This window comes from Glandiceps talaboti, chromosome 23 (assembly GCF_964340395.1).
Source record: "Glandiceps talaboti chromosome 23, keGlaTala1.1, whole genome shotgun sequence".
In the NCBI taxonomy this organism is placed as follows: Eukaryota; Metazoa; Hemichordata; class Enteropneusta; family Spengelidae; genus Glandiceps; species Glandiceps talaboti.
The window spans coordinates 6,210,453-6,266,766 of NC_135571.1; the positions used below are offsets into that span (position 1 = coordinate 6,210,453).

General features: G+C 38.1%; 1 protein-coding gene and 1 long non-coding RNA gene across 2 annotated transcripts; both read right to left on the reverse strand.

Annotated features, from left to right (window-relative positions):
- Positions 1–36,625: 36,625 nt before the first annotated feature.
- LOC144452947 (uncharacterized) lies at positions 36,626–42,544 on the reverse strand. Its single transcript, XR_013482381.1, has 3 exons — positions 42,415–42,544; positions 38,686–38,752; positions 36,626–37,509 (listed from the first exon to the last, which is right to left on the reverse strand). It is a non-coding gene; the product is annotated as an uncharacterized LOC144452947 (long non-coding RNA).
- A 431-nt stretch (positions 42,545–42,975) lies between these two features.
- On the reverse strand, positions 42,976–49,054 carry LOC144452981 (uncharacterized). The gene is made up of 2 exons (XM_078144228.1): positions 47,665–49,054; positions 42,976–43,697 (listed from the first exon to the last, which is right to left on the reverse strand). The coding sequence occupies exons 1-2, from the start codon at positions 48,908–48,910 to the stop codon at positions 43,627–43,629; spliced, it is 1,317 nt and encodes a 438-aa protein (XP_078000354.1). The 5' UTR covers positions 48,911–49,054; the 3' UTR covers positions 42,976–43,626.
- Positions 49,055–56,314: the final 7,260 nt, after the last annotated feature.

Sequence of the window (56,314 nt, forward strand, 5' to 3'; positions counted from 1 at the left end):
ACTAGGTGGTGGTATGATCAGCGTATGACTCCAATCATAGTCACAGTGATAACTAGTTTTATCTCGTAGATACTGGTGAGACGTAGTTTGTAAAACACTGGTAGGTAAAGATGTGCCCTACTGGTATGATAATAAACCAAGTCCATATCGTCATCCAATATATATATATAGCCATTTACGAATACATCAGATGGTGTACCAAGAATTGATATATCCGAGATGTAACTTGCCATCAACGAGAACGCCACAGGGATGTAGTGCATCTGACGATTTGCCAAAAGATATTCCTTTGGCGTGTTTTGTTTATTGCCCACACGTCCATAAATACCTATACCAACTGAGGCTGCAAGCACTTCGCCAAAGACAGCGTAATCTACAGTTCCCAAGCTAACACCACTTGCATCACTCATAGTGATTGGTTGTATTTACCTACAACAGCATGGCATGTGTTATTAATATATTTACATACATTTTGGCGAACCTTTCACTGACAAACTTAGCAAACTTCTCTGCTAGCCGCCTAGCCTAACATGTGATTGAAATAATTCGAACCCAAAGGGCGTGGTTATCAACTGAAATCAAACCAAATTTAGCTACTCTTTTATCTAACTCAGACAAACTGTCGCGTGAATCACAGACAAGTACATGTATGTGCATGAACCCACATCAGAGGGGCCCGGTGTTGTTTTTGTATCAATGTTTGTCAGTTTGATAGTGATAAGAAGTAGACTTTTTTCGGCACCTTCAAAACAAGTTTAAATTGTCCACCACTGATAAAACGACGTTGTGATTTCATGCGTTTCTATATAACTCCTGCAACGGAGTAAGGGCAGACTTACTCCGTATGTATGCAAGTAAGACTAACAGCCTAAGCAGGATAATTGTTTATCACCAAAATGGATGCTAAAACATTCCAGACAGACTATTACGTTGTATTATATGAGCTTACACTCGAATTTTATGTTACAACATGACTTACTTCCACTGACATAGAAAAACTGATAAAAGAGTCGCGTGAATAACAGACAAGTACATGTATGTGCATGAACCTACATCAGAGGGACCCGGTGTTTTTTTGTATTAATGTTTGTCAGTTTGATAGTGAGAAGAAGTAGACTTTTTTTCGGCACCTTCAAAGCAAGTTTTCATTGTCCACCACTGATAAAACGACGTTGTGAACTTGTGATCACAGCCGTTTCTATATAACTCCTGCAATGGTAGTATTGTCTAACCAAACGATAAAATGTAGAAATGTCAGTAACATGTTTGTTGAGCCAAAAGATATACTATAGCAATATCGGTAAGAGTTGTATCCAGACAGACTATAGAGAAAACAAATATTGTCTGACCTAACGATAAAATGGTGTAGCAACGTTAAGATTTTTGTTAAGTCTTATATGTGATATCTTGAAGTTCATCGTCATCACAGAAACTTGAGAAAGTAATCTAACACGAGTGTTGTATCCGTTCCAGTCGTACATTCTTGTATTTTTATATTGCAAGAGTTACAAAGTCTGTCCTGTACTGGTAGGGGAGACATTGCTTTTTGAAGGATTTTATCCTATGTGCTTATAAAGGCTGCGATGGATTGCACGCTCCCCAAGGAGTTGGAAGACCGTTATGTCGTTTTGTCAGTGCGTGGGGTGATAATTATCAAGCAATATGAACGCATTAATTAAAAAAAACACTATACTTATACTAGCATTGCCATATTTATATAATTATACCCACACAAATTGGATTTAGAAGATGACCCTGAAGATTAATTATCTGTACATGGTCATTGATATTCGCTGGTTGTTTAACCAAATATAAACATGTTTATGTGTTATTTTTATTTAAGATCTAGAAGGATAAATTGCCGCTTGGACTAAATGCAATATTGGAAATAATTAGTTGTTACAACAGGCCCAGGAATATAATATAAAAAAGAAAAAAGTATGATAACTCTGTACCAGCATTTTTTCAAATGATTTATTAACATTGAAAATGAGTCGCGGCACAACACGTATTATAATAACCACTAGTAACCATATAGAATCGCAGTAAGTCAATCTGAATTAGTGATTCAATCATAGCTTATTAGATGTTATTCCCCAATATTTTTCTTCCGTCAGCCAAGGAAAATACGAGTGACCTAAGTGGTCGTTGTCATTACGAGTCGATAGACGAGTTGTTGTGACGTAGAACGACCAGAGTATATTATGTATGTTTTGTTCAACTTGGCTCGTGCACGGTATGATTATTTTTCCTTGCTTGCACCCAACATATTAGTTAACGTCAAAGTGGATGTGGAAAGTCACAAGAATTAACTTATATGAGTGAAAAGTGATTCTCTAGTTGTCATCAGTTATCACAGCTTACGGTTTCAAGTAAATTACAAACAGACAGGAAGCTGGTTTTAACAACACTCTTGTGTGCCTTTCTATGTTTTTCACATGCTATCAGTGTAACTTTAGAGTTTGAATTAGGAGGCACGATTTTTTTTTCATTTACATAAATCTAGTGTCGAAAGTTGGGTAACAGGACAACTGCCCCCTGGACAACTGCCCCCGGACAATTGCCCTCGTACAACTGCCCCCGGTGGACAACTGCCCCCCGGACAATTGCCCCCCGGACAACTGCCCTCGAAAGGACAACTCTCCCCCCCCGGACTACTGCCCCCGAACAAAAAAAAGCTAGTATTACAGATGAACGGGTTTGTCCTTCATTAAAAAGTCACCGTCGGCAACTTACCACAGCAATTTGCATACATTATTCTCACTACATTCATATGTTTTACTCTATTGTTATCTGTGATAATTGTTACGTCGTTCATGAAAGTCGGCATGAAAGTTGTCAACCAGTTAACAATTCTCGACGCGTTTAAGTTATATAAGTATTTAGTATGTGTTCTTTAGGCCTCAGATCACAAACAAAGCTTATGCACATTAAGTACTATCCATACCCACAAAAAAACCATGTGAATGTAGTGAGTATAAGTTGATGTACACAATTGCAAATTGCGGCGGTAAATTGCCGACGGCGACTTTTTAATGAATGATAAACCCGTTCATCTGTAATACTAGCTTTTTTTTCGTTCGGGGGCAGAAGTCCGGGGGGGGGGGGGAGTTGTCCTTCGAGGGCAGTTGTCCGGGGGGCAGTTGTCCTTCGGGGGCAATTGTCGGGGGACAGTTGTCCGGGGGGCAATTGTCCGGGGGGGGGGCAGTTGTCCAGGGGGCAGTTGTCCGGGGGGCAGTTGGCCTAGAATCCGAAAGTTGGCCATGTTCCATTAACAGTTACAGCTGGACTAACCAATAGTTGGAGGGGGTAATACGCCCAATATTAGTAGATCTTTGTTGGCTCCACAAAGGCCACGTTTTGATATACCTTTTCCATGGCATGATAGACTTTAAGTTGAACTACATAAAAATCACTACGTTACAGATCTTCATTGAGAGGATTAGCCACTAATTTCGTTATATAAGATGTATCTGTACAGATGGTTGTATTTAATTACTTGGCTTAAAATAATTATGTTGATGAATTTTACCTTGTCACTTGGAAAGACACTAGCTTCGAATTTATGCATACATTTAAAAGACGTGGCTCTTCGGGCATTTGTATATCAAGGCTAAGTGCAAAATGCAGTGTGTTTACAAGAGCCCATATGGATGACAAATGGGTATTGAATTTGAATTGTCAACGAATATATAGTTGAAGTAGAAAATAAAACTTTATAACTAAAAAACGATCTAGAAGTTATTGTTATTGAATGAAGTTATTGAAAATACAGGAGTAAATATCCTGGTTTAACAATGCATTGGTAGTTTGGTTATTTGATGTTTGTTTGTTTGTTTGTTTGTTTGTTTGTTTCACAAGTGACTACTCTGATGTTAAGCGGGTAATACAAGTAATCACTATGTCTCTATACGTATCTGTCACTTCCACATGTCAAACATCACAATGCATTGGTAGTTTTATTTGGTTATTTAATAAATGTTTGTTTGTTTGTTTCACTAGTGACTATTGCTGTTTATCCACTTTTATAAATCACTACCTTACATACAGTAAACTTTTTCCACATTTTTTTTTCGCGTTGTAGAATTACACGCATTGTTATTTCACACTATTTTGTCACGTAGGGAAACACAATACAATGTTTTATTCATTAAAACTTCCAACATTTCTTCTATATGGCCTATTTAATGACAAATCGAGGTCGTATTTATAATGTACATGTGCTAAATCAAATTAAAGGTGTTGTATTGTCTCCTTGTAGACTTACATACGCTCATGTCATAAATATGTGTAGGGCTCATTGTTCTCTTTTGACACATATGTTAATAAATTCATGAATAATAATGTTTATGAATACTGATGAGACCATGAATATTAATGATGTAATGTGGAAATACTGATCATGGAATGTTTTGTCAAACGGTTTTGTCTAAGTTAATCTAGCTGTATGATTAAGGACCAGGTAGGAGAGAGGTTACAATGGGAATACTTTAATCCTATGCGCTTACAGAGGCTGCAATGAATTATATGCTCCCCAGAGGGTTGATGAAGTAAAAATCTGTTGTGGCGCTATAGGTCCGTGTAGGGTTGATAATTGTAACTTGAAAGTGTTTTGTTTGAGCACAGCGTTTGAAGTCGTAATATAAAGTGAACATCATATAATTCGTTGTTATTATTATGAATATATGGTAAATATAACTTCCAGGCCAAACGGATTTAAAAAGTCGTCATTTCTTTAAAACAAATTGCCACTGGAGCTTCGACAGACACCCACAGTCAATACCTTCAGGAAGAACCTTAAAACATACTTGTTCGCGAAAGTTTTTCAGCATTTAACTGTACAGCGCCTCTGAACTCTATTTCGTATTGGATACAGGCGCTCTTCAAATTTTATGATTGATTGATTGATTGATTGATTGATTGATTGATTGATTGATTTCAAATAGCAGAATACAATATAATTGTGGGAATGAATAATGCTAAGAGTATTTCATTTTGTTGAAGCCACACTGCTGCTAAGAACACATATATATGTAAATCAAGTTTTGAGTACAACTTCTTCCTTCGTGGAATGATGATGCGAGTTAAAATTTAACTCAAAAAACGTTATTGTTTGCAACGTCTTCCGACTCGTGTTGAATGTTAACAAAATAAACTCATGACGTATCGGATAACGATCAACGGTGTCATTTCTACTTTTCTTGCGTATATTATGCATTCGATCTTGAAACTTAATTTACTTTAAATTTCATTTCACCATAACAATATCATCCATAAAAGAGCATATTTGTCTGTCTGCCTGCCCGTCTGCCTGTCTGCATGCCTGCCTGTCTGTCTGCCTGTCTGCCTGTCTGTCTGTCTGCCTGTCTGCTGTCTGTCTGTACGTATATATGTACATGTATGTGAATTTATGAAAGTAAAATGGCTAGATGGATAGATAGAGTGAGTGGGGGATGGTTTGATTGATTGACTAATTGATTGATAGATTGATTGATTAATGAATGGATGTAAGATCATGTGACAGAATGTATGCATGTCAACGCTGCATAATTGAGACATAAATTAGCCCTGAATGCACACAAGTAAACTCCCCTATTTACCATAATGTTATATAAAGAACTGTCAAATAAACCTCAAATCAGCCGTGAATGCACACAAGTAAACTCCCCTATTTACCATAATGTTATATAAAGAACTGTCAAATAAACCTCAAATCAGCCATGAATGCACAAAAGTAAACTCCCCTATTTACCATAATGTTATATAAAGAACTGTCAAATAAACCTCAAATCAGTATCGAATCAATAGCAATCCTGTCATTGCTCATATTTGATCGAAATATCGCGTTTAGTGTGTCTTCAGCCAGCCAGTCCATACTAAGAATGAGGGTTTCGATTGTTTTATGTCTAACGACGTTGCTGTTGTTTTGGGCGAACAGCGTACCAGTATCTTGCAGAAGGGTAAACACAGTACAACATGACTCCTTCGTAAGATCTACTGCCTCAGAAGGTAAGTACGCTATCGTTTTAGCATTTTCATTTGGGAATTCGTATTTCATTTTTGGAAAATGACAATTTTAAGTTAAATAACCCTTTCTCAGATTTTGTAACTTAAGCTTAGGTAAAAATCTCCAAGTAAATAAGTTCCAAATAGAATAGAAGAAAAAAGATTAAGGTTGCTTTCAATCAATCCGGTCCATTTTTACGTATTAGCACATTTATTTACTTATGCATGATGGGTGAATGGTTAGCGTGACCGGCTTGGAATCTACAGGTTGCAGGTTCGAGCCCTGTCGCTGCCTGCTGTTTGTTTCTGAGTGGCTTAAAGCCCTTGGGCAAGATTTGAACCACAACTGTGCCTCAGTCAACCCAGCTGTACAATTGGGGACCTGGTAGGAAGTAGGTTGCAATGTGAAGGCTTTAATCCTATGCGCTTAAATGGCTGCAATGGATTGTATGCTCCCTGGGGAGTTGAGGACTAAAGGGCCGTTGTGCCGTTCTGATCCGAGCCAGGGGTAATAATTGTAAAGCGCTTTGAGCACGGTGTGGGAAAGCGCTATATAAGAACCCAACATTATTATTATTATGCAATCAACCAACGCATCTCATGTCTGTGCGCTTGATAACTTATGTTAGTAAAAAAAGAATGCACCTCGGAAATTTTTTTTCTATTTACTTTGTTCGAGATAAACTCAAACCTATTTTCAGTTCAAATGAAGGAGAAAATGAAGGGACAAACAGATAGATAGATAGACAGACTGACAGACACGTACTTTTATATGGCTGATACTGTTATGGTGAAATGGAATTTAGAATAAATTAAGGCCTTACAATTTTTCGAAAAACAGGTGAAAATGATATCACAATTATTAGTAATGATTTATTGTTTAGAGGCCATTACACACAAATGATTTTTTTAAAAACTACAAAAAGCCAACAATACAGGACACACCACAGAAATCCACAACAAAAAACGTTTCGTCATCGTTATTGTTGAACCACTTCAACAATAACGATGACGACATATCAACGTTTTAAGACTTCCCTTGAATGCTTCAAAATTCTCTAATAACCGAAGATCAGTTGAAAGATGTGGTGCGTATACAGTAAAAAGCCCTATCACCATATAATTTGGCATGATTTTTACATGAGACTTTTGTGTCGTTATGTCAATGAAATTTGCTTCTATGTGAAAATGTTATAAATACCATAATTGCAATTACTAGTGTTGAAGCTGTACCTACAAGTTGCCCCTCAGAAGATTGAAGGAAAGTCCTGTCGACAGTCTCGGCATTGGGCTTACGAGCCAAATCTCACATACATTACAATCGCTATGGAAATAGTGCCACCAACGACCAGAGTGTGAATATGTCGACAAAACCACGACCTCCTATTAATCAACTGACCAGATATTTTTATATCAATAAAGGCAATTTTCATGTACATATCTCACCCTAAAACTAAACCTTTCTAGTGATCACCCCAAGAATTTGTGGTTCAAATTCATGTGTGCATACATACATACATACATACATACATACATATATACATACATACATACATACGTACGTACATACATACATACATACATACATACATACATACATACATACACAGACATACATACATACATACATACATACATACATACATACATACATACATACACACATACACACATACACACATACATGCATACATACATACATACATACATACATACATACATACTTACATACATACATACATACATACATACTTACATACACGTATACGTACGGATGGACGGACGGACAGACAAAACATGGATGTAGAATTAGTCACACTTAATTAAATTGTAATGACTTTCCTTACACCAACTTGATTGAACAATGCATGTACAAGCTTCACATTTAGAGTGAAATCTGCGTGGATTAATTAGATGATTATGTATTTCGAGTTGCAAGTGTGTATTGAAGTGTCAATATGAATTAGACTAGTTGTGACAATTCTATTTCTTCATTCCTTCCCTACTTCAGATACTCACCATGATGACCACCACCTCCGCCACCATCATGAACATGGCCATGAACATGACCACGACCACTTAGGTGATGACCATGACCATGATGACCACCGCCATGGTGACCATGACCATGATGACCACCACCATGATGACCACCATGATGACCATGACCATGATGACCACCACCATGACCATGACAATGATATTGATGACCATGACCATGATGACCATGATGACCACGACCATGATGACCACCAAAATGATGACCACCGCCATTATGACCACCACCATGATGACCATGACCATGATGACCATGAACGTGATGACCACGACCATGATGACCACGACCATGATGACCATGACCATGATGACCATGGCCATGATGACCACGACCATGATGACCACGACCATGATGACCATGACCATGATGACCATGGCCATGATGACCACGACCATGATGACCATGACCATGATGACCACCATGATGACCATGACCATGATGACCACCATGATGACCATGACCGTAAAGACCACCATGATGACCATGACCGTAAAGACCACCATGATGACCATGACCATGATGACCACGACCATGATGACCATGACCATGATGACCACCATGATGACCACGACCATGATGACCACCATGATGACCATGACCGTAAAGACCACCATGATGACCATGACCATTAAGACCGTGACCGTGATATTGATGACAATGACCATGATGACCATGACCATAATGACCACCATGATGACCACGACCCATTATGACCACCACCATTATGACCATGACCATGATGACCACCACCATGATAACCATGACTATGATGATCACCACCACCATGATGACCACCACCATGATGACCACGACCATGATGACCATGACCATGATGACCACCATGATGACCACGACCATGATGACCACCATGATGACCATGACCATGATGACCACCACCATGATGACCACCACCATGACCATGATGACCACCATGATGACCATGACCATGATGACCACCACCATGATGACCATGACCATGATGACCACCACCATGATGACCACGACCATGATGACCATTACCACCATGACCATGACCATGATGACCACCACCATGATGACCACCACCATGATGACCACCACCATGATGACCACCATGATGACCACCACCATGATGACCACGACCATTATGACCATGACCATGATAACCACCATGATGACCACCACCATGATGACCACGACCATTATGACCATGACCATGATAACCACCATGATGACCACGACCATGATGAACATTACCACCATGACCGAGATATTGATGACCACGACCATGATGACCACCACCATGATGATCATGATGACCACCACCATGATGACCATCATCATGATGATCATGATGACCACCACCATGATGACCACCATCATGATGACCACCACAATGATCATGATGACCATGATCATGATGACCACCACAATGATCATGATGACCATGATCATGATGACCACCACCATGATGACGATGATCTTGACCATGATGATCATGACCATGATGACCACCACCACCATCATTGAGCATTAATTGGCTTTCCTGAAATGAACTAATCATGACCAATACCAAATCCACAACCATTGGCAGTCATATAAAGTTGGCAATTGTAAAAACTTTATCGTAAACATTTAGTATATCATAATCATAGTAGATATATGTTTATCCAAGAATAATCCTTAGTGAATATAGACATACATATACAACAATACAGTAATTGTGACTGAGACCAGGTAGGAGTAGCCATAGATACCAAGGGATAACTATAGATACCAAGTCTGCCATGTTGCATCACCAGTATAATTTCACAGAAATACCATAAGTATAAAAGAGGAAATAAGTTATCAATAAAGGGTGGTATAATGCAATGAACATTTGAATTTGTTTTGTGGTTGATTTAACATGTTTTGGGTAATTAGATGTTATTCCACAATATTTTTCTTTATTCAGCCAAGAAAAATACGAGTGGCCTAAGGGGCCTTTGTCACGACGAGTCGTTAGGTCATGAGTACTTTCTGGCTGTATGAAGAAAATATTGGAAAATAACATATTATACCAGCGACAGTAATATCAAAGAAAAACCGGAGAAAGTAATGGCAATTTTGAATGTTATGACTCATTTCGAACACAGTAGACTAGAAACAGTGACGTATACACACGTTGTGGTGACGTAGAACGAGCAGAGTATATATTCTATATTATTTGTTCAACTTGATTATTTGTTTATGGTCTAATATTCAGAATGAATACTTTTACCTTCCCAATGTGACAAGTTGGTAAATCGATTTCGAGGTATACTTCTAAAAGTTTGATAAATATCGCTGACACTATCTTGAAGTTTGATCTGTGTTATTTGTCACGGTGACTGTATATTCAATTCGATACAACATAACTAGAACTGACGACACACCACCAGCCTGTAAGATACTTCTTGTCAGTCAGTCCTTATTATGCTTCCATTGTGTAACAATATAATATACTAGTCTCGGTTACCCAGACTTTCACCACTGGGGCTTTACTATAAGACCACCCAAACGACACACTTTTGAACTACGCTGCTTCATATGTGTTGATAGACTGTTCCGTAGAACAGCTCCAGAGTATTTGAGTGTTGAACAGAATATTTGACGGAATACTGCTCATTCTCGGCACATGCGTATTGAGATTTGTTTCATCGATGTTTTAGTTTCAATTCCAAAGGGTTGTTTTTTAATAATAAAAGATTGGGGAAACCGAAATGGCCATGTGAAGACATAGTTTTCAGCCCACCAGGTCTGACCACAGACCCTCCACCAACACCAACGTTGGTGGAGGGTCTATGGTTTGACCGATTCTACACTCAGTCAAGAAAATTCACTATATTTGAGCTAATTAACATAACAATCAAATTTGATTAACCATCTGGGTTGTTCTAGATAAATAACAGCCGGAGCACTACTCTAAATAATTATGGCATGAAGTCCTAATAACCAGCTAACACTATTTGCAATTTATGGACAAAAACAACAATAATTAATCAAGGAACATATCATTAGCTTGTATTAAAGATCATTACAAATTACAAAATAATTTGTAAATCAAACTGTTTAAGAAATAAACAACCTTAACATAAAGTAGATGTTATTCTCCAATGTTTTCCTTCGTCCAAGGAAAATTAGAGTGACCTATGGGGCCTTTGTCACTATGAGTCGCTAGACAAGTAGTGATAACCCTTATTGAGTATTTTTTGGCTGAATGTAGAAAAATATTGAACAATAACACAATTATACCAGCGCCATTAATATCACAGAAAAATGGGGAAAAGTAATAGCAATTTTTAACATTTTGACTCATATTTCGAACACTGCAGAACCTGTGACGTAGACATGCGTTGTCGTTATGTAGAACGACCAGAGTATATATTCCATATTTTCATTCAACTATGCTTATCATGTTTTTACATTGCACCGATCGTAGTGGTGAGACCGCTACAGTTTGCATTATGGTTTACATCATATATAAACGTGTATCATTCTTGTAAACGTTCGTTTAGGGGGGGGGGGGTGAGGGTGGGGGTTCTATCGAACGATGTTCGCTGATTGAGCTTGTGCGGCATTGCGCGATCGCCCCTTAATTAAGACCAACGAATTATGAGGCTAGTGCACGTGTCATGCATACAAGCAGGTGGGTGGGTAGGTAGTTAGGTAGTTAGGTATAACAGGTCAAGAAAGTCATCGGTACTGTACTAACAATAAAAGACGGTTCGTATCCATGTATTAAAGCATTTGCATATTGTCGGTAAACATTTATCAACTCGATAATTCGATTTACATATTCAACAAAACATTAAAGTGTAAGTTTTATTTTATCTAACGGGGTAATAAAAAGGTCATTTACAAAATCATAAGATAGAAAGTTTATAAACTGGATTTTGCTTTTCAAGATCAACACTTTTAATACGTTCACTTTATAGAACGTTTTAATTCCTGTGAAATAAGTTCGAGGCCCCCGTTTTCTTTCCCACTGAAATAGTGAGCTCGCATATATTTACACTTCGTGCGCTAGACTGTTACTCCCCCTGCCTTTTAACACGTTGTATAAAGAACACCCATACATGACAATTACATCATTCAGAATTTCCTTTCTGACAATCGTAGTAGTCTGCATGAAAGTTTGCCTTTCAATAACATTTCATCAAAGTTGAAGTTCGCGGAGGCAAATAATGAAGTTTTTCTTGGCTGTCTTTACGACAGCTTTGCTGTTCGTCTTGGCGGAGAACGCTCCACTTTCACGCAACAAGTTAGCTTCGTTGATCAAGTTAGTAAAAATGAACCGTACAGAAGTCCCCGTAATGTTCGTCCCTGAAGTGGAATTGAAGAAAAGCAAATATGGAAACATGGTGTTCTTTACAGAGGCATCAGGTAAGGATAGTATCATACTATATCATTGTATATTTATGAGCCCATATTTGTATATTAAATCGAATTAAATTAAGAAATCTTTTCGGCTTGTATAGTTGTTATATTTATCAAAACAAATATTATGGTCCTAATAAGGCCAAAAAAGAGAAGAGAATTGTTTCTGGTCAGCGCGCGCATCATTTAAATACTCTGGCATATGCATTTTTCTTTTCGTGTTTGTCCAGCCCATACAGTCTGCAGATCTGGGAGAAATTCAAAAATAACACATTGCAGAGCCAATCATGAACAAGTAATTACACACTTGGTCTAAAGTACTGAATAAAAAGACCAGTAACTACAATAAATATATATAAGTAAATTGAGTGACAGGGTTTGTTTAGAATATATATATATTTACGTCGTCGAACCACTTTGTCCAGAATGTCCTGACCAGAAACAAATCTATTTTTTGGCCTAAGTAAACTCATAAACTCATTGAATTTTCCGTTTCGGAAACGTTGCATTATACTAGTGGCAGCTGTGTACTAAAAGGTCACGAGTGTTGTTCTAAAATTCACATTTGGAATTTTAATTAAATTAAGCTGTTTTTTAAACGTCATGGCTTACTAATTATAGTAATTTAGAAAACATCTGAATAATGATAATCAACGATGAATGGTCAATTCTAACACACATGACAAGTGTTAATTTTTTATTTACAGCCGTTACATATTTAATGAGGGAATTTACAACTTAATGAGGAAATTTGCATATGTAATGAGGGAATATACATATGTAATGAGGGAACAATTAAATCATATGTATGGAGACGATCACACAATGTCGCACAAGCTCAACAAATTCGTTAGGGTCAAAACCTCCCCCATAAACAAACTCGCACAAGTGCGACATCAAACATTTATATATGATGTAAACTATGATGAAAACTGTCGCGGCATCAGCATCATATCTCACATTACAAGTAATTTTATTCAACTTATCGACATCTCAGTAGTAAATACAAAACTGTTATCATTGAGGAGTGAAAGTTTTCCGTCGATATTTGGTTGAAAGTACAAAAAAATGAAGTTCAGCAATCGCACTGACGCCAGACCCCGTCATACCCTAACCGAACGAAGTTCGCTTACTGAGCTTGTCTGACATTGAGCGATCGTTCCTAATTTTTTAAATTTCCTATCTACGTTTCTTTCTGTCTCAATCAATCAATCAATCAATCAATCAATCAATCAATCAATCAATCAATCAATCAATCAATCAATCAATCAATCAATCAATCAATCAATCAATCAATCAATCAATCAATCAGTCTGCCTGTCTATTTGAATGTCTGTCTGTTCATCATCCTGTCTTTCTCCCTCTCCATCAATGTCTCCCTCGGCGTCTGTCTCTGTCTGGTTGTTCTCCTCTCCTTGCCTTTCTTTGCCTTTCTCTGTCTCGCCAACTCTGTATGTCTAACAATCTAAATTTTATCAGTCGTCTGATGATCGCTGAGGAAGCGTGAACCGCCGAATAATGACTTATAACATCCTTATTCTTCGGATTTCTCTCAAATAAATTATATGTGTAATCAAATAAATTATTTTTGTCATGGTATGTGTTCTACACAATGCCAAACTTTTGTCCTGTTTTTCAGAATATATAAACGGTTTGTTTGACCAGTAACATTTGTTACAAAAACATACTTCCCAATTACATATTATCTATAATTTCACATTTGGTGGTAAACAAACGTTAAATGAACATAAAACAATAAGTGTACTAATTGACCCCAGATGCTACCACCCACTCCTGACTGCACCAACATCCAATGGATGTGTCACATAGTCAAACGTTTACGTAACAGAGCTATAGCAGAAAATGTTTGCAATCTTAATGAGTATCAACGTACGTATATACAGGTAAAACAACGAGGGATCGCCGAACGACATCGAGGGATCGCCGAACGACTGTGCATATCATACACATTTTATGTTCCCTAAGAACAATTTAGATAGATAAGAAACAGGCTTCCCACAAACCACTCAGACCAGACATATAATTATAAATAAGGTCTAAAACAAAATAATTTTTGGTTCCGGTTACCCGATCCCCACCTAGTATTTCACTGCCGACCCTAAACTTTTTTTTACGTATTCGAGAAAAAGATAATAAAATCGCAAAAAATTGTAAAGTTTCACGAGAAATATTGGATGCGGAAACTGACAATAATTTAAAAAGACAACATAAAACTGTTCTTCCAATCTGTATGGGCTGTACATCTGATAGGAAGAAATAAATAACAGAGAGATCATTTGGAAAGCAATAGAAAACCTGAACTAAACACTCACACATCACGAAAAAGAATATACTAATATAAAATAAAAATCTACCTACCCCCACCTATTCTAAAACTGAGCGTAATCGGATACACATAATTTTTTTATTAGGCGTAAGTGTACTGGGTTATGTAACAAAGATAATAATAATAATGATAATGATAATAATAATGATAATAATAATAATAATAACTTTATTTCCTACGAAAAACAAACAAAATAACAACAGCAACGACAGTGACAATTTCGTCCACTTCAATTGGACGTGTGACGACAATTGTAGGAAATGTAGCTAGAAATAGTCATTCATAGACTAATCGAGTCTAGCTACTCGAAATACATGTATACTTAATCTGAAGATTACTATTTACACATATTTGCTGTTCTCATAACTTCGGAGGAAAAACAACTACAACAACAAGGAATGGTGTAAAGGAAAACTTGTATAAATTAAAATACACAGGGCTCGTCAAGAAGAAATTGTTTAAACTTCTTTTTAAAAAGACTTTTGGAAGAAATACTATGAATATCGTGTGTAAACTATTCCAGATTTTGGCGCCAGCAAACTTAATTGATGATTGTCCAAAACCACTTCTATACTTAGGTGTGTGGAGATCTTTGTTCAGTTACCGCTGACATTCTGAGGTAAAACCTGAAAACTCGTCGAATTCGAAGTATAACTTTATAATACTATAGGTCCTCGCCCATTTAATGGATTTAAAATGACACTTTTGAAGAAACCATCAGTTATTTTAGATGGTTACCCAAAAGTGTCCAGTTAAAACCATCAAATGAGCTTAGACTTGTAATGTAACTATAACCTCATATAAAATGTTATCCCTTCTAGGCAAATGGTTGGAAGCAGTGCCTTCAGACTACACAGAGTCACATGCTGATGTCAGCTATATAGGTGACACTACCGTTGTTGTTAATACAACAGTGGCAAAGATGAATATTGAAGATGTAGTCGCTGTTGGTATCTTTGTTATCAAGACAGTCACGGGTCCACCTGTTCAAGTAGGTCAAACTTCGGATAACGTGTATCTCTTATTTTTAATGTGCATGCTGAGTGAATGAATGAATGAATGAATGAATGAATGGATGGATGAATGAGCGAACGAACGAACGAACGAACGATCGATCGATCGAGCGAGTGAGTGAGTGAGCGAGTGAGTGAATGAGTGGGAGGATGGATGGATGGGTAGATCGATGGGCGGATTGATTGATTGATAAAGGGATGAATTAACGGGTGGTTGAGTGCAATAGTGTCTGTGCCTGTTTGTCAGTCAGCAGTCACCTCGTCTACCAGCCATTCTCCCTCTATCCCTCTATACCTACCTCCCTGCCTGCCAGCCAGCCAGCCTGTCTGTCTGTCTGTCTGTCAGTCTGTCTGTCTGTCTGAATGTCTGAATGTATTTTGTAAAATTAATTATATTCTATTAAAAGAAGCAATATTTCGAGAGTATAACTTTCAATTTCATGTAATTTAGTACATAAAGAGACAATGACAAAGTGCATATATCCTATAGAACTTGTTGATGCAGCTGTATTAGTAATTTTGGTGATTAGACAATATTTTAATATGAATGCTTTAAATTTCACATTATAGTCTGGTAAATTTATTTTCCACATCAAGTAGTATCATGTATGAAAGCTATAGCTCAGCGTTTTGCATTCAAACAGTTAATGTATGTATGTAGAAACAGATATAAACTGAATGCCTTGCGGAAGGCAGGCAGACAACTGTTTTCACGCTTAATTTGTACTCCTATCCAAGCTTGGCGTTTGATTGGATAACGCATTTATTGTGTCATTATTCAGTTGTCATGTGGATACGACGGAGACTGCGCAGAGGGCGAATACTGCGATGAAGGATTCAGCATGTTCAAGAAAATGTGTGAACCCTGTCTGCCTAGGGGGTCTGACCTAAAGTGTACACGTGACGGACAATGCTGCGATGGTATGACGTGTGTTCTTGGGCATTGTGACGTCGTCGAAGATGGTGCTCTAGGAACACTATGCGAAGAAGATGCAGATTGCAATGATGGCATGTGCTGTGCCTTGAATTATGGTAATATTTAAAAATAGGAATATCGGCATGCAATCAATCATAGCACAATAGAAATAACAAGATAAAAGACAAAGATTAGTATACATTTAGTGTGTGTGGTGTATACGTGAGTATATATGAATAGAATAATAGACAGACAGACAGACAGACAGACAGACAGACAGACAGACAGACGGACAGGTGGGTGGAAGGAAGACTGACCGACTGATTGATCTTTTTACTGATCGACCAATTGATTGATTGATTGATTGACTGACTGATGACTGACTGACTGACTGACTGACTGATTGACCGACTGACTGGCTGACTGACTGACTGACTGACTGACTGACTGACTGCTTGATTGATTGATTGGTTGGTTGATTGACTTACTGATTGATTGTCGGTCCGCCTATGGGTTGGTCAGTTGGTCGATCAGTTGACTGATTGATCGACTGATTGATTGATTGTGGGGATACATTGACAGGATAAAGAAACTAATATAACAACATAAGCATAATATAACACAAAACAGACATATAGAAAGTAAAGCCCTCAATTATGTAAAAAATAATACATTGAATATATCCTTGTGATACCTTTCTCTTAGAGCTGGACACAAGTGTCTGCACATCATTGGCTGGTGAGAATATGAAATGTAGAGCGAGTGCCGGTATGGTGTTTGATATTTTTGGATTACAGGCTGCTAGATGTCCATGTCAAGAAGGTCTTACCTGTGAATCTGGCAATAGGTATGCCATGGTTTATAATTACAAAAAGTATAGAAAAACACTGACACACAAACTGACCCAGTAACATATACAACCTAAAGACACTGACACAAACACAATTCTAGATACGACATACATAGATACATACATACATGCATACATACATACATACATACATACATACATACATACATACATGCATGCATGCATGCATGCATGCATGCATGCATGCATACATACATACATACATACATACATACATACATACATACATACATACATACATACATACATACATACATACATACATATATACATACATACATACACAGATACATACACAGATACAAAATGCAGACAAATACACACGAAAGAGACACACAGGCTTATATCCCAGTAAAACAGGATGCACATCGTCTGTAATTCGGAATTTGTATCAATAATATGTATACTAGTAATCATTATATTTTATCTTTCTACAGTATTTTTGATATCTTTGATATATCTATATGTAAAGCGAAAGATGTGATTGATTATCACCATGGCGAAGATGAGCACGACCATACACATGAAGAACATGGAGAACATGATCATGAGGGACATGAACATGAGGATCATGATCACGAGGGACATGAACATGAGGATCATGATCATGAGGGACATGAACATGAAGATCATGACCACGAGGGACATGAACATGAGGATCATGATCACGAGGGACATGAACATGAGGATCATGATCACGAGGGACATGAACATGAGGATCATGATCATGAGGGACATGAACATGAAGATCATGATCACGAGGGACATGAACATGAGGATCATGATCATGAGGGACATGAACATGAAGATCATTATCACGAGGGACATGAACATGAGGATCATGATCACGAGGGACATGAACATGAAGATCATGATCACGAGGGACATGAACATGAGGATCATGATCACGAGGGACATGAACATGAGGATCATGATCACGAGGGACATGAACATGAAGATCATGATCATGAGGGACATGAAAATGAGGATCATGATCACGAGGGACATGAACATGAGGATCATGATCACGAGGGACATGAAAATGAGGATCATGATCACGAGGGACATGAGCATGAGGATCATGATCACGAGGGACATGAACATGAGGATCATGATCATGAGGGACATGAACATGAGGATCATGATCACGAGGGACATGAACATGAAGATCATGATCACGAGGGACATGAACATGAGGATCATGAGGGACATGAACATGAAGATCATGATCATGAAGGACATGAACATGAGGATCATGATCACGAGGGACATGAACATGAAGATCATGATCATGAGGGACATGAACATGAAGATCATGATGACGAGGGACAAGAACAAGAAGATCATTATCATGAGGGACATGAACATGAAGATCATGATCACAAGGGACATGAACATGAGGATCATGATCACGAGGGACATGAACATGAAGATCATGATCATGAAGGACATGAACGTGAAGATCATGATCATGAGGGACATGAACATGTAGATCATGATCATGAGGGACATGAACATGAGGATCATGATCACGAGGGACATATGAACATGAAGATCATGATCATAAGCGACATAGACGTGAGGATCATGATCATGAGGGACATGAACATGAAGATCATGATCACGAGGGACATGAACATGAAGATCATGATCATGAGGGACATGAACATGAGGATCATGATCACGAGGGACATGAACATGAAGATCATGATCATGAGGGACATGAACATGAGGATCATGATCATGAGGGACATGAACATGAGGATCATGATCATGAGGGACATGAACATGAAGATCATGATCATGAGGGACATGAACATGAGGATCATGATCATGAGGGACATGAACATGAAGATCATGATCACGAGGGACATGAACATGAAGATCATGATCACGAGGGACATGAACATGAAGATCATGATCACGAGGGACATGAACATGAAGATCATGATCACGAGGGACATGAACATGAAGATCATGATCATGAGGGACATGAACATCATGATCACGAGGGACATGAACATGAAGATCATGATCATGAGGGACATGAACATGAAGATCATGATCATGAGGGACATGAACATAAAGATCGTGATCATGAGGGACATGAACATGAAGATCATGATCATGAGGGACATGAACATGAAGATCATGATCACGAGGGACATGAACATGAGGATCATGATCATGAGGGACATGAACATCATGATCACGAGAGACATGAACATGAAGATCATGATAACGAGGGACATGAACATCATGATCACGAGGGACATGAACATGAAGATCATGATCATGAAGGACATGAACATGAAGATCATGATCACGAGGGACATGAACATGAAGATCATGATCATGAAGGACATGAACACGAGGATCACGATCATGAGGGACATGAACATGAAGATAATGATCATGAGGGACATGAACATGAAGATCATGATCACGAGGGACATGAACATGAAGATCATGATCACGAGGGACATGAACATGAAGATCATGATCACGAGGGACATGAACATCATGATCACGAGGGACATGAACATGAAGATCATGATCATGAAGGACATGAACATGAAGATCATGATCATGAGGGACATGAACATGAGGATCATGATCACGAGGGACATGAACATGAGGATCATGATCACGAGGGACATGAACATGAGGATCATGATCATGAGGGACATGAAATTGAGGATCATGATCATGAGGGACATGAACATGAGGATCATGATCACGAGGAACATGAACATGAGGATCATGATCATGAGGGACATGAACATGAGGATCATGATCATGAGGGACATGAACATGAAGATCATGATCACGAGGGACATGAACATCATGATCACGAGGGACATGAACATGAAGATCATGATCATGCAGGACATGAACATGAAGATCATGATCACGAGGGACATGAACATCATGATCACGAGGGACATGAACATGAGGATCATGATCACGAGGGACATGAACATGAGGATCATGATCATGAGGGACATGAACATCATGATCACGAGGGACATGAACATGAAGATCATGATCACGAGGGACATGAACATCATGATCACGAGGGACATGAACATGAAGATCATGATCATGAAGGACATGAACATGAAGATCATGATCACGAGGGACATGAACATGAAGATCATGATCATGAAGGACATGAACACGAGGATCACGATCATGAGGGACATGAACATGAGGATAATGATCATGAGGGACATGAACATGAAGATCATGATCACGAGGGACATGAACATGAAGATCATGATCACGAGGGACATGAACATGAAGATCATGATCACGAGGGACATGAACATCATGATCACGAGGGACATGAACACGAAGATCATGATCATGAAGGACATGAACATGAAGATCATGATCATGAGGGACATGAACATGAGGATCATGATCACGAGGGACATGAACATGAGGATCATGATCACGAGGGACATGAACATGAGGATCATGATCATGAGGGACATGATCATGAGGGACATGAACATGAGGATCATGATCATGAGGGACATGAACATGAAGATCATGATCACGAGGGACATGAACATCATGATCACGAGGGACATGAACATGAAGATCATGATCACGAGGGACATGAACATGAAGATCATGATCATGCAGGACATGAACATGAAGATCATGATCATGAGGGACATGAACATCATGATCACGAGGGACATGAACATGAGGATCATGATCACGAGGGACATGAACATGAGGATCATGATCATGAGGGACATGAACATGAAGATCATGATCATGAGGGACATGAACATGAAGATCATGATCATGAGGGACATGAACATGAGGATCATGAGGGACATGAACATGAAGATCATGATCATGAGGGACATGAACATGAAGATCATGATCATGAGGGACATGAACATGAAGATCATGATCACGAGGGACATGAACATGAACATGAACATGAACATGAGGATCATGATCACGAGGGACATGAACACGAGGATCATGATCACGAGGGACATGAACATGAGGATCATGATCATGAGGGACATGAACATGAACATCATGATCACGAGGGACATGAACATGAGGATCATGATCATGAGGGACATGAACATGAGGATCATGATCACGAGGGACATGAACATGAAGATCATGATCACAAGGGACATGAACATGAGGATCATGATCACGAGGGACATGAACATCATGATCACGAGGGACATGAACATGAAGATCATGATCATGAGGGACATGAACATGAAGATCATGATCACAAGGGACATGAACATGAGGATCATGATCATGAGGGACATGAACATGAGGATCATGATCACGAGGGACATGAACATGAAGATCATGATCATGAGGGACATGAACATGAAGATCATGATCACGAGGGACATGAACATCATGATCACGGGGGACATGAACATGAGGATCATGATCATGAGGGACATGAACATGAGGATCATGATCACGAGGGACATGAACATGAAGATCATGATCACAAGGGACATGAACATGAGGTTCATGATCACGAGGGACATGAACATGAAGATCATGATCATGAAGGACATGAACATGAAGATCATGATCATGAGGGACATGAACATGAGGATCATGATCATGAGGGACATGAACATGAAGATCATGATCACGAGGGACATGAACATCATGATCACGAGGGACATGAACATGAAGATCATGATCATGAGGGACATGAACATGAAGATCATGATCACGAGGGACATGAACATCATGATCACGGGGGACATGAACATGAAGATCATGATCATGAGGGACATGAACATGAAGTTCATGATCACGAGGGACATGAACATCATGATCACGATGGACATGAACATGAGGATCATGATCACGAGGGACATGAACATGAAGATCATGATCATGAGGGACATGAACATGAAGATCATGATCATGAGGGACATGAACATGAGGATCATGATCACGAGGGACATGAACATGAGGATCATGATCACGAGGGACATGAACATGAAGATCATGATCACGAGGGACATGAACATGAAGATCATGATCATGAGGGACATGAACATGAGGATCATGAGGGACATGAACATGAAGATCATGATCACGAGGGACATGAACATGAAGATCATGATCATGAGGGACATGAACATGAAGATCATGATCATGAGGGACATGAACATGAAGATCATGATCACGAGGGACATGAACATGAACATGAACATGAACATGAGGATCATGATCATGAGGGACATGAACACGAGGATCATGAACATGAGGGACATGAACATGAGGATCATGATCACGAGGGACATGAACATGAGGATCATGAACATGAAGGTCATTATCATGATGATCATGAACTTGAGGATCATGAATACTAGGGACATGATGATAATCTTGATCATGAGGATCATGACAATGAGGACCATGAACATGAGAACCATGATCATGAAGGGCATGAGCATTAAGATCATTATCATGAGGATTACGAACACGAGGATCACTAGCTCCATCAATAGGATCATGACTTTGACCCTGACGATCCTGAATATGAACATCATGATCATGGGCATGGTCAGGAAAATGGTGAAGAACTGAAACTCGAAATTAATGAACTTGATAATGAACTTTTGGTTCGTGTTACTGAATTTCAAAACTAGATAACTCTAATACAAAAGGGCATATTGTTCAAACCCAGGAACCCATTTCCAATTCTGGCAAAAAATACTGTAGCCAGATGTCCATAGCTGGTTGTTATTATTATACATTTAAATAGCTGTGTAATTTTCATGATTAACACCCTTCACAAATCTACAAATAGAATTAAAATAAAGTATTTTATACTCTAACTGATCTCAGTGTCATAACTACGTACTACAATGGAAGTCAAACTACACTCCAGCTAAGATGGATACACACTAAAACCACTGTCATTGCATGTGGTAGATTGCAAACGTTTGTGAAACCAGAGTGTTTGTTATTATCAATATTGGTATTGTTAACACTGAATTGAATTGAATTGAATGTGATGGCACTTAAGGAAAACTTGGCATCAGATAGTGTTAACACTGAATTGGATTGAATATGATGGTACTTAAGGAAAACTTGCCATCTGATAGTGTTAACACTGAATTGAATTGAATGTGCTGGTACTTAAGGAAAACATGGCATCAGATAGTGTTAACACTGAATTGGATTGAATATGATGGCACTTAAGGAAAACTTGGCATCAGATAGTGTTAACACTGAATTGAATTGAATGTGCTGGTACTTAAGGAAAACTTGCCATCTGATAGTGTTTACACTGAATTGGATTGAATGTGATGGTACTTAAGGAAAACTTGCCATCTGATAGTGTTAACACTGAATTGAATTGAATTGAATGTGCTGGTACTTAAGGAAAACTTGGCATCAGATAGTGTTAACACTAACAGGTCAGATTACACTGTGGTTTCTCAGTTAAAGTTATCGTACATGTACTTAGTCTTACGATAAAATATAGAATTTAGTTTTCAAATGTAAGTAAAACTTGTTTGAATATGGGTACATTTGTTCGTCATTTACGTTCGTTTCACATTCTGTGAGAAATAAGCTAACGGTTGTTACACACACAAACCATCATCGACATTGTGACAATATAACTAAACAGAAGTTAAAGAACCTCTGCATATCAAACCCACACATTTGTAATACCTAGGGTGTATTTCAGGTTTTCAGTATATTTATCAGTTTTGACAGTACACAGCTATTACGAAAATGTGATCGCAGTGTAGAATGAGAGAGAGAGAAAGAGAGGGAGACAGACAGACTGACAGACAGACAGACAGACAGACAAAGAAGACACAGACAGACAGACAGACAGACAGACAGACAGACAGACAGACACACACACACACACACACACACACACACACACACACACACACACAGATAGAGCCAGGGTTGATACGGGTATTTTATATGCCCTGGTTGACAGTTGAACATTTCCACGTACACAATGTAATAATTATTGATATAGCTAGCGTGATATTAGCATGCTGCAAACAGTGTCAGTTTGTGTCTATTTTAAATTGCCTCTAACTTGAATTCCGTGGTAGGAACCTCTCTTAATTAACCATATACTGATGCAATAACGTTGCCAATTGGATTGGACGTGAATAGCGCCACCAGAGTCAAACACTTTAGACTATTTTTTTTAAATTAGGCACACGAACAGTATTGCGAGTTCTCACTTTATGATATAGCATGTGGCCAGCTTAGCTTGACCAATCGATCATGTAATACAACAAATGGTACCAAAATCTGAAAAAGTTCGGTATAGAATTTTAGCTGGTAACAGAATTTCTGTAACGCACATTATTTTTGGAGGTATAGTATTAAGATACATCAGATTGCAAGATGTGTCGGTAACCCATTTTGGGCATTGATAACAATTTTACATTGATATAGATTCTATTATTTTGTCTCATTTAAACTTCTAATTAAGACCTGAAATAAACCCACCTTATTTAAACGTATTTAACACGTCCTAGCCAGGATATAAAATCAGGAGAGGGAATGATTGACAGGTTTAGTCTGTCTGTCTGTCTGTCTGTCTGTCTGTCTGTCTGTCTGTCTGTCTGTCTGTCTGTCTGTCTGTCTGTCTGTCCGTCCGTCCGTCCGTCCGTCCGTCCGTCCGTCCGTCCGTCCGTCCGTCCGTCCGTCCGCCCGCCCGCCCGCCCGCCCGCCCGCCCGCCCGCCCGCCCGCCCGCCCACCCACCCATCCATCCATCCATCCATCCATCTATCTATCTATCTATCTATCTATCTATCTATCAATCTATCTATCTATCTATCTATCCATCCATCCATTCAACCAACCAGCCAGCCAGCCAGCCAGCCAGCCAGTCTGTCAGTCAGTCAGTCAGTCAGCCAGCCAGCCATCCATCCATCCATCCCAACCACCCATCCATTCATCCATCCATCCATCCATCCATCCATCCATCCATCCATCCATCCATCTATCTATCTATCTATCTATCTATCTATCTATCTATCTATCTATCTATCTATCTATCTATCTATCTATCTATCTATCTATCTATCTATCTATCTATCTATCTATCTATCTATCTATCTATCTATGCATCCATGCATCTATCCATTCGTCCATCCATTAACTCACCCACCAAACCTATTTATCCACCCGCAGTAGGTGAGAATGGGTCACTAACATACAGTACACTCCTAAAGTAGCACCTGCTACGGAAGTGGTGTCATTGGTATTGGGTCACTTATTGAATAAAACTCCATAAATAATTTATAACAAGAAAGAACTATAAGGATATATGTAAGCAATTATAGGTTCTTTAATTTCCGTTTCTATTTAAAACAACCAGTCTGGGTCATTTAAACTGTTTTGGACGTAAAAGAAAATGGTCAATTGACAACAGTATCTTTGGTTAATGCTGGTGTAGTGAGCAGGTGATATTCTGTATGGGGTATGAAGTTTTGATACGATCTTAGAGGAAACTGTTGATGATTGCTCTCCTTCACACTTCACACACATTTCGCTATGTCCTTCATTATGATAGCTATACCCTCTGTGTACTGTACGTGCAATGTATGCATACGTGGGTAAAAATAAAGGAATACAATACAATACAATACAATACAATAGTAAATGCAGTGAAATACAATACAATACAGTGCAATACAATACAATACAATACAATACAATACAATACAATACTTCACAATACCTCAACATAAAATGAACATGTACATTGTCCAGTGTACATTCGGTTTGTAAGTTTGTTTGTTTGTAAGTTTGTTTGTTTGTTTGTTTGTTTGTTTAATGTTTCAGTCTATGGACCCGAGAGGATGTAATCGGCCAGGCCAATCATCTCAAACTCTGATATATATGGCTTTGACATCTTCACCAATATATTACTCAATAAATCGTCATTCTTCTGTATGCAAAGTAGATCAAAAGGACTTACCTCCTGGAACATCAATTGCCATCTTAATGACACTAAATTGGATTGTTATAGCAAACTGAAGTATTTTAGTGATAAAATGTGGGCACTTCTTACAACGGATCTGTCTACAAGATATTATACAGTTAACTGGAGAGTTAAGTGCGTCTAAATCGTTATTTTTATTTCGCAATTCATGGCTTTTATATAAAGTATAAATTGAATTCTCTGTATTGTGTCAATATATCCCATTGCACTGAGGTTTGAATTGCCAGAACCATTAGAATCACTTTGCTTTTAAGCACAACAGGATATTTACTAGTGGGTCTCTCTCGAGTTCCGTGTGCCTGAATTGGTTGCTATGACGACAAGCAAAGCGGTTTAATAATTGACTCATTGCGTTCCTAAAAATCGATTTTTTATTTTGACTTTATTTGTCAAATGTGTGAATTGAGCAATTATATCATCACCTCAGTCCATTAAGGGGGAACTAAGGTCACGCGTTGCCATGGATACGGCGTCAAATTGACCACTGGCGTTTTAAAACTGTATGCTGAGTATAGAACTGAACAGACAGTCACCAGCAATACAGATGCTATGACGTATCCTTTTTCATCGGCTCTTTGAACAAGAAATGGAAAATTGGCGAGGTGCGATTCATTCTGGTATTGGAAATATTTATACACGTCGACGTAAGTATGGGATATGTACCCATCTTTTTTGTAGTGTAAGGAAATGCATCATCGTAAATCACAGCCTCTTTTACGGCACCATCCACGGCAAGAGGTGTGTTATTTCATAGACCTACACTTTCGTGTAGGGTATATGGTTATTTCGCATGCAGTGTCGTGGAAGAAATAACAGCTCTGGTTTGCGAGAATGAAGGAAATGTTACAGTGATGTTAGTTTAAGGGATGAGTGTTACATGCATTGTGTGAGTGATACATTAGACACAGTTGGTGATATCATAAGTATGTGTATCAGCTGGCGCTGTCGTTTTGGACTCTTATCTGTTGTATGTAATACCGACTTGATCCAACATGCAAGACAAAACATACAAACATTAGCACTATATATCAGCCACAACATTAACTTACTTCATATCAAAGTCACGTGTCTTCTACTCATACGTGTAATCTTATCGCGTCGGTTTTAAATTTACTTCTCTCACTTTAAATATCAGAAACGGAGAAGGTAGAAATGAAAATGACGAGGCGTTGTTTAATCTAACAAACATGAAAACAAGCAAACTAACAAATACAACGTTGACGTGTATCGATCGAAAATCAACTCACATGTCGACATTTGGACTCGAATGACCTCTTTAAATAGTCGCCAGAAGATAACAATCAAATTCTATTGATTTTATCATCAAAGTGGTGCGCATGCCCAGTCAAGAGCATTGGCATGAATTATATTGAACACTATAATGTTCGAATTTGAAAAAAAGAGTGTGAAATACATTTTGGTTGTCAATTTGCTGTTTTATGTTTTAATGTTTAAGCTTATATACCCCAATGAAGCCTACTCCAGTGCGGAATTTCAGTATAAAATGAACTTTATTATATGCTCATCATGGTTCGCAGCAAGAACCATCTCTACCTATATATTCTAAGCTAGCTGAAGATAACTCGGAAAAAACATGGTCGGTTTTCATAACAGCAGGAGATCTTGTATTGTTTTCAAATCAGTATTTTTTTAAAATTGATAACTTTGCAAGATTTTGAAATATAGTTATTATGATTTATATGATGGTATAATTTAGTTCTTGAAGTACTAACTTTACGAGAATAGGTGTAATATTTAGTTATCTAGTTTATACAGTAACACCAGATAACTTACACGGTTTGTTTCCACGAGAATAGATAAGAACGTGTACGTAATAATATTGTAGGGAGAAAATAATTCACTGACACCAAAAACGAGTATCGAATATCATATCAAACACTGAAAATACATGGGTTGGGGTGGGTGATGTGACGGGGGTGGGGTGGGGTGGGGGTTCACTCCTGGATATCGCTAACAGAAATATGACTTGCTTTTAAACTAATTTCTGTTTGTCTTTTCCTTTGGTTCACATTTTAAATAAAATAAACTTATAAAATTAACGCACAGAAACGAATTCGGTAACACTAATTATGGTCTCCAGTAAATTGATAACCCCTTTACGTATAAGTATCTCAGTTTTTTATGTTTTGCTGATGCATGATGTTGTGTTTGTTTGTTTTATGAGTTGACATGATGTTTGACGTTTCTGTTTTGGTTCCATGAAACAATTTGAAAGGATATTTCTGATTAGTAAAAAATTTAGTCTAAAATATCGTACTGGGAAAATAATATGAACGCTTACAAGGATGTTCATGTGTCAACGTTCATAGTATGTTTCACCGCGAGTTGGTTTCTCAGTGGTGTTTCTCTTTGAAGACCTCCCATTTTTCTGAAACGTACCTGGTAGTTTACGTGATGGGTGACCTTGACCAGTCACTACATTTTCTTCAAATTCAAGGTGTGTTTTTTTTCTTCAAAAAGTAGATAATTTCGCGCTATTTCTTTAAATTAACCAATGAGAGTGTCAGCATTTGAACCACTGGATATACCTCAGTCTACTCCTATCAACTTTTCATTTTGGTACATTCGCCATATTTATAGAAAGAAATATAAACGATATGGTTAATTCTTTTGCTATTGTAAAACAAAACGCCCTACACAATACATGCTGGAAATTAAACCCCTAGTGTATCAAGTAGCCAGTCTCATGGTCCAATACCAGCCAGCACTCAGTCATATTGGATATAATCATACCACTTAACTCCATCCAAAAATATAAAAAGTCCAGGGTGCGTGCCGACACCGCTTCAATCTTAATTTACATAGATAAGACAGTACTGCGTTCAGTTATTCTAATTTTAGAAACATATAGTTCGTGGGCAATGGTATCTGTATCAAGCGTTGCCATGGCGACAGCATGTTTTAAAACAAACATCCGAATCTTCAAAATAATAAAGTTCGTGCAGTTTTTTAGGTAGCGCATGTACTGCGTGAGTTATGTAGAAAATATCGACCAACTTCGGGAGTATAGAGTTTCCTGTCACACTGATTAATATTTCAAGAAATATCGACCGGGACTGTTGTTATTTCGATAAAAGCAATTAAGTTAGGTGTTCCCACAATGAAAAGCGTCGTGCTGTATGGGTGTTTGTTTACAAGTCGCACCTGCCGACCTGACAGTCTCACTCAAGGCGTTGAAACCTATAAATTCTATCCATATTTTAAAGCAATGGTCTCGACAACCAAGTTAATGGAAAGACTGGCATAGACGTAGTGAAAGATACCGAGTGAGTTAATCACCTGTGTGTTAACATCCTTTAAGGTGAGTTGTTTAACTGCAAACCAATTTTAATGCCTTCTATGTGTGTTTATGCACGGTGCTTGACGTAAACACTTGAATACGTTACGAGACTGTTATACTATCGATGGTGACTTTTACGACAATATTGGTGGATTTATCGTACGGCTACCCATGTCACCTGCCAGGTATACAGTGCTACGATGGCTCGTTGTTGTACTTCGCGTCTCTACCTATTGACTTAGATTAAAAAGTTTAAAACAAATGCACGTTACCTGTAACAATTCATGAATTGTTCATTGTTCGAAATTGCTGCAGAGGTCACATAAGTTATCAGCAAATGAACCACTTATCATGTTTATTTGACATTCAGAAAGCTATCAATAACTCTAACATTAAAAATTACTATGGGTACACTTAAGATGTGGCTATGCAATGTGGTTGGTTGTGGGGCGATTGGTATGTACGTATAGGCAAGAAAAAAGAGGGAACTTGGCAATTTGAGAGAGAGAGAGAGAGAGAGAGAGAGAGAGAGAGAGAGAGAGAGAGAGAGAGAGAGAGAGAGAGAGAGAGAGAGAGAGACAGACAGACAGACAGACAGACAGACAGACAGAGAGAGACAGAGAGAGACAGATAGACAGACAGACAGACAGACAGACAGAGACAGACAGAGACAGACAAGTTCAGGGTGAGACAATACCGAGTAAAATGAACTAAATAATTGGAATGAAATCGTTATGGTGTATAGTATACATATATTTGAGTGAGTCAGTTGCAATTGGTCGACGTTGAATGTCTGTGGTGTAAATATGTCAAGAAGAACCGAATCATCAAAGGTCTTTATGATTGACCCACTTTCTAAGAGACAAGTTTTCGTTTAAAATTCTACTGAAAAAGTTTTACAGTGGAAACTAAATCACCTGAAACAGAGCAACGTCTCTCGCAATAAAAAATCTTACTAACACTGCTGCATTGTCTTTGCATGAGATGCCATATATCTTTAGCAGATTGTAATACTGTAAGTGGTTGTGTCGTTGAAACGTGGATACCAGTAATTAAGTGAAACAAAACGTCATCTGGCCCCACGAAATCTTATCAACATTGCTACATTTTATTGTGGTAATTTATAAGCAATATTGGTAAGATTTCAGTCACGCGAGATGATAAAATTTTGATATAGTAAGATTTTTGTTGAGCCAGACAACATACTCGTTTTCAACTCAACTGATTTCTATTGTACAGATTTTCAATGTACATGGGTGGTTGAGTTACAATAGTAAACATATTTTCTTTTTACCTTATAGGGTAATCTAATATTAAGCAGAGGGAACAATGGACATAGCAACGCCAGACACTACAAGAAGACCTTAACTCCAAGTACAAGTGATTAATCACTTTATAATGCGATCTAAATATTAGATAAGCAGCGAGAGACACGCAATCTTTTATTAACCTGATTTGAGTTTTTAACGATTAATATTGACCTTGAGATCAAAATGAGTAGTCCAGAGTACGACTCTGAAGATATCGAAAACGACTGTACCGACATGGTACGACCAGTTATTTCGGTTACCATCACCCCTAGACCGTACTCCAATGGCGAGCAGAGGAAAACGTCACGAGTCTCGTTCACCCAAAGACCTTTAACTGTTGGAGCAGACGACACAAAATTGGCGCGAAACAAGAGCGGTCAGCAACAAATTATGGACCTCTTCAAAATTAGGACGAGTCGAACTTCCGTGATGCCCGCCATTTGCAAAGATCCTATGCCGGTGTGTGGGCAAAAAGTTCATTTAATGAACCCAGGGAGCTGTGGAAGAATGAGTCCAAATTCGCCGGTCACTAAATCTATATATCGTCCCACTTCAAGAATATCACTGGATATTGACCTGAGGAATAGTACAAGTTCTAGTCGGTGTCATTATTACAGAATGGATGACAAACCCCAAAACAAAGTATTGGTTATCAAAGACAGTGAGATACTAGAAGACCCTTTACCAGCCTACCAACTTCCGAGATACAGGAATCAACTGAGCGACGCTTTCATACGGAAACGGAATCACTCTCAAAAAATGAAAAGCTCCGACGTTAAAATCGACGGAGGTATACGGAATTTGCGAGAAAGACTTCGAACGACCATGACAGTGCCTGAACGAAAAGAACGAAAAGTGGTGACTCGACAAGCATGGACGGAAACGTCGGAGAAAGAGGTAACAGAGCGACACGGCAAACATAAAATCATCGTTTACTACAACACAAAAGACAAAACTGAGCCACAGTCAGACGGGATATCAAAAATTGAAACAGCAGACGTAAAAATTGATAGGAAGAAAGAAGTAGTGACACCAAGCAAACCACCAGAACATTTGGACGGGTGTCTGTATCATCGCCTGAAGGACTCCATACATTCACTGAAGCAAGGAAAGCGATCGAATGGTAGAAAATCTAGTGGAACAAGGCGTCGTCAGTCAACACCTGTTATATCAGCATCACTTACTCATCACCGGAAACGGGAAAAGAAACGAGTGAAGTCTGCGAGCAGTGTATCAACAGATCTAGAGTGACTAAGTTCTCGCAACCAAATCATTAAAACCCAAAACACATGCTCGGAACGTAAGATCAAACATAAACAAATTTTACTCCCATGAGTTTCAGATTTCGAATGGAAGTAGAATTTTCAAGAAAATTTACATTAAATTACAGATGTTGTCAAGACAACTCATATTGACCTTTGACTGTCGTCAGAATAAAGAAATGTAAGTTTTACTTATGAAGTTATGTGATCATTTCCGAAACCTGAATGGAGTCTTTCAAGATAATTTACAGTCAAAGGGACACAGTCCATTGTTTTTCGTTTTGCAGTTTTTCCTTGTGGGGTTATGTTCAGCCCACTCTAAAAGTGGCACAGGCTGAGTTTATAGAAGTTTATTCTCGTGTTTAACGCTTACATAAAATCACAGCTCTGCATAAAATCATGATCAAATTATTCTACGTCATCGGTGCATGACTCCCATGATGCCATAGTAGATTTAACTACATATCTTGCCTAAATACCAGGTTTGAAGCCTTTCACTGTGTATGTGATTGTTATAGTATGCTCCAGTCGCAAAATTACACTCCCCTCCCCCAAAATTAAGATAACGCAAACACAGCTGCAAACAAACAAACAAACAAACAAACAAACAAACAAACAAACACACACACACAAACAAACAAACAAAGTAAATAAATAAATAAATACATGTAAACTCAGCTTCAGGTACATATTAAAGAGATCACTCTTTTTTTGTTGGTTTGTCTGATCACACATACTGACAGCGATAAAGAGTTCTGCCATCGGTATAGGTATTAACAAACAGCCCTGACTACACGTTTATCTTCACGCGATATAATCGAAATCATATTGGTTGTCGGTGGCCAAGTGGTTAAACCACTTGCCTCTTACCACGCTGTAAGAAGAGTGTCGTTCAGTTTGACTCTACCGAACAACGCAGGTTTTCCCCGAGTACTCCGGTTTCCTCCTGCATTAACACTGAACCCAGGAGGGATGGCCCTCACTGGACTTCTTGGGAGACAAGTGTTTAAATGCTTAAAGAACTATCCAGTATAAATAAAGAGTATTATTATATAAATAACGTGATAACATATATGGTTATCATTTGAATGTATATGGTATAGTATGGCAGATCTCGCCGGGAATTAGTCTTGCTGCTAGACGTTCGGGCTTTCTTTCGATGCTACAACTATAAGCGAACGAAGTTCGCATGTGAGGGCTTGCCCGACGGATGTTCCATCCTCGATAGCGTTGTTCGGCTGTGTGTCGTATTTTATCGGAAGAACATCCGAGGGCTAGCTGATAGACGAACCGGGAATGTGCTTCGATCTCCTGTGTGTCATACCAACATTCTCCGGGAACTTGAAGACCTACATACATCATGTATATTGACGTGTATTGACTTAAACAAACCCCTTCGTAGAATGAGCATTTTAAAGTTGTTAGCGCTTTCCAGTCATGACGTCACACCTATAGTCCAAGGGTCATGATACTTTGTGAATCAACACTAGTGCGAGACAGTGATTTCGTTATCTTTCTCAGCATTATTGCGACACTTAATTAGTTTCATGTATGTGTTTATCAAACAATTGACGTATTCAATTGACCATGTACGTTTAAACATGTTCAATCCCTATAGTTCTTTGTGAAACACGAACAAATACGTCAAAAGACGTAATTTCTAAAACTTGAAGAATTTGTCACTGACATATTTACATTATTTTGTTTGAAAGCTTTGTTACTATTATATGCTGCCTTACAAAAGTTTTTTTTTAGAGGAATCTAAAATATCAACGTCTCTAATTCCACCAAAGTCAAGTTTAGGAGTATGTAAGCTTATATTACAATTGTCACCCTGACTATCACTGAGAAGTATATACTCGGTATATTATAATACCGTTAATGGGCTATTGGCTAACCTTTGACCTTGGTAGTTCAAAAACAGGTGTCATTACGTCATATGAAAATGCCTTCGTGTGACGTCAGTAAGGACAGCAGTTCACACTATAAACAATTGAAATAACCACATACAACTCATTCAATAAATACACACACTTCAAGTCAATGTAACGAAATGCCGGCAAATAAAGAGTACTTTGTAAGAAAGTGTCTCCTCTTGGATGTCTGTTGGTCTGTATGTTCCTTCAGCATTTAAATGTGAAAATTTACACATTTTGGCAATTATTTGACTTTGCATATGTCCTTAAGGTTGACGGGCAAATCGATGTATGTATGTATGTATGTATGTATGTATGTATGTATGTATGTATGTATGTATGTATGTGTGTGTGTGTGTGTGTGTGTGTGTGTATGCATGCATGCATGCATGCATGCATGTATGTATGTATGTATGTATGTATGTATGTATGTATGTATGTATGTATGTATATTTGTGTGTATGTATATTTGTGTGTATGTATGTGTGTATGTATGTATGTATGTATATGTGTGTGTGTATGTATGTATGTATGTATGTATGTATGTGTGTGTGTGTGTATGTATGTATGTATGTATGTATGTATGTATGTATGTATGTATGTATGTATGTATGTATGTATGTATGCCGGTGTGTATGTATGTGTGTATGTATGTATGTATGTATGTATGTATGTATGTATGTATGTATGTATGTATGTGTGTATGTATGTATGTGTGTGTACTAAGCGAGGTAGATAGGCTTACTTTCATATAACTATATATCCTGATTTGATGGTCTAAATGAACGGTGAAACAACGTAAATAAAACTATCAAGAAACAAATCACAAATGGTAATTGGAAAATATGAAGTTTTTTGTATTCATTGAAATGTGCAGTCGTCTATCACATCTACACGACAACAGGATTGTCATGTGGCAAAGTGCCAAATTAGCTTTGAGTGAGAGCTAACTAAATATAAATAATTCATCAGTTACATTATTCATTATGTCAGAACTCCATGTTTGACCTCTTGACCTTTGTTGAAGGTCACCTTTGAAATAGTTGGAAGCCTTATTGTATCAGTAATATAATGACTGTTATGAGATATTGGAGAGATAGATAGAGAGAGAGAGAGAGAGAGAGAGAGAGAGAGAGAGAGAGAGAGAGAGAGAGAGAGAGACAGAGAGAGAGAGACAGAGAGACAGAGAGAGAGACAGAGACAAAGACAGACAGAAACTGACAGACAGACAGACAGACAGACAGACAGAGTCTTAGAGAAGAGTGAGGGGTAGGGAAGAGAAACAAGAAGGAAGGAATGATTGGAGATCAAGAATCCCTATGTTCCCAAGCAACAAGGAACATGGTTCATTAGCTACAAACCGTTAGCAGTGAAACACAATTATTAACTTTGTCGGTAACGATTGAAACATTTTGTAAACATTTACACGCTAGCTTGAGAACACAAGGCGGTGTTAGTGGTCTAGACAATATTGAGTTTCATTGACTTTTGTGTGTCGATATAGGAGCACATAGTAACACCTTGTTTCATGTTTCTCTTAAAAAGACCATCGCGAAGGGGTTAGGTTTCCAAACCGACGCTTTACCTGTTTCGCTGACAACAATTTTGCATGTACATTTGTAGATGCGCACTTAAAGGAACACACCTGGGTTTCAGGGTAACCGTGACTTCTATTGTAATTACAAAACGGTTGGTTAAACCGTTTATTGGTCACGGATAGTTACGCGAATATAGCCCCCCCCCCCCCCCGATTATAGAATTTGAATGTAAAGATAAAATGTTTAGAGCGAAATTACTAGTAAGGAATTTTCCAAGACTTTATGTGGGGAAATGCTTGCTCCGAGAAACGTTTTGAAAGGTTCCCACTGATTGGTCAGAAATACTCATCAGAAGGAGGTTCAGCAGGGGAAAGGCTTCCTGTTGAATATGTTTGTGTTGTGTATGTTTATAATTAGAAACGTATGATTTTGTAATTTCAAGTAAATGCATCCTCCAGAGGATGGCCAAACAGAATTTCTAGGGCATATCTTGTCCTCAAAATAGGTCACCTAATATATATTAAGATACCTTCGCGCTTTTTGTCGATAGTTCTTTCAAATCGACAGACAGAATTGACAATACTCTGGCCTTAGGGACCTTAGAGGGCGCAAGTCATGGTTTGCCCACGAGACTGCTTGGACGGTAGAGTATTTGATTAAAGAAAACAGCAATCGATAAGTTAAGTTGCTATATTTATTATTTAAAAAATCATTGGATAAAAGACACCAGTGTAGCACATTTGTAAAATTTCACTTTGTATTGTTGTAAAACCGTGACGTGCAATATATGTAACATAGCAAGGGATTGGTCGTATATATCACTGTTTTTTACTAAACCCCATTGAATTTCCATTAACCCTTTTGTACAAGATAGGTATTTCATTTTTAATTGGTACATTTTAAAAATAATACGAGATAATATTCAAATTATGCGATAAAATGGATAAAAAGCATGCCCTCTGCATTACGAAACTTATTAAAATTGAAATGGTGTGCTTCTTGTGTTGAAAGTTCCAGGTTTTGAGTTGGATTGGTAGTCAGAGGGCGCTCTCCATGACCATGGCCGATTCATGCATGGTCTCCCCTCTCAGTAAGGAACTTCTTCGCCGTGTTCGTCCAAGAATAAAAAATAGCGATTGTTGTCAACACTTTTATCTCTGTTGGTAATATTTAGTCGAATGGAACGATATCCATGTACACCTTGACCGAGTAATTGAGGAAAAACGAAGCAATATTGAAAGGCATGAAATAAACATCACAAAGATGGAAACACGAGGGCTCGTATAAATATAACATTCGCAGAGTATATATTTTCCAGCCGAAGCTACGAGATGGCGTCTATGAAGCGCTGGAGTAAAGGGGTGGTCGATTTTACGATGGTGCACAAAATGTCAGTACTGTTCTGTTTAGAGGTTTGTAGAGTCTTCCATAAATTTAGCAGGGGTACCAGCTGCATAATTTCGGCATGTGAAATCGTAGAGGAACATCATTAGTCCCATAAGAAGAACAATAGCTCCCACAGTACCGGCTATAGCTGCTGCCAAAGTTGCTGCTGAATATGTCTGTGTTTCATCTGTGTACACAAACAAACAAAACATGAATGAATGAATGAGTGAGTGAGTGAGTGAGTGAGTGAGTGAGTGAATGATATGAATGGGTGTCAGTGAGTGAGTGAGTGAGTGAGTGAGTGAGTGAGTGAGTGAGTGAGTGAGTGAGTGAGTGAATGTCAGTTAGTGATTGAGTGAGTGAATGAATGAATGAATGAACGAATGAATGAATGTATGAATGAATGAATGAATGAATACGAGAGTGAGTGAGTGAGTGAGTTAGAGAGTGAGTGAATAAATGAATGTATGAATGGGTGTCAGTGAGTGCATGAATGTGTTAGTGAATGAATGAATGAATGAATGAATGTCAGTGGGTGAGTGAGTGAATGAACGAATGTCAGTGAGTGAGTGAGTGAGTGAGTGAATGAATGTATGAATGAGTGTCAGTAAGTGATCATAATGAACGAATAAATAAACAAATGAATGAACGAATAATGAATAAATTGTCGAATACAGTAAACATGGTGTACATCCGTTCTGAGAAACAAGTCTTAGAAATAAAACAATAAACCCTAATTTTGGGTCCGCCCCCTAAAATCAGTACCCTTCTAATCATGTCAACAAGTACGATGTTTAAATGTTTGTATTTTACCGTCTTTAATACAGTTTTGATTGTCTGATAGAAAAACCCTCACAAATAGTTCATCAATTATAGCATAGACTAGACAGTGCAGGGGCCTTCACTGTCTATGGTTACATCAATTATAGCATAGACTAGACAGTACATGGGCCTTCACTGTCTATGGTTACATCAATTTTAGCATAGACTAGACAGTACAGGGGCCTTCACTGCCTATGGTTACATCAATTATAGCATAGACTAGACAGTGCAGGGGCCTTCACTGTCTATGGTTACAATTTGTTTATCTGTTGGACTTTTGATATCAGTTTGATCAATAAAACTTTGACCCAATTGAAGGCAAGAAGAAATATCAGGAATCACCATATTTTCTTTCAAATAGATAGAAGTCGAAGTGATATTAAAAATAACAGTCTTGGAATCCAAAATGGCCACTGAGTAACGTGAGGGAGGGGGTTGATGATTAAAGACATTATGAAACGTACTTTTGCATTTCTAAATATATAATGAAAAATAATCAAACTTGTGCAACTTTCTGTGAACAGAACTTTCTGTTTCTTACCAATAGCAAAGGCAGTCGATAGTGTGGCAAGAAGCACGATGATCATCAAACGTTTTTCATACGCCATCTGGAAATTGAAATAAAAAAATAAAATGAAAAGACGAAAAATATGGTTGGATAATTCATGCGTCTATAGTGGTGAAAAAAATGCACATGGAGTAGTTGTGTATTTAAAAAAAAAACTACAAACAAATGTAAATGAGGAAAGAGACACATTAACTAATAAACAATCTCAGAAACAGCGCTAGCACAACAGATGTTGGGGGCAGTCTTACTGAAATAGGTCATTTGTAAAGCTAACTAACATTCAGTATTGTCCAGTGCCCGAAGTTTTCCGAGGTCGACGAACAAAGCCGAAGGACAGTAAACTGATGTGCTCCCTCGAGCACATTCAGTCGACTGTAAATTTACTCAAAGCGTCTAGCAGGCTATCTCGCACTCTCCTCTGGTATATGTATTAAAATGAAATACAGTACCACATAATTTTTAAGTTGTCTGATTTCAAATTACATGGTATATAGAGAATAATATGGACGCATTTATATCAATGACCATACAAAAAGTAGGTGGACGTCCAAACAGCTTGATAATACAAAACAGACACGTAGAATGGAGTTACCATTACACGCAATCTGATTAAAATCCAATGTGGTGAAAGCGACTAAATGCTTTATCTACCTCTATTTCCATCGTTTTGTGTCGTTTGTTTTTGTTCCGAGTGATCGCCGCCTTCTAATCAGATTGCATTACACGGGGACGTGAAAAGCCAAACCTCACCAAATAATCCGGGGGTGCACCACTCAAAGTTTTGATGTACAAAGTGTAAATAAATGACAAAATGTATACTGGGTGCCAGGTGTCAAAGTGTATTGACTCCTTTGTGATTATACAACCGTCTATGAAAATGTCATGAATATTTATTGTCCACTAATTGCATAAGCATTTCCGCTAACTCCCATGACACATTGTGGCCCATAGCAAATATTCTTAAAGAGGGACAACTTCAACTTGCTTTTTTCTCTGAAATAATGTATAATGTAGGGAATGAAATCTGGTTCTCCAGAACCCAACAAGTTAAAGCTTTCCTGGCAATTCGACACCCTTTACTGTAAGGTATACTATTTTGTCCATGCATAGTATCGTCATTTTGACGTGACCTCGCCAAGAGTTCACACAGGTAACTAACAAAGCATAGTACGAAACAGTCAAAATGTCGACATCGTATTATTTATGATTATGACTTGCAAACATTTAAACTAGCACTCCAGATAGGTTTATGGCTAAATTTAACACGGACTCTCATACTTCCGTCTTAAGCCCCATCTACACGTTGGTCGTCATACCTGAGACAGTCCAAAGTCCTACCTGAGGTAATATAGATTTGTCTCTACACGTAGGAAGGTTACAGTGTAGATGTCGTGCGTTCCCGTCCTGACAGAACATAGGACGAAGTCAGGCAGGAGAGTTTTCAGGAAACCTCTCAAAGGTGTCCTCAGTCAAGACAGTTTCAGGACACGTTTACGTCTACACGGGCTTCAAAGTATTCTGAATCCTACCAGGTAGGATTTTTAGTGCCGTGTAGATGGGGCTATAAAGACCTTAAAAATATGCTCAGTAGCGATACTGTTGTCATGTCGTGTCCTAGTAAGTGACTGACATGATATAATATATTTTATTGTACTCAAGTTTCAAGTTCTTGTATACGTCACGACATTACATTATGTAATTAATGATCTAACTTTCAAAATTAATACTTTGACTGAAAGACAGGGTTAATGTACACCAAAATTAAAATATCAATTTAGAAATTCAATATAATATAGTTAAGTAATCAATTCGTCGCCCATTTTTAAAAAAAATTCTATTAGTCTGTCTGGTTCGATAGTAATATCGTCCAGCCATGGAGGTAGAATGGAAGATATCCCCTGAAACCTTCATGGTACAGTCTACCTCCGTGATTTTCACAAGGTGAGTCCATGGAAGTATAAGGGGAGCCCCTTATACCTCCATGGTGAGTCATCAAACATAACTCATGATACAGTCCCACACAGGATTTAGAATCTTGTAATGTGGGAAGCGTAAACTTGAAATCGAATTCAGTCATGCAAAACTAATTTCAAGTCATTTACCCTACTCTCTGTTTGGTTTTAATTTACGTAAGTAATGAACTGTATAATCCATCTACGTCAAATATATTTTTATTGTGTGCTTACTTTTAGGCCACAAATTATGTGAGCAGCTTGGTATTTATGGGCACTACATGCAGAGAGTTGAACACCCACACTTTTTGTCATTTTATTGTTAGATATGATTTCTAAAGGATACATAAATTTCAGCCCACAACGACAACTATACAGAATAAATAAAAACAATATACACACACAAAACCCTTGAAAAGGGTGGGTAAAAACAAAGATAAGCCATACAAATACAACTTAGCAATGTTGACGGCTGACGTGACAATACTGTTTAGACTTCCTTCAAAACCAGAGTGGCACTAACATACCATACCATTACAGTGCAGGCATCTTGAGGAAAAAAAATTGAAAGGAACAGCGGTCGAGATGTCTATCTTTCGTAACGGAAAAAAAGTATTTTTTTTAGGATTCGGGTGTTGAACTAGTACATACTAGTATATTATGCCAGGGTATATCATATTATGGGGTAGATTGAATAGGTAGTTTTACTAGCTTGAACTTTTGTTAGTACGGTAAATACAAGGGGAGGGGGTCTCGCCTCAGAACATTCCAGCTGTTAATTGTAAAAACTCTTCTCCGAACAACCCTGCATTTGTTTTACATTACTCCATTCAATATGGGAATTCTTCGCAAGATTATATGTGCTAAGCTCCTATGTAAAATTAGCCTCGGACCACTATCGTAATTACCATAGAATGGAACGCTGATGACACAGTTCATGATGCGTGACGTAAATCATAGACGTCGAAGAGAATGTACACCTTTTGTTCACAACATACATTGAAAGCATACCACGATGAGCGATGCCATAATTTATCGGGAGCTGTCTGTCATTGATCCGGAATGATCTGACCCAAATTGGTCCTTTGAATTTGACCACCGTCATAGTAAACGAGATGGTATGCTTTTTTGAAATTGTACAGCCCTTAGTACAGGTACCGGGTTTGTTAACGATCACTCGCTCGAAACGCTCTAGTTGTCAAACTTTAATCGGCCAACTTCAATATGTTGACTACCTTGCTGACCTCCAACAACACCGTTATGATGTTAGTACGTACATGTTGTTATCTAGTAAGCATTGGACTTGAAGGTTACCAAAAAAACACCTAACACAACAAGTTGATAATGTGTCGGATATGCAAGCTTCGACATTGGGTGTGGTAAAAGTATTTTGAAAGAACGTTATAAATCACAACAGTACAGGTAGTTGGTTTACACGGTAGACATGTTTTTATGTACACACTTACATTTGTATATGGCGTACTTGTATAGTGGGCTTTACTGAACACCAAACACAAATACAACAGGATACCCCTACGGTTGGCGCGATTGTTGTCGATTCTTGTACAACATACATGATAGAAACAACACACCTTTACTTTCAACCCATGGCTGCATTTTTACAATTAACAATTACATAATATATATGGAAAGTAGGCAACCCATACTATTCATAACCTCACTTCGAAATACACAATTAACAAAAAGTTTCACAAGTTTTACTCTACTATCGAGTACTAAGAAATCTTACCTTCAATCTTGGATTGGAAGTTAAACCCTCGGTGGTACAAATTTGAGCTACGTCGTGAAAATGGCGTTGAAGTGAGAGTTGATCAAGGAGCAGTGCAGTGTAGCGAACCTCGGCCTCGGGTGTGTCGAGTCGAAAGTGATTAAATTTGCATACGGTATTTACCTATGAATATACTTGTGGTATTTGAATATCAATGTATGCGGGGTGTCCTGTTTATCCATAGACCCGTTGGTGGCGGGCCCCGGGTCTATGGTTTATCAGACGATGCTTTATGCCATTATAGACAAAATATAATACCTTTCATTGCTGAAGACCAGTGCTGTAACAGTATTGTATTTGTTACATTCATGTCAATACATGTCTCTGTCGTCAATACAGAATATTTTTGATGCAATAACTTATACTCATGATAAATACTAAATAATGTAAAATACATAATGTTTATATGGTTATATACTACTCTTCACATTGCATGCCAGTTGCGTACATAAACATACACTTTGTAACACGTTATTTTTTGGTTACATTTCGTGTAACTGGGGTACGCCGTGTTGGGGCGCCATCACACATCAACTAACAACTTTCAAGGTTATTGAGGGTGGAGTCATACAACGTATCTTACAGTCTTGTGATAATATGGAGATTACTGATAACTCTATTTGCTTGACTGGTTTATTTTCTACATTGCAAACTTCTATCTTCAAAAAATATGCCTTTTCCTTGCCGAAGGATGTGCCCTAACATAAGTGATACCACTACGCCACTTCCAGACTGTAGGAAATTGAGAAGAAATTATGGGCATCATCACCTCATAGTACCATTGTGAATAGAGAATTTTCAGATGGAAAGTCGATCAATGTTAAGTGATTTTTAATGAAGAAGTGACCCATTTAACACTGGTACGAGTTTCGCTGTGAACTCAGGAACGCCAAGTCTGTTCCGTAAACTTCAAATAAAACGTTTCTGATGACTTACAAAATAAGATGTTATCTCAAAAAAAATTAAAAATCAAAAGAATTAGAAAACAATCTTCAGTCTGATCAACTGCGCTTGTTACTATGGTTACTGATGAATTTAAAGTTCTAGAAGCCCTTTCACAGCATATAAATCTAATATACAGAACACAATCACTTTCTGAACTTCAATCGTGATGTATCTCTACAACCAAGGGTATTATCATAGGCTTCATGACATTGTTGAGTCGATGGCATTTCATCGTAGTGGACTGTACTCTGGCTTCTTCAGCACTTTTCGACATATGGCAAAGTACCGAGACATCAATTCTGTGAATGAAAACATAGATACATAAATTCAGCTTATATAACGCTTGTAATGTATGATACTACCAAAACAAAGAGACTATAGTGAAAACAATGGCGACTTTAAAGGTTTGTCGTTCCTAAAAAATGATAATAGATGCGCGCTTTCGTGACATCAGAACGACCTGTGATTGGTACTCGAATACAAAGAACCTTCCTTGTGCACGGTACGGTTATATATTATTGTCCAATATTTATTTTCGTTCAGCCAAAGAAAATATGACACTGTGCCCTAAGTGGCCTTGTCACTACGAGTTGCAAACGAGTATTTCACAATAGCATACAGCCCCTCAGGCATATACTATGGACATTAGGGGAAAATAATGGCGATTTGGAACGTTTTGGCTGATATTGCTAGCACTGTAGAACCCAATCTGATTCAAATCCGAGGTAGATGTCGGCTAATCGTTCACTGTTATTTTACAACGGTATTTTGCATAAATTGACCTTCGTATTACATAAGGTAGAAAACATTATAGTATATTTTATTTCCATTACATGTTTATGTTTTGGTCCTGATGACCGCCTCCTCTACCAAAACATAAATATGTAATACAAAGGTCAATTCAAGCAAAATTACCGATGTAAAATAAGAATGGACGATTAGCCGACATCCACATCGGATTTTAATCAGATTGTGCAGAACCATAACGTAGTAGGAGTCATCGTGATGTAAAGCGACCAATTAATGTATTAATATTATATATTATATATTATATATTTTATTATTAATTAATATTTTCTTTTCAAAGATAATAATTAACATCAACATTGTTCATCCAAATCAATTTCGGAAATTCAAATATGGTCGCTCCTTGTGCAACACCCAAATGCCTTTAATATTAAAGCAGGAGGAAACCAGATTACAATAGGAAAACGTATGTACGTGCGTTTTTGTTGTTTTCTTTTTATCAACGAATGGTAGAACCTACCATTTGACCCAAACTGTCAATGAGTATCACCTCTCTTACACTGGAATACAGATCTGGTTAATGTTTAATTAAACCCAGACAGTGATGAGGAGGTTCGACCAGACTGTAGTGGTAAGAGTTTTACAAGTTAACCACTCGGCAACCCACAATTCCAAACACTACAAACATACCTTCCCTACTGTGACCATATACATAGCATACAGCTATCATTACACCTATATCTTCTGACTCCACAATGATGTCATCGCCAGGTTGAAACAAACTCACAGTGACGTCATCACCAAGTCTGGAGATCTCATCGAAATTCAGCAAGTCCTCTATTTTACCACCAACATATGTAGTTATTTCACCAGTCATTCCCTTAATGCCTTTCAGCTTAGGTACGCAAACAGGACCATGACTAGGTTTAACATGATTCACCAATTCTGCCAATTGGTTTCCATGGTAATAACATTGTGTGTACAATGGAATAAGGGTGGCGTCCATTCGACAATTGGTTTCAATCACTTTAACCTGGGTTTTATCATCAATGAAAAATTGTACATGAACAAATTGATTATCAAATCCCTTGTTGATCATTCTGGTCACAATCTCATCAAAGTTCTGATACAGCACCTTCTCTTCTCTATCTGTCAACTCTGCTGGTACAATGGATCCTAAATAGCATTCAGGATGGTCTTTCCAATACACCTCATCCATTATCAACCAATGATAAAGCTTGCCATTCAGAACGCAGCCATCCACAGCAATTTGCCTTTTGCCGCCAACAAACTCTTCCAATATTAGTGTATCTAGATTGATGTCATACATCAGACCTTTGTCTTTGATCCAGTGATTCATAAACGACTAATATCCATTAAGCGTTCCATATGAACAGCTGTCGTCCTTCAAAAGATCGTACAACTGATCCACTGTGTTGATTTTCAATGTTCCATTGCTACCATTTCCAATCACAGGTTTTAGGAATCCACCTTTGCCTCGTATCAAATTCGCCACATCTCTCATTTTACCATTATCTTCAATGTCACTTCTGTCGAGAAGTATACTTGGAACTGTTGCATAATCTGGGTCAAGGTATTTACGTGATATGAACTTGTGACAGGTCAGGTACACTGACTCCACAGTTGGACCACGAATATGAGGGAACGTTTCAGATAATGCAGCATGGACCAAACAAGCGATATCTGAAAAGCTCAACACCATTGATATGTTTTGTGTCTTGATGATATCTTCACATTGTTTTGTAAACTGCAATAAATCGTACTTGCTTGATTCTGGGGTGAAGGACCTTAATCATGTGAGATTGCTTGGTCTCTTGTGGTAAATATCTGATGTATGTGGAAAGTTGCTGATCCCAATTGGTTGGACAGAGGAATAGTAAACCAATTTGCTTTCCCTCCTTTTCCATATTTGCCCATACACTAACACTGATAGTCAAATATTCTAATGAATATGAACAGCGGATTATAGTGAAGAAGATGGCGGACGCAGATTATCGGTGACTGTGCATTCCGTGTTGACGGCCAGGCGATACACACGCAAATGGTAGAGCGCCATCAAAGGCGGTTATAAACAATAGATAACTCTTATTAAAGTGCACTGAGCTGAAAACAATGTTAAAAGTTTATCAATCCTTCAATATTATTGTGTAATTCTTCGAAATGGAGTTACCCATAGTTTTAGATGTGAATTATAGAACAAGATGTCCACATCTAGTTTTGTGATGGCAAAATCTGCTATCTATGGTTGGCATAATATTTCAAGCCAGGAGACAAGTATATACAACAATCTAAACTGAAGTAACGTTACGTTATACTTCTACAACGTGGTATAAACATACATCACAATTTCAAAGTTTGTTTACAAGTCATTATTTCTGAGCAAAAATGATTTTCTAAACATTCCTTTATTTTATTCTTTAGCAATTACTACTGGTAAGTTGCAAACACGGTGGGATATCTTCACACTGTTTGGTAAGTGCAATAGGTCGTCCTTAGTTGGCCCAGGATGATATTAATCATGTGAAATCGCTTAATCTCTTGTCACAGTGGTAAATATCTTATGTATGTGGAAAGCTGCTGATCAAAATCGGTGGGATAGAGGAATAGTAGTCCAGTTTGATTTTCCTGCTTTTCCATGCTTGCCAAAACACAGACACTGATAGTAATATTCTAATGAATATAAACAACCGATTGTTGTGAACAAGGTGGTGGATTTGGATTGTATGGCGAGGGGTCAAGGTTGCACGACCTTCGCAAGGACACATCCAATATGCATCTGGTTTATTCAAAGGTGATGACCTTTGACCAGACAGCATAGAAGAAATAAAAACAGCACACAATTCCATTCAAGCAGTTGTCAATGTGATTATGAAAAGGGGCAGTAGCCCATGTCTCAAAGACAAACTGTCGTATCTCAAAGATAAGACAAGCATTGCATATTTTTGTACAGAATTATATACAGGCGCTGATGATAATACAAGGGAGTGATATGGGACATACGCTCTATCATGCAATTTACACAGTAACATGGATCGTATTATTTCATAACGTGTTTCATCAATAAACACATTATTGTTAAACCCAACGTGTTCTGGTGGATGAAGGCACTGGTTTTGGGCTACATACCATAAACTACATTCATTATTTTTCTCATCGTGTATGTTATGTGCACAGCTACTACATACGTGAACACATGTTTACATTTATCGATGATTGACGTCTCAGGATGTACAATATATTTAATGGCAAGTACTTTAATATATTTAACAAATGAGTTTCAAAAGTGGGCAAGATGGTATATATTGAAATTTATGTTTTTGTATTTTATGTGCAGTGCTTTTGAATATTTTAAATAGAAAAGGCGCTTTAGAAAATAGATAAACAAACTTAAACTTAAATAGTTGAGTTTATGGAAAGAAGGATGTTCACTTATCAAGGCTCTTCAAATCGTGTTACCCTGGAAAGTAAGGGAATACATCTGAATAAAGTCTTACGTACCTTCCCTATTTTGGCCATACACATAGCACCAAGCTATCATGGTACCTCTGTCTCCAGACTCTACAGTGATGTCATCTCCAGGTTGATGCACACTCACTATGTCATCACCAAGCCTTTCTACTTCACTGAAGTCGAGTATGTTGTCGATTCTGCCACTCTGGAATGTTGTAATATAACCACACATTCCCTTGATCCCTCTCAACTGTGGTGTCGGGATATGACCATCCGTTTCTTGTTTTAACAACGCTGCAATTTGATCGCCGTTATTGTAGCAGTTAGCTAACACACACGTTACAGAGTTATCGACGCGGCCATTGACCTCGATCACTCTGACCTGGCTATTATAAACGAAGAATTCAATATTAAGAACTTGATCATTGAACCCTTTGTCGACAAGGCGTGTTGCCATCTCATCATAGATTTTGTAGAGTGCTCGTTCTTGACTTTGTGTCAGATCAGCGGGTATAGCGGTACCAAGGAAACATTGTGGATAATCTTTCGAACGGACCGTATGCTGAATTGACCAATGGTGAATTTCGCCGTTGAGAACGAGGCCATGGACGACAACTTGATGATTAATATCAACAAATTCTTCCAATAACAGTCTGTCCAGTTTGAGATCATACTGAGAATGCTTGTCTGCTATCCACACGTTGAGAAACTCCTCGAAATATTCACTCTGCTCCACACTTGGTAGTTGGCTAGTTTTGATGTGTGAGAGAAATTCCTCCATTTTGTTTATCTTCCATGTTCCATTTCCTCCATGTCCGATCACCGGTTTCAAAAACCCACCTTTGCTTTGTATGAGTTCCTGTGCTTTCTTCATCATCTCTACATTATCCATGTCATCTTTATCGACAAGCATGTGTTTAACTGTCGCTGCATCTGGGTCAAGGTATTTACGTGAACTGAATTTGTGATGGGTGAGAAAAACCGACTCCACAGTTGGACCACGAATATGAGAGAATGTTTCAGACAATGCAGCATGGACCAAACACGCGATATCGGAAAAACTCAACACCATTGATATGTTTCGTGTCTTGATGGTTTCTTCACATTGCTTCGTAAACTGCAATAAATCATATTTGGTTGATTCTGGTTGAATCACTTGTATGTTGTAGCGCTGCCGGGTCTCTTTGGGTAACACTTTCAATAATGACGAAACTTGAATATCCCATTTGGTAGGGCAAAGGAGTAACACACACGGTACACCGGCTGACTTGCTTCCGTTTTCCATACTTGCCATCAAGGCACTGATCTTTATCAGTTATTCTAGTACCAATAGATAACACGTTGCTCAGAATGACCGAATTTCTTCGAAGCTGTGTTTGATGAGTATATGCCTTCACCCCCTCAATGCTGTGAGCAAGTTGATATACTCGTTGTATACCGGTACCCACGCTAATGAATATATGTGTAGGATACTACGTACTTGTGTATGCGACATGTAAATGATGTCTATTGATCGAACGTTGACTACGCCATCAAAGTATGTCAAATGTTAAATATGACGTATTCTGAAAGAGATGTGATCTGGGGTCACACATCGTCATGTGATTCCTCAGCCGCTGATTTGCCAGCTATACTCTCAATACTGGCATTGGCTTGTTGTGCGTAACTTTGTATTCAGGTATAACTATATTGACTACTATTTAACTATCTAAAGGAAATAAGCATTTAGAAGTCATGAATATGTATTGTTCATCTAATCCATATTCATGTCTGATAAGACCAATGAGGCAATGATGTATCGTTGAAAGAACAATGGAGGTGAGAGGTTCTTCAATTTGGTGTTTCTTGGCATTCGAGTGAAATTTGTATGATGTTCGTGATCATGAAACGATATTTAAGAACGCAAAGTTTATTAAAACACCTTTATTTCTGGAGGACAAAAACTTAACACTTTCGATGCCCTGCTCATATTATGATTTAAAATTGGATAAGTCACCGGCAGCTTTACATAAGTGAACATTCAGGGGTGACACTTTTAGAAAGGTTAGGAGTGTTCAAACGGTAATAGTCTGTAACTTGAATGTACATCGTGTCTGGCGCCCTCACACATCCGCCAACGACTTTCAAGGCCACTGAAGGTTGGTCACATGACACATCCTCACAGTCTAGTGGTAATATGTATGATAACTATGTGTGTGTGACTGGTTTATTTTCTATAATGTAAACTTCAAATATATATTACTCATGCTACTGCATGATACACACGCACATGGTAGCGCGCTGTCAACGGCGGTTATAAACATTATATAGCTCTTGTACAGCGCATTGAGCTGGAAAAAGTGTTAAAATATTATACGCCCTTCAATACTATTGTGTAATTCTTAGAATAAAGTCACCCATATTTATAGACGTGGATTATAGGACAAGATGTCCACGTCTAGTTTTGTGAGGGCAAAATCTGATCATCTGTGGTGATTTCAAACAGACAACTTTCTGTCTTTCAACATTCTGAACTGAAGTAACTTCAGTCTTTTGGTAGTCTGAGCTTTAAGTAACACTTGTAGAACATGGCATAAACGTACAACACATTTAAATTTCAAAGTTTGTTTACGAATGATTTTCTAAGCATTCCTTTATTTCAGTCTTTAGCAATTATTCTTTCATTTTTTTCTAGCAGAAAAACAGAGGCTACTTATTATACTCTTTTATCAATCCCAAACCCGAAATAAATCTCCATCTTCCCTCTTTCCATATTCAAACTTAGAAGTATATTAAGATATGAATTAAAAAGTTATAGCCAAAATTGTTCAACTTTATCAACTACCGAGTTTATCGATCAGTCTGTCTTCAGAAAGAAGTTCTAGGAGTCAACGGTGTGCTAGATGGCGGTATTTTATTCTTATTATGAGTTGGAAACTTTGTTTCGTCACATTCCAATGGTTGGAAACCAGAACAATGAAAACTGGTAATACCGAGTTCCATTCGCGTAATCAGGGTTGTGATCCAAGGACTCAAGAACTCCGAGTGTGTTCCGTAAACTTCAAATCAAATGTTTCTGCTGACGTACAAAAGAAGGTGTTATCGAAATGTTTTACAAATTCAAAAATGAGAAGAATACACTTTGTAGTCTGATCATTTGCACTTGTTACTATGGTTACTGATGAGTTTAAAGTCCTGAACCCCTTTCAAATTAATATAACTTAATATAAAAGAACATAATCACTCTCTGAACTTCAATCGTAATGTATATCTACAACCAAGGGTATTAACACTGGCTTCATCACATTGTTGAGTCGATGGCATTTCATCCTAATGGGCTGCACTCTGGCTTCTTCAGCACTTTTCGACATATGGCAAAGTACTGAGACATCAATTCTGTGAATGAAAATATAGATACATAAATTCAGCTTATATAACGCTTTTCATGTATGATACTACCAAAACAGAGAGACTACAGAGTTACAAATTGACGGCACGGTGTTTTCTTTTACATCTCACGCGGTTTTTCGTTGCAAACAAAATACATACTCTGAGAGTGCACACGCACATAAATGTTACATTTTATCTCACTTTGAACATAAATAAACAGTTTTTAATGTTTGAATCTCCCCTGTTTCATCCTATAGTATTGTTGATCTCTGTTCATAGTGAGATGAAATAATTATATCATTTTATATGCTTTAGTCCCATCCGATGTTTTTTCTACTCGATAACAGACAACTTGGCCTGTGCATGGAACAATTATATATTATTTCCCCAATATTTTTCTCCATTCAACCAAAAGAAAATGATAAAAACACGAAAGAGTGCCCAAGTGGCCTTGATTCTACAAGTCGCTAAACCACGAGTATATTACTCAGGCATATTCTATAAAATTTGGGGAAAATAATGTGGATTTGGAACGTTTCGACTCATATTGCTAGCACCACAGAACTATTGACGTACGTAGGTAGGAGTTATAAAACGACCAGGGTATATAATTCATATTTTCTGTTCAATGATAGTATTAATTTATTCAAATTAATTTCGAAATTCAAGTACGGTCTTCATTTATGCAGCATCCAAATGCCTTTATTGTTACAAAGCAGGAAGAAACCACGTACCCTGGGGAAACCTACACGCGTTTTTTGGTAGGGTCAAACTGAGTATCACCTTTCGCACACTATAATAGAGATTTGGTTAATTTTTAATCAAACCCAGCCGTGCTGAGTATGTTAGAACACATGTACAGGCTGTAGTGGTAAGAGTCTGACATACGAGCCACAGGATATGAGCCTAACGCTCTGTCATCAACAACCCAAATGACAATAGCATGATTTGTGCATGGTAAGCGGTATTACATTACCCTACCTTCTTTGCTGTGACCATATACATAACATACAGCTATCATTACACCTATATCTTCTGATTCCACAATGATGTCATCACCAGGTTGAAACAAACTAACAGCGACGTCATCACCAAGTCTGGAGATCTCATCGAAATTAAGCAAATCCTCTATTTTACCACCAACAAATGTAGTTATATACCCATTCATTCCCATAACTCCTTTCAGCTTAGGTACGCATATAGGCTCATGGCCAGGCTTAACATGATTCACCAATGCTGCCAATTGGTTTCCATGGTAATAACATTGTGTGTACAATGGAATAAGGGTGGCGTCCATTCGACAATTGGTTTCAATCACTTTAACCTGGGCTTTATCATCAATGAAAAATTGTACATGAACAAATTGATTATCAAATCCCTTGTTGATCATTCTGGTCACAATCTCATCAAAGTTCTGATACAGCACCTTCTCTTCTCTATCTGTCAACTCTGCTGGTACAATGGATCCTAAATAGCATTCAGGATGGTCTTTCCAATACACCTCATCCATTATCAACCAATGATAAAGCTTGCCATTCAGAACGCAGCCATCCACAGCAATTTGCCTTTTGCCACCAACAAACTCTTCCAATATTAGTGTATCTAGATTGATGTCATACATCAGACCTTTGTCTTTGATCCAGTGATTCAGAAACGACTGGTAATATCCATTAAGCGTTCCATATGTACAGCTGTCGGCTTTCAAAAGATCGTACAATTGATCCACAGTGTTGATTTTCAACGTTCCATCACTACCACATCCAATCTGAGGCTTTAGAAATCCACCTCTGCCTCGTATCAAATTCGCCACATCTCTCATCTTGCCGTCATCTTCAATGTCACTTCTGTCAAGAAGTATACTTGGTACTGTTGCAGAATCTGGGTCAAGGTATTTACGTGATATGAACTTGTGACAGGTCAGGTACACTGACTCCACAGTTGGACCACGAATATGAGGGAACGTTTCAGACAATGCAGCATGGACCAAACAAGCGATATCTGAAAAACTCAACACCATTGATATGTTTTGTGTCTTGATGATATCTTCACATTGTTTTGTAAACTGCAATAAATCGTACTTGCTTGATTCTGGCCGAATTTCGTGTATCTTGTAGAGCTGTTTGGTCACTGCTGGTAAGTATTTGATGAATGTAGAAAGCTGTTGATCCCATTTGGTTGGACAGAGAAGTAGTATTTCACTTTGCTTTCGCTTACTTTCCATAATTAGCGAGACGTTGACACTTGCAGCAATACCCCCATGAATGATCAGCTATCTACTGGGGACAGTGAGAAAGATGGCGACTCGCCTATATGATTATACTACTTGCATTGATCATCAACAAAGCATCAAGGCAGTACTATGACCGCTTGTATTTATCCCATTCTTTGTACTGTTGCTTAATCTAGGTCAAGGTTTTTACGTGATATGAGCTTGTGACAGGTTAAGTACACTGACTCAACAGTTGGACCATACAAGTATAAAGGTTGGGTACAGGTACAACTTACAATGGCTCCCAAATAACACAGAGGATATTCTTTCAAATGAACCTCATCCATTATCAACCAACGTTAAAGCTTGCCATCCAGAACGCAGCCATCCACAGCAATTTGCCTTTTCCCACCAACAAACTCTTCCAATATTAGTGTATCTAGATTGATGTCATACGTCAAACCTTTGTCTTTGATCCAGTGATTCATAAATGACTGGTAATATCCATTAAGCGTTGCATATGTACAGCTATCGTTCTTCAAAATATCGTATAATTGATCTACTTTTCTGATTTTCAACGTTCCATTGCCACCACATCCAATCTCAGGCTTTAGGAATCCACCATTGCCTTGTATCAAATTCGCCACATCTCTCATTTTACCGCCATCTTCAATGTCACTTCTGTCAAGAAGTATACTTGGAACTGTTGCAGAATCTGGGTCATGGTATTTACGTGATATGAACTTGTGACAGGTTAGGTATACTGACTCCACAGTTGGACCACGAATATGAGGGAACGTTTCAGATAATGCAGCATGGACCAAACAAGCGATATCTGAAAAGCTCAACACCATTGATATGTTTTGTGTGTTGATGATATCTTCACACTGTTTTGTAAACTGCAATAGGTCGTCCTTACTTGACCTAGGACGAAAGACATGAATCTTGTGGGATTGCTTGGTCTCCTGTGGTAAGAATCTGATGTATGTGGAAAGCTGCTGATCAAAATTGGTGGGACAGAGGAACAGTATTCCAGGTTGCTTTCCCTCCTTTTCAATACTTGTCGAGTATTGTAATAAACGAGACGACAGAGAACAACATATCAATTGAAAATACTCTATTTGACCATGAAATATTAAATAAAATGAAACGAAATTTGCCATAAACTGTATGGTACGTTGTGACGTTCCGCCCTCACCAGCCTCCTCTCATGGGAGGGGTTGGCTGATGTGTGAGGGCGCCCCGTCACGGCGTACCTTACAGACTAAACTTGCCATAAATCCCTGATACACTCGTTAGGTTGTACAAAATAAAGAACAAAGCTTATAAATTCGTAATTATTGTGATGACAGGCACTATAACTAATTATTTAGCGAATTCAAGTCCACGTTACAGCAAATAGTTGTACACACGAAATGTGGAGCTCAAATGGCTTTCAGCCAGTCCATATTGTCTTGTACACAATTGTCCGCAAGTCATGAACTTATCCATTTTACATGGTACTAAGTACAGTCAATGTCCGTATAGTAGTCCATTTAAGCATTAGCAAACTGACATAGTGTCCTGTTGCTGTAGGTTGAGTTCTTGGTGTTGAATGTAATAGACCTGTTGCCAGTTCCAAGATGCATTGCACGTCTCTCCATACAATGCCATGTATTTTGTACGCACTGAGGAGTTTGCACACGCTACTCAGGGGAATGGTTGTCACCTGACCGTACCCTGTGTTCAGCCATAAAATCCCTCTCTGTCACTGATAATGTTTAGTCTTTGTTATATAAAATCACTCATAATCAAAGAAGTGAACATGTCTTTCCATCATTTCCTGATAAAAATGTTATAATTTCAACTGTAGTAAAGACAAAACAAGACCAACTGTACAACATAAAAACTGTTCTCTCGCGCAATGCATCTTGGAACCGGAAATCGACTATACTTGATAAGTTCAGCTTAGTTGAGAGATAAGGTATCCATGGTAATAAAATCCCTTTAGTTCATCATATGTGTTGGTAGAGCGACATATTGTAGATTGACAAGGATTGGTTCGGTGGGGATTTTCAAACCCAAGGACTGTACTCAGGTTTTTTCAAGACTCGTTGACATATTGCCAGATATTGTGACATCAAATCTGTGTTGAGAAGGAATAAAGAGGGGTTAGACATGGTTAGACATTGCACAGTATTTAGTCACGGAACATATGATTGGTGTTACCTGACAGGAACGCATCGGTAGAATCATATCATTTCTCATCATAAATAATTTCGAATTCTAAAACAAGCACTTTACACTTATTTGAATGATTAACATAAAAATAACTATTACATATATATGTATCACTGATTATGTGGTACGCAAATATTGTTGGTATTTGTACTGCAGATTAATACCTAACACATTGCATATGTTTATGCAAAGCAGTTTTTGCGGTTTCTATAATAAATACATTAATAAATAAACATATAATAAACCCCCATGATGCATGAATGCCAGTGCAGACACTCAGGGATATTTGCATTCGCGTTTGCTGTGATTTTAGTCATTCAATATGATTGCGAAAGCTACTTTCACGATCTCTGCTGCCATGATGACCGCAGAGAACATCGTAAGTGCTCAGTGGTAATACCCGAGTATGCCAAAATTGTATTGTGGGATCCTATCATATTACCTGCTTCATTTTTGCCGCATACATAGCATGATGCTATCATTACACCTCTAGCATTCGACTCCACAATGACGTAATCACCAGGTCGATAAAAAGTCACCACGTCATCACCAAGTCTTCCCATCTCATCGAAATCCAGTATGTTGTCTATATTATCACTGAGGAATGTGGTAATATAACCAAGAAGTCCAACGACGCCTTTTGGTTTTGGTACAGGCATGGGTATTGGTCCATGCAATGTGTGCTTCAACAACACGTCTATCTGATTAGCATCATGGTAACAGCTGACGAGTAATGGAGTTAAGGGATTGTCCATTCGGCCGTTGACTTCAACCACTTTCACCTCGTCGTTTTCAAGAAGGAAACATTCGATGTTTACGAATTGATCATCGAATCCTTTAACGATCAACTGTTTCAGAATCTCATCATAAGTCTCCCAGAGTACTTTTACCTGTCTGTCT

What these genes read in the sequence shown, in the direction of transcription:
- LOC144452981 (XM_078144228.1), bottom strand. Translation starts at nt 48,910, where the DNA reads ATGGCAAGTATGGAAAACGGAAGCAAGTCAGCCGGTGTACCGTGTGTG. An exon ending in GTATGGCCAAAATAGGGAAG is followed by an intron (nt 43,698 to 47,664) that starts GTACGTAAGACT and finishes TTTCATTCACAG; the next exon opens with AATTGATGTCTCGGTACTTT.